This window comes from Cryptomeria japonica, chromosome 10 (genome assembly GCF_030272615.1).
Source record: "Cryptomeria japonica chromosome 10, Sugi_1.0, whole genome shotgun sequence".
NCBI classification, from domain to species: Eukaryota; Viridiplantae; Streptophyta; class Pinopsida; order Cupressales; family Cupressaceae; genus Cryptomeria; species Cryptomeria japonica.
In genome coordinates, this window is record NC_081414.1 from 155,259,125 (window position 1) to 155,331,213 (window position 72,089).

At 35.7% G+C, this 72,089-nt stretch overlaps 1 protein-coding gene across 1 annotated transcript; it reads left to right on the forward strand.

Annotated features, from left to right (window-relative positions):
• The first annotated feature begins 26,153 nt into the window (after window positions 1-26,153).
• Window positions 26,154-29,361, forward strand: LOC131048002 (receptor like protein 22). Its single transcript, XM_057981827.2, has one exon. The coding sequence runs from the start codon at window positions 26,420-26,422 to the stop codon at window positions 29,111-29,113; it is 2,694 nt and encodes an 897-aa protein (XP_057837810.2). The 5' UTR covers window positions 26,154-26,419; the 3' UTR covers window positions 29,114-29,361.
• The last annotated feature ends 42,728 nt before the right edge of the window (window positions 29,362-72,089 follow it).

Sequence of the window (72,089 nt, forward strand, 5' to 3'; positions counted from 1 at the left end):
ACAATAGTGAGCTGTTCAACTTGTGCTTTAAGTTTATCTTTCTTGATTTCGTCCTCATCATATCTATGAATGAGAGCATCTAAGGCTATTTGAATATCTCCTTTGATGGAGTCATGAGTTTGTTTGCCCAAATAAACCTTGCTAATAGTATAATTCGAGTCCTAGATTTGATCAATGTCCTTATTAGTAGGAGGAATAATAATCTCTGCATATTTTTTCTTAGCTTTGTCTACCTTTATCCTTGATAAGGTCTTGGCTTTCTTGGTGGTCTTGGGATTAGTGGAAATAAGTTGACTGAAATCAAAATCATTTGGAGAGATGACTTGTTTCTTCCTCTTTGAATCAATGGAGAACAACCATGGTGGTAAAGATGAAGCATCATCAACACCTGTAACTAAGGCTTTGGATGCATTTACTTGTTCTTAAGAAGTAGTAGCCACAATAGGTGAAGTTGTAGTAACAATAATAGGAATATTCTCAAGAGATGATTCATTAGGTCTAGGACCAGTTTTTGTCATGAATTTGTCAAAATCATCTAACATAGTGGCTGACACTTCAAACAAATTTGGAAAGGTAGAGTAAACATTCACAATGTTGTCATGAGGGGTGTCCAAGGTAGACTTACTTGTGTGTGTGTGAAAAAGTGAACTTGTAGCTGCAAACACAACACTTCAATTAAGTCATTATATGCATGGTTAGTAATCAATAATCAATAAGAAATAAACCATAGCAAAGCGACTAATTGCCTTCTAAAAGATGCGAGTATAAGATTGCTCTCAGATTTTTATAAGCAATACCAGTGACTAGGCTACACCAAGGCGAAGGATTTAATCTATATGATATTAAGCTATATGGATGCAAGATGGATGAGTAATTCAAGCAAATTCAAGCAACAATGCATGCAAGCAATAATGAATGTAAAATAGATACAAGTAATCTAAAAAGGCACACTGATTTCAATGACTCCAGAGCGAAATTAGCGTGATAATAATTTCTAAGTGTGTTCTCAAATATCTCTAGGGTGAATTGGAATGAGAGATGAAGATTGAATTTATAGAGAATTACAAAAAGCTCAATTTAGAATTAATTGAAAATAATTGAGAAATCAGGTTGAGTTAACCTTGAGATAGATTCCAATTATAGTTTAATTGAAATGCATTCAAATTAGAAGTCCAAGTTGCATTGGAAAATAATAATAAATTAGTTCCATGCATATCTGATAAAAACAGATAATTCTTCAATTTAATCAAGAAAAGAGTTTTCTTAATGCAACTGAACTTCTTTTTTTTTGAAAAGCTTTGAGTTCTAATTTTAGAGAATAATTCAACAATTCAATTAAATTGCTTTTCTGATTTCAAGTTCTAAATTTAATAAAAAGAAATAATATCTCAAGTTTGATTTCTCTCTCAATTCAATTCTTTTTTGTTTTGTTTTGTTTCAATTCAACTCTTTGTAATAAATTAATTCATCTTTTGTAATAAATTAATCCTTTCACATGATTGAATGACAAATTTATTAATTAATTAAATATGCAAAGATATTTAATAAATTAAAATGGGATAATTGATCAAAATGATTATTCTTGAAATAATTCAATTATTTAAATAAATATTTAATTAATACTGAGTGGTTGATTTGCCATGTGATTTTTGATGATTAAAGAATTAATAATGTGCTCAAGATTGATTTAATTGCCTTTGGTTAGGACCTTGGTGATGTTGTCGAGATTAGGGGCCCATGGTTTAGATGACCAATTTTAGGGTATTACATTTGCCCCTCTTTGAATTAATGTGCGAGCAACGCTTTGATTCAAAGAATGTGTGATGTCTAGGAGATGCCAGTTCTGAACTTAATTGATCACGGACTAGATAAAAAGCGAGGTGTTAGCTTGATTTGAAGCGACAAAGCTAAATGAGGTCTGATTAAAGTGATACTGATCCCAAACTTGATTGAACTGAGGAACGATAGAAAACAAAGATACCGAATTTGAAATTGATTGATCAAGAAGCTAATCTTACTGATCTAGAACTTGATTGATCTTAGATACAGTGAATGATGATAAAAATCGATCTTGAACTTGATTGATCAAGACACGATGAGCGAAGAATAAACCGTCCATCTTGATCAAGAAACGAATACTGAACACCTGCTTAGATTTAGAATGACCAAAGAAACTCTTTAAACTTTTGATTGAGTTTAAACGATAATCAGTTTGATTTGAAGCGATGAAACTGATTAATGTTAAGAGATTAATTCAGATGAAAGACAAATATCAGCTTGATTTGAAGCGATGAAACTGATATGCCCCTAGCGATTGATTGATTCAGATGATCGAGAGATTTCAACTTGATGTGAAGCGATGAAGTTGAGATGCCCCTTAGCAATAAGAATTTTTTTTTCTTTAATTGGAATGATTTTGCTCGACTTTGATGAAGATTTGAAAAAAATTCTCGACTTGTGAGATGTGAAGTCATAAGGTCATGAGATGTGAAGTCATAAGGTCATGAGTATGCCCCCTCAGAAGTGAAATCGAAAGATATCGAGGGTAGTTGATTATAGGCAATTGTTTGGGAAAATAAGTTACTTGAGCACAAATCGATTTTGAGGATTTTTCTGAAGATTTGGCAATGATTAATGAGAAATTGAGCGTAGAGTTGATTGGTAGAATTGAAATGTGGATGTGTAGAATTGAAATTGAATTAAGATTCAGTGTTGAAATTGAGTGCAATTTGAAGAAAGAATGAGCATTAATGAAAAAAGCGCTAAGTGGTCAAAATTGTGAAATTGACGAGCAAGACGATCTCGAATTTCGATTTCGATCCCGAAAATGGAATCAGAGTAGGCACATTAGCCAAGGGTACAATTTTCGTGTCCATCGGAGCAAGTTGAAAAATTAGGTTTTAGGCTATATATAGGACAAAAGTGTCATTTTCAATTCATTTTAACCCTCCAAGTTTGAAAATTCAAAAAGCCTTCTGAGAAGAAAAATGGTGGTCCCAACTCGTCAACATCGATTTGAGCGCTAGAGAAGACATAATCGTCCCCGAAACTACGAGCCAGCGGTAAGTGATCAATCTTTAGCCTTTGTATGTTTCCAATTTTGAATTTTTTTATGTATTTTCACGTTTTTGACGGGTTTTAAGTCGGGTTTCTCGGTTTATCGTGCGAGACAGGATCCTGTCTCGTACGAGAAACTGGCAAATTTTGTTTTATCGTTTCAACTCATTAGAATTGTCGTACGGAAGCAACCCTTGTGTCGTACGACAGGTCAGTTAAAAGACCATTATGTCATGCGATGTATAAAACTTTGTCGTTTGGGGCTGTTTTCTCGTACGAGAGCCATTCCTGACTCGTACGAGGTTCTGTTTAACTGTGTTTTGTCGTTCGGAAAACAGTGACAATTTTTGAAAGTGTAAACATGAAATTTTGGTTTTGTATTTAACTTATTTGGATTTGCGTGATGTTTAACTTCTCTTGTAGGCTAATTTGGAATGTTTTCTGATGTTTGTTGTTGGGTTTTGCAGGTTTGTTTACCTCCTGTGCTCTTCAGATGTGTATATCCACCCACGATGGCTTTAGTTCGGGATTTGTCTGAGGTTGAGCAGGCTCATGTTGATTTATGTGGCTTGACTCATTTGATGAGGTTACCTGATATCCGTGTGAACCATGGGATGCTCACGACATTGGTAGAATGATTTCATTCGGAGCATAATACCTTTCATTTTCCAGTTGGGGAGTTGACCATCACTCCTGAGGATATGTACAGGATCCTTCGTATCCCTTTTGCTGGGGATAAGGTGGACTATGATACCGCATTGTTACCTGGACTGCAGGCACTAAGGAATGTATTCAGGGATCCAGATATCTTGACTCGTTCCATGAGTTGGGATATACTGATGAGCAGGTACAGTGAGGAGTATCCGTTGGCATGTGTCTTAGCAGGTTTTATTGGGTGCTTTTTGATGCCAGACCGAGGGCAGTAGGGATTCCAAAGTGGATGGGGCTGGATGCTCGAGCGATTGATAGAGTCCCCTCAGAGACTTGGCTGGGGTTCTTGCTTACTGGCCCACATGTATCGAGAGATGCATGAGATCGTTTATAGAGAGGGGCGGAGCATGGCTGTTGGGGTGTACATTTTGCAGGTATGGGCTTGGGAGCACCTTCCCGTGTGTCGGCCTATAGTGACAGACAACAGGGAGCCAGGACAGCCGATCATTTATAGATATGCTGGATATATCACGCAGCCCCATCTGGGCAAGACAGACTTCTGGAGACGGCAGCTCGATGACTTGATAGCTGTCGTATGGCGACCATACAGAGGTTTAGAGCCATGGGATGACTGGCGGGCAGTGCGCAGAGATCTATTTGTCACATGCCCATTGATTGGGAGATCGCAGACTGTTGTGGAGCGATTCATCGTTTCACGAGTGATGAGGCAGTATGGCTAGCCTCAAGGGATCTCACAGGAGTTTACAACGTATGCCAGGTATGTTGACGAAGAGAGGCAGGGTTGGGCACCTAGGCTATCTTATGCCTTGGCTATGCAGGAGCTGATAGGTTTACACCGCTTGAGGTGGGATTACCTAGAGGATATAGCAGATGCGGGGGTATTGCCCCAGTACAGGGGTTATTTGTAGTAGCATCCATTCCCTCGGTTTACAGATCCTGGAGAGCATGCTCCTCATATTGAGGATGATGCCCCCGCACCGGCACAGGGACAGGCACAGAGATAGGGTCATAGGCAGGGACAGGGCCAGAGACCAGATGCTCCACGACGAACTGGTGGTGATCCTGGTGCCAGCAGCAACGGAGTGCGAGCTGACATTGGACAGTAGAGGGGTGAGGGTGGATCCCTCGGGAGAGTAGGTGTGAGGTTGGGTGGGGGAGAGGAGGAGCGAGTAGCTCAGAGGCAGGTCCGTCAGCGGTGAGAGGAGCAGGGCGGAGCCACAGGTGGAGATGGTGGTGGAGATGGCGGTGGAGAGCCTGCGAGAGAGCAGGGGGCTGACACGGGTCAGTCGATGAGAGCACGTCTTGCAGAGCTACAGTCATAGTTGTTAGTGGCGCAGACTCAGCTGGTGGAGCGAGACCGACAACTGGCTAAGGTGAGGACTGAGCGTGATCGCCAGATTGCGGCTTTGAGAGCAGAGTCTAGAGCAGAAATAGAGTCTTTACGACAAGAAGTCCTTCTCCAGAGTAGTAGGGCATCTTATTATGTAGCAGCATATAGTGCTGTAGTTCCTATTGCACAGCAGGTGCAACCTTATTCGTAGTATATGGCCAGATCAGAGGGAGCGCGAGCACCTCGACAGGATCCTGGACATCAGGCTCCTCCTCCTCCGCCAGGCGATGAGGGAGAGGGTGCCAGCTAGATGATTCTTTTTGTAGCTCGGATATTTTTTTGGTAGACACACCCATTTTTTTGTAGCCTATACGATTCTTGCTCCGATGGGAGTTTGTACATGTCATTGGACATCATTTTGTACTCTTCGACTTGAGATGATATATATATACGAGATCCGATTTGACTTCATTGTACTTGTGTCAATTCGATTATGAGATGTTTCTATATGCTTTATTCTATATGTATGCATTTCTTTTTCAGCATGAATGTATGTATTACAAATGATAATGGATGTCTATGTCTTTGTTTCTTTTCATATGCAAATAAATGAATGAAAATGAGCAGTGCAAATTTGTTTTTTTGTTTTTTTTATGTAATAAGATGAATACAAATGATTAATAATAAAATGAATGAATCTATATGAAATGTTATGTATGCAGCTAAACATCTCAAAACACAAGTACTCAATCGGAGAAATAATGATAAATAGACCACTTAGCGTAAGAAATGATGATGCTTTCAGCTCTCATTCTGAAGATAAAGAGATTATTATTATCACACCAAAATCACCCTAGATTCACTAAAATGCAGAATGAAATGCAACATGATATGTAAAATGATATGCAAAATGCAACCTAAACCTAGTCACTGGATTTAAAATACTTAAGATTCATCACTGAGCATAACGAACACAATAGGCAAGGTAGAGTTCCTTTCTTTTTCAATGTGCAATATTAATTATCTTGTCCGCAATGACCCTTTTTTTTTTTCATATCCTTGGACAGATTTCGCAGGGACCCGAATTGCATCATAAAGAAATTCCCTCAAAACAGACAAAGAAATGACATGGACGTCCCTGTAGCATACAAATAAGCGGAGTCGAGGTATGTGAGGCGATTTTACCTTAATGTGAAGGCTCTTATCACAGACACCCAGCTAATTTATATGTTTCCAGATCATCGGGATCATTCCTACAAGCAGAAAACAAAGAAATTATTATGCCCCCAATCCTTGCACCTCTTAGTCAATACAGACTTCCTTGAGTTACTCAAGGGGATAATAATCAAAAACCAATATAAAAGACATCATACAAAGAAAAATTTCCATTCATAGCTCAAACTGTTTAGTAATTGTTCTTCATTATGTTGTTTTGCTTGTGAACTCAGTGATAAAAAATCTGTAGTAGTCAGGAGATGGATGACTGACTCGGAGTGGCTGACTAGGTTTTACTAACGGGAATAATGACTTGGTTGACACTGCTTAGGATATATAATGTGCTCTGTCGAGTAACCTAAGACTAGGACATTGATCTGTTTCAAGTCATGAGGGTTCCAACGAACCAGGATGTCACAAAAGTGACTGAAAATATGTACAAGCGAAAGCAAAAGATACTTGAAAGCGGGAAATGCCAACGTTGCGTTGATAGATGGAGCGCTTGGGTACAAGAGGCGCCTGTTTGCCAGGTTTTCACCTGTTTGGCAGAGAGTCATCATCATTATTTTGTTACCAAGGTGCCTGTTTACCAGGTTTTCACCAAGGCATTTTCTCTTTTACATTTTTTTTTTCTTTTTTCTTTTTTCTAATTTTTTTTGTATTTTATGATTTTTTTCCATTTTTTTTTTCAAGACTTTTCCGATTTTTAGGATTTTTTTCAGGACCTTTTTTCAGCTGTACAGTTTGCTGGAGCAGAGAATGCTAAGTAAAGAATCTTTTCAGGTGGATGGTGTTAATTGGTTCTCGAAGCTGTTCTCCTTCCGATGTTGAGAGCTGATAGGCACCAGAGCCGAAGATTGCAGTAACGATATAGGGACCCAACTAGTTGGGTTCAAACTTCCCTTTGTTGTCTCAAAACTGTTGATTTTTTGGATTTTCTCTCAGAACTAGGTCACCAACTTGAAATTCTCTTTGTTGAACTTTCTTGTTATACCCTCTGGACATTCTCTTCTAATACACTCTGAGATGATCAAACGCCACTTGTCGACGCTCATCCAACAATTCGAGTTCTTGCAATCTAGATATTCTACGATCTTCATTAGTAACAAGACCTTGCAACAAAACTCTTAGAGATGGTATTTCTACTTCAATAGGTAATACTGCTTCAGACCCATACACCAAAGAGAAAGGTGTAGCCCCAATAGGTGTTCTGATACTTGTTCTGTAAGCCCATAGTGCCGGATTGAGCTGTAGATGCCAATCTTTCTCGGATTTGTTCACTGTTTTGTGCAAGATAGTCAGTAGGTTTTTGTTAGACGCCTCGGCTTGTCCATTACCTTGAGGGTAATATACTGATGACCAGTGTTGCTTTATTTTGAATTTCTCACAAAGTTCATCCAGGTCTTTATTCTTGAACTGTCCTCCATTATCAGTCACGATGGATGAAGGTATCCCATACCTGCAAATTAAATAGTTTAGGATGAATAAGGCGACTTGTTTACCAGTTGCTTTGATGAGCGGAATCGCCTCTACCCACTTGGTGAAATACTCAATGGCCGTTATGATGAGTTTATGTCCGTTGGATGAAGCAGGATATATCTGACCAATGAGATCAAAGGCCCATTGCTGAAAAGGCCAGTGTGTAATGAATGGTATGAGATCCCTCGTCGGGGCATGTATGAGATTTCCATGAAGCTGACATTTCTCACAAGTCTTAGCAAATTTTATGACATCTTTTTCCATATCTAGCCAGTAGTAGCCAGCCCGTAATAGTTTTCGAGCTAAAGTAAAACCATTCGAATGAGATCCACAAATACCTTCATGGACTTCCGATAATGCACGTTTTGATTCTTCAATTTCTAGACATCTAAGAAAAGTACCATCCAAACCTCGTCTAAATAAATCATTAGCTATGATAACATATCGCGAAGCGTTTCGATAGGTTTCTCTTCTCATTACGAGTAAGGTTTTCAGGGATAATTTGGTCACAAAGGTAGGAATAGATATGGCTGTATCAGGATGAGTCATGTCCAATAATAGAATAGACTATTTGGGTCTCAGGAGAATCATAAGCAGGGTAATATAACTCTTCCACTAGGAAATCAAAGCGAAAATTGGACTCCTGTAGCTTAGGTATAGATGCCAAGGTAGCCATAGCATCGACTGCTCTATTCGCTGATCTAAGAATTATTTGGAATGATACAAAAGCAAAATACTTCTTGAAATCATCTACCATCCTCTTGTAAGGCATCAATTTCTCATCCCGAGTCTGATATGTATCGTTGATTTGATTGATGACCAGCTGGGAATCTCCATAAATATGTAATTCAACAACCTTCCATTCAATGGCTAGTTTTATTCCATTTACCAGTGCTTCATATTCTACAATGTTGTTTGTGCAAGGGAATATAATCTTGTAAGACTTTGGAATTGAGTACTTCTGAGGAGTAATGAATAGTATGCTAGCACCTGAACCATTTTGAGTAAAGGACCCATCAAAGAACATCTTCCAGGGTTGTTGAGTAAGATACATTATTGATTCATCTGGGAACTCAATGTGTAGTGGTTGAGTATCCTCAAGTGGAGCTTCAACAAGCTGATCAACAATTACCTATCCTTTTATGGCTTTGCATTCCACATATTCAATGTCAAACTCTGTAAGGATCATTACCCACTTTGCCAATCATCCGGTGAGTGTTGCTTTATTAAGAAGATACTTGAGTGGATCAATTTTGGCCACCAACTTGACTGAATGTGCGAGCATATAGTGCCTTAGTTTCTGTGATGCGAAGACTAATGCCAAGCATGCTTTTTCTATTATACTGTAGTTCATTTCATAAGACACCAATGTTCTGCTGATGTAATAAATAGCTCTTTCCTTTTTGTTGTCATCCTGTTGCGCCAGAAGCACCCCCAATGATGAATCAGTTGCTAATATGTATAAGATTAATGGTTTACCTTGAATAGGTGGCATCAATATCGGTGGATTTGACAGATACTCTTTGATTTGCTGAAGATGTTGTTCACATTCTTGATCCCAATTGTATAATACGCCTTTCCTTAGTACCTTTGTAAAAGGTTGAGCTTTGTCTGCTAGTTGAGAAATAAATCTTCTAATGGATTGGAGACGTCCCTGTAGACTTCTCATTTGACTGATGTTCTTTGGAGGCGGCATTTCCATTATAGCCTGGACCTTCTCAGGATCAACCTCGATGCCCTTCTTTGAAATGATGTAGCCAAGTAGTTTACCAGATGTCACTCCGAATGCACACTTCTTTGATTTAATCGGAGTTTGAACTTTTCCATTCTGTCAATTATAGGACCTAACTCTTGAATATGCATTGATCTTTTCATAGTCTTCACTAAGGTGTCATCAACATAATCTTCCATATTCTTATGCATCATGTCATGAAAGATAGTTGTAACTGCTCTTTGATAGGTCACTCCTGCATTCTTTAACCCAAATGGGATAACGTTCCAGCAAAAGGTTCCCCATGCACAGGTGAAAGCTGTCTTTTCTTGATCTCCAGGAATGATTTTAATCTGATTGTAGCCGAAGAATCCGTCCATTAGTGAGTACATCTCATACCCAGCTGTCATGTTGACTATCATATCAATATTTGGCAATGGAAAGTCATCTTTTGGACATGCTTTATTGAGATCTCTAAAATCTATACAAACTCTGACAGATTTATCTGCCTTTGACACCGGTACTATGTTGGAAATCCATTCAGCATAATCTATCGCTCTGATAAATCCAGCTTTGAGTAGTTTCTCTAGTTCAACTTTGACCAATAGTGCGACATGCGGGTGCATCTTACGAAGTTTTTGTTTAACTGGTTTTACTCCTGGTGTGATTGAAAGATGGTGCATAATGAGATCAGGGTCCAAGCCTGGCATATCAGAGTATGTCCAAGCAAAATTTATTTTCTTCTCTAGGAATAGCTAAGTGAAATCCTTCAATTCCTCTGCTGATAGTGATTGAGCTACGTGAATAATTTGTGGTGTGTCTTGATTCCCGATATTCACTGGCTGAGTTGGCTCAATCAATATGGAAGACCGCTCCTGAAAATGACTGGGCAGTATACCAAGTATCTCACCTTTAGGTGCCTCAAAGAGGTTTTCACCTTTAGGTATGTCCTTTATTTTCTCTTTTTTAGATTCTGACACTGCCACAATGTGGTTTTCGCCATCAGATCTTTTATTTTTATCTTTCCTATTTTTGCGACTAAGATACTTGATATCTTCTTCAGTCATATTTTCACTCCATTCATTGGTGGAAGAGTTAATAGGTTCGACTGCATTGAGATAATAGGATAATGTATAGTCATTGGCAAAAATAGGTATATCCATGGGTTGATTCTGTAAAGTACAGTCAATCAATTTGGGATGTATTAAGGACAAATTTTGGATAAGTTCAAGAGCATTCACGGTATTGTTATCATAGTTGCGGATCGAAAAGTCAAGTTCCAGAATGATACCTTGCGTAAGTGTCTCGCGACAAGGAAGAGTCAGATCATGATTATTAAAGTTCACGTTAATATTTAATCGATCTAATCCAATAGGCATACTTATAACATCATTGACTAAGTTAGACTGGATGTCATGTCGTGGTTTAACAACAATAAGACTAGTAGGCAATTTTTCATTGTTTGTATCAGATGATTTAGAATTTGAGGATGAGTGGGTATCATCATGAACATAACTGTCATTAGAGTCATCAGAATCATCAGAGTTATCTGATGAAGTTTCCAAGTCTCTTTCAGGTGATTTAGTAAGCATATGTATGGTATCAATACTAACATCTTTAATGCTACAAATTCCTTCATATTGTAGTTCATTTGTCATTTGTATCTGACACACCTGTTGACATGGTCTCATTGTTTCTGCGGCTTTCTGTCGTCTACTCCATTCAACTTCTTCTGGACTGACAACTGGTTCTTGTCCTACAGCTTCTAACTCTTCCTGTGTAGTGCTATAACTGATTCGTTCTGTTTCAGGATAAGGACACATAGATAAGAAGCTTTCTGGTATTGTTCCTTCTTTCAGTGCTTGTTCATAATTTGCTTGCCTCATCTAATTTCTTATATTTCCTTCTCTAGTTTTAGGCGCATCAACTCTTGAGTATCATCTATGACACCACTAGATTCTTCTAGAGTTTCTGTAGTAGATGTGTCTGAAAGATAGTCAGGACCCCATTCATACTCATTTGAATCAGTCTCTGAATCATCTACCTGTTTCCTGCCAGTATATGTGACTGGAAATTTTAATGGTGCAAACAATTCTCTGATCCTTACAAATTCATCTCTTATATCTTTAGGAACCTCAACTTCTTGTATTATCGTAGCTGATACCGTCGAAGCTTGAGCACTGACTATTTCTTCTTTCTTGACTGTTGATTCCTCTCTCTCTTTCCTACACTCTTCTTTCGTTTGTTTAGCGTTTGCTTCATGTAATGTCAAAGGCGATATCTTTTTCAAGCCTTGAGACTTAGAAACATGTTTTTGTTCTGATGTCTTTTTAGGATTGTATCCCAGTCCAGCTTTATCATGTGTGGATTTGGTTTGTAGTTGAATTGGTTCAGTAATATCTTCCTTTTGTTTGCCCAAAGGACCAGTACCTGAGTACCCCATGCGCTGAATCATTTTGTAACCACGACTATATTGGTTTGAGGAAATCTCACAATGTTGTACCTCCTCATTTGGACTATCTTCCTTATAGAGCCAGTTAAGCACAACATCCTCTTCTATTTCATCTGCCAAGGAGGTAGAAGACTATATAAAGAGACCATCATATATAATATTCAGAGCTGGAGTTTGTGTTCTCATAGCCTCTGATGGCTTGCCTAACTATTTTTGCAATGGAGGAAGAGAAACTAATGATAATACCGGTTCTATCTTGTAGCTATCCATGCCGGTATCTGTAATCTTCAATCTCTTTTCTAAGTCTTTTATCAATGTTTCTGGATCTTCATGGAGAGGCTGCCCTATTATGAGGCACAAAAGTATCTGCACCTTTTGTCAATGCATTATAGATGACATTTGTATCAGCCGGAATATTGACTTCAACTCCATTATAAGGAAACTTTAAGCATTGGTGATATGTTGAGGGTACTGCCTTCATTTCATGAATCCATGGCCTGCCCAGCAATATATTGTATGACAATGGAATATCGAGAACCTGGAAAAGGACATCTCTCTCTACCAGTCCCACTCTGATTGGTAATGATACCAAACCTTTGGAGGTCCTCTCTTCTTCATCATAGGCTTTAATTGTTATTTTCTTGCCTGGATCAATGACATTTTCAAAGAATCCTAGTTGTGTAAGCAGATGATAAGTACAGATATTCAACCCCATGCCTCCATCTATCAAAACACGTTTAACTTTGTGTTTGTGGATCGTGGCTTCAATATGCAATGGCTGGTTATGTGGATGATTTAATGAGTTGTCATCTTCTTCAGAGAAGGTCAAATAGTGAGGTGAAGTCAGATGACCCACCATAGACTGAAACCGATCAATGTCTAAATCTTTTGGAATGTTAGTAGTGAGCAATGCTTTGTGTAGAATTTCCTTGTGAGCAGATGAGAGCTGTAGCAATTCAAAAATTGAAATTTGAGCATTTGTCCTTTTCAACTGTTCAACCACGCTGTATCCAGAGGATGATGAGGAGGTTAATCTTTTAAATTTGTCCAAGGTTGATTCTTTTTGTTTATTTGGCACAACTGTCAGATTTAATGTTTCTTGAGCCAGTTTGGTAGAGCTAGCTCCTTGGAGGGTGACTTTCTTTTGAGATCTGGTCAGAGCTTTTGCATATCGTGATTCATTTGGTTTATCTTGAACTATAGTCACATTGCAATATTATGAGTGTGAAGGTTCAATCATGTTGATAATGTTGTCCTGGTTGGCATAAGCATAATTTACCTTGGCACCTCCTTTGGTCTGTGAGGAATCACCTTGTTCATAAGCAGGCAAAGGGTCTTTAAATGCTTTATGATCAGCATTGGTTGGGTGATTCCCAACAACTACTTTACCAGCATCTATGAGATCTTGAATCTCATGTTTTAGCTTCATGCAATTGTTTATGTTATGACCCTTATTCTAATGGAAGTCACAGTATTCATTTTCTCTCCACCATCTTGGTTTGACATCTGGATCATATGGTCTGGAGTTATCTGGTAGTGTTATCAAGTTGTTTGCCAATAGAGTTTTTAAAGCCGACTCATATTATTCTTCAAGAGGAGTAAAATCACGCTTAGGTCTGGAAAGCCACGACTTTTCTTTGAACCATTCCTTTGTTTTCTTTGGCTGATTTTCTGCTGCAATTTCAGCAGCTTTAAGTGCTTGTGTACCACTAGCTAGATTGAATATTGTTGATTTTGAGTTGGTTTTGACAATGTCTACTACTCCATCATTAACAACATTCTTGTTTTTGTCTTTGGCAAATTTCCAATACTTGTTCTTCTCTTTAGAACTGGATCCTGTTTGTGTTTCTTTCCAAGGTGTGATATCTCCCTTTTTTATGAGCACATCTTCCATTCGAATGGCATTATCTACCATTTTGTTAAATGATGGGTGTATTTGCATTTGTACGCTATATTTTAGTTCGGGGACCAAGTTATTGACAAATATATCCATTTTCTCAGAGTCTGGGATAGGTCGTGGGTACCTAGAGAACATCCTTCTCCAACATTGTAGAAAAGTAAGAAGAGGTTCCCCTGTTTTCTATTGAGTATTACAAAGATCGATCATAGTCACAGGATGTCGAATTTTGTATGAGTATTGTTGTAAGAACAGTTGGATTAGTTCTTCGAATGTTTTTATTCCTTTGGGTAGACTTGAGAACCACTCCATTGCTTGACCCCCTAAACTCCTTGGGAAGAGACGCATAAGGTACATTTGATCGTGCATGAATTCCATACAAGCAACACTAAATTCCTTGACATGATCTTGAGGATCTGAGGTACCATCATATTTATCAAATTTTGGGATTTCCACTCGTGAAGGGAATGGAGGCATGTGTAAATTCTTGTCAAATGGGAAGGGACATATTGCTTCCAAAGAATATTGGTTCGGGGAATTGTCCTTATTCTTTAGGTCTGTGAGCTTTGTTCTCAAAGCTATTAACTATTTGTGTACCATGAGTATAGGTGAGTCTTTTCTCTTAGTAACAAGTGTTTGAACATCATATCCAACAGGAAGTTTAGCACCTTGATTTGCTAGTTCTAAGAAATAGTCTTCCTTTTCTCGGATCATGATAGTTTTCATCATTTTTCTAAAGTCTTTGTCTTTCTGACAGTCAAGGATTTCTTTTTCTGGAGGTTTAGTAGATTCGTCAGTCTCACTTGATGATGAGGAGTCATTATGATTTTCAGGAATATTACGATCGTTTTTGTTTCCATCATTGTATTCTATCTCATGTATAGTGGGAGATTTCGGTTCATCAAAAATCGGCCCGCCTGATGACGATGGTATGTCAATGAGGGGATCCTTCACGTAGAATGGATTATCTTGATAAGTGAAGGTTTGTTCTTTGTCTTACGAGAACTCCTGGTTTGAATAGGCATTTTTATGGATTAGTGTGACCTAGAGTTGTTTTGTGATGCAGAGGTTAAGATCAATTTCAGAGCTAGTTTGTTCGGTTTAGCGTATTGTTTTGGGAGAAACAACTGAGATTTTGTCTGATTTCAGGAACGATCTATCCTGTCTAAGACGTTTTCCTGGGTTGATTCTAAAATTGTAACTAAGATTCAGTCTGATTCAGGAACGATATATCCTATGTAAGACGTTATCTAAGTGACTTGAGTTTGATAGGTAGTTTTGATTGAACTAGCTGAAGGGCGATCGACCAAATCGTGCAACAAAAAAAATGGCAGAGGTACACTATCTTGATTTGTTTTATGCTCAGGAAAATGATAACCAGTATTATGCTCGCTGTAGATTGTGTTTTTGGCAATTTTGAATGTTCTGTCTGACAAAACCAGATACTTGTACGACTGGGTTTTCTGAACTGGATGACAATTTATCAGTTATAGGATGACATAATTTCTGGTTCGTACGAGTTGCTGTATTATACCGTTCGACTGATGGGCATGTACAGGACGACAGAAGATTGAGGTCGATTCTGTCTCGTACGAGACAAAATATAGTGCAGGATGATGAATGATTCAGACTCGTACGATAGAGAATCTGCTTTAGAATGACAATTGAGTAGATTCGTACGACATAGGACTGGTGTAGCACGATAAGTTAGCAGACTTGTATGACTGTTCACAGGGCAGAAACTAAAAATTCTGAGTTTTTTGACTGCTGAGTATGACCAACTGAGTATGACAAATTCTGAGATGGACTGATTTTTGACTGGGATTGACACAGAGTTTCGACTTATGATGGACTAGTTTCTGACATGGATAGAGTTTTGACTTACTGAGTTGTTTCTGGTCTTCACTAATTTTTGGTATTTCAGTTTTTTTGTTTTAGGGATGAAAAACACAAAAAACAAGTAGTATTTATAGTGACTTCAATCACAACATGCAAACCCTAAGGAATTTGGTGAGGAAAGAAAACCTTTGCTTGTAGACTCAGGTACACACCCAATAGCTAATCAGAATACGACCATTGAGTCTCACGCAATGGATTCTCAATGCTGTATTATCCGACTCCAAACGCTAATGGGGGCACAAAATGACAAGTATCTTGGGAGAGTTACTATCTCTCTTGTACAAAGATTATCCCCCTTTCGGAGATGAATAGGGTAGCTTCTAATTTTAAATTGGATTTAGTCAGGGATTCGTTTGGCGCGTCGAGGTATAAACTCAATTAAGAGGTCTCCCAGCCTTGAAAACCAAGGTTTAATATACCCGAAGGTACAGAGGAGAGCTATTCCCGAGCATTGCCGTTGACTTGATTTTCATCAAATCACGTTTATTTTATAGTGGGTTGGAGTACTTGGCGTCTAGCACAACACAACACTTCAATTAAGTCATTATATGCATGGTTAGTAATCAATAATCAATAAGAAATAAACCATAGCAAAGCGACTAATTGCCTTCTAAAAGATGCGAGTATAAGATTGCTCTCATATTTTTATAAGCAATACCAGTGACTAGACTACACCAAGACGAAGGATTTAATCTATATGATATTAAGCTATATGGATGCAAGATGGATGAGTAATTCAAGCAAATTCAAGCAACAATGCATGCAAACAATAATGAATGTAAAATAGATACAAGTAATTTAAAAAGGCACAATGATTTCAATGACTCCAGAGTGAAATTAGCGTGATAATAATTTCCAAGTGTGTTCTCAAAAATCTCTGGGGTGAATTGGAATGAGAGATGAAGACTGAATTTATAGAGAATTACAAAAAGCTCAATTTAGAATTAATTGGAAATAATTGAGAAATCAGGTTGAGTTAACCTTGAGATAGATTCCAATTATAGTTTAATTGAAATGCATTCAAATTAGAAGTCCAAGTTGCATTGGAAAATAATAATAAATTAGTTCCATGCATATCTGATAAAAACAGATAATTCTTCAATTTAATCAAGAAAAGAGTTTTCTTAATGCAACTGAACTTCTTTTTTTCTGAAAAGCTTTGAGTTCCAATTTTAGAGAATAATTCAACAATTCAATTAAATTGCTTTTCTAATTTCAAGTTCTAAATTTAATAAAAAGAAATAATATCTCAAGTTTGATTTCTCTCTCAATTCAATTCTTTTTTTTTTTTTTGGTTTCAATTCAACTCTTTGTAATAAATTAATTCATCTTTTGTAATAAATTAATCCTTTCGCATGATTGAATGGTAAATTTATTAATTAATTAAATATGCAAAGATATTTAATAAATTAAAATGGGATAATTGATCAAAATGATTATTCTTGAAATAATTCAATTAATTAAATAGATATTTAATTAATACTGAGTGGTTGATTTGCCATGTGATTTTTGATGATTAAAGAATTAATAATGTGCTCAAGATTGATTTAATTACCTTTGGTTAGGACCTTGGTGATGTTGTCGAGATTAGGGGCCCATGGTTTAGATGACCAATTTTAGGGTATTACAACTTGTACCAGTGGAAGGAATACAGACAACTATACTAGGAGTAATATAAGTGGCAGCAGATCCAAAAGGTTCTTATTGAATGGAAGAAACAGGAACATGAACCATGGTTGAGGAAGAAAGAGATACCTATGGAAGGGACTCATGGGACTTATCTGATTGAGAATTCTTAGAATGTTTTGGTAATCCCTCTTCATCATATTCATCATCATATTCATCATCATTTTCATCATCATGTTCTTCATTATCCTCCTCCTCACCTTGAAGTTGATCTTTGTTAGTCCCAACTGTGAATTTCAAATTTGGAGCCTTCTGGGGAGTAACATGATCTTGTTTGTTCTTTGTTATGATTTATGACCTTTTTCCAACAGGTATAGTAGTATCATCATTAGAACTAGTGGAGAAGGGATTGAACTAGATTCTTTTGTTAGATAGCCAAACATTAGTATTTGCAAGAATACTCTAGAATCTATCTCTGAGAGAAGTTGCTTCTTTTTGTGACCATTGAATGAGTGGCAATTTCTTTTCTACATAGACAAAATCCAGAACATTACCATCATCTTCAAGATCATTTGAAATATCTGCGAGATCAAGCTCTCAAATTTTCTCCATTGCGAGTCAGCAATAGTTTAGTTTTCTAATATCATGCTCTATCATACAATCAACCCAGATGTCTTCAATGCGATGCACATGGACATATGCCTTCTTTAATTTATTCTTCATTACTCTGTAATTAAAGTCTCTTCTTGCCTTGAATAATCTTATAGTTAATCTTCTCATTTCTTCTTCCAATGCCCTAGCTTTGAAAATTGAATTGATGGAGCACCTACCAATAATTAATGAGAAATTGAAACATTCCTTATGTGAACCAGATTGTGCCTCATGTAATGCCACCATTTGACAAGCCAATTCCATGAAGATAATTTTATCCGATGGATACCTTGGGAGCATAAAAGGTTCACCATTAAAACATCCCACCTTAGGTAGGTGAAAGTAAGGAATTAAAGGAACATACACCCATATTGGTTCACTACTTCCCATGCATGGTCACCCTTTTGTTGTATAAATATTTGTTTAGCATGCACATATTTTAGCGAAAGAATGCATCATTCACCCTTCGAAAATGAAAGATATTCTTCATTACCAACTGAGAATAGTACTCATACACAACAACTTTCCTTCTGTCTCTTGATGTAAACAAACCTGAGAAATTTCTCTTAGAAGCCGTTGCATACACCAGATAAGATGTCATATAAAACTTGAGGGTAGTTGGTACCTTAGCGAGTTGCTCACATAAGGCATCACTTATTTGTTTACCCCAAAATATTTTCTCTTTGTTTTGTCTAATGACGTGGATGTACTGATACATCCATTCATAATAAGTGTCCGCAACATGGAGTCCTTTCACCCTGCTCAGAAGAGTAACCAAGTCATTGACCTCTTCAATAAGATCACTTCTATGAAAGGTTTTCAACCACCTGACAATTGTAGGTCTTGAAGTCTTCAACCAATTGTCATTCATATTTTTCTGCACTTTGAATTCCTATCATAGTAAGCCTGTGCTGATTGCATGGTGATATCATAATACTTTTCAATATTTGAACACTTGAATATAGTATCAAAAAAGTCCTCATCAAGCCTGATTAGATTTTTGCCACTAGTATCTTTCACACTTCTTCTAACAAGATTAAAGTGATTTGTAACTACAAGAACAAATTCAGGATCTTGAGCTGACATTGGAAATGCTGAAACTAGATGACTACTACTGTTCATGGTAGGCTCCATCTTATAGTATGAAGGTGGCTACTCAATCATTTTGAGAAATTTTTCTAAGTCCACATGACCTATTTCAGTATCCCTTATATTTTCAATATTTGAAGATACAAATGAAGGTGGGAAGACTGATACAAATATTGCTTCTTGAACTTCATGGTCTTGTTGCCCAAAGGTAGTTCTGTCATCTATATAAGAATGACACTGTAGCATACATAAATCATCAATACTTGAGAAGAACAATCACCAACCAACTTGATCATCAAAATTGAACAAGATCATGCATGTGTTGCATTTGGTGCCATTAAGGTTACAAAAACCTCATTGTATCATGGTAGAACAAGTGTAAAATGGGCCTACGAACCCTATTTACATGTGTGTGCATTTGGTATAATTCGGGTTCGTAGACCAAATTTACACTTAAGGCTGAGTGTGGATCAAAGGCATAGTTTGGGTTCATAAAACTGAACTGCACATAAAAAATGGGAAGAACAAAAACTTGGTGTAGTTTAGACCTATAGACTTGAACTAAGTAAAACAAAGTAGTAGTGTAGATCGGGTCGATAAGTTCAAAGTACACCTAAATTGTGCATTGGATAAAATAGGTGTAGGTTAGGTCTATAGGTTCAAACTAAAATAAAGGGAGAGACATAGTGTAGGTCGGACCTATCGGTCTAAACTACACCTAAAAGGAAGGAACACAGTGGTGAAGTTCAAGTTTATAAACCTGAACTCCACCACTGGTTTAGTGTGGTTTGGATTTATAAACCTGAACCTCACCACTCACAAGCATTTGAACAAGAAATGAAACACTATGCTATTTGCATTTACAAACCTGAACAACACCATGTGAATGGTGTTGTTTGGGTTGGTAAACCTGAATACCACCAATCATAAATTACATTGCAAGGGAAAAAACTAGCATGGTATTTGGGTTGATGAACCTAAATACCACCAAGTATTGGTGTGATTCGAATTCACCAATCTGAATACCACCAAGGGTCAAACAAAAACAATTATTATAAGATATAGAATTTAAAATGCGAATCCTGCCATACAAATAAAACAATGTGGTTTGAGTTTGCAAATTCAACCACAATCATGGAGGATATAAATGCAAATCACAAACCAAAAACCCTAGCTAGGTCACACAAAGGAAAGCAATGAAAATATTAACAAGGAAAAGACAAGGAGAAAGGAACTCATCGAATAAAAATTGAGGAAACCTTGCAATTTCAGAGGAGAAGAATGCTCTACGAATTCGCCACTAAGAAAAATGATGAACCAAGAAGAAAATATGTAGGTCGAAAAGATTCAAAAAAGAAATATAATAGTCCCAAATCAAATCGACATAGGAGACAATAATTCCAACATGAAGTGCAATTAATAGGTAAATCGGATTCATGAACCCAATTTGCACTTATGGCTAGGTCAAAGGTGCATTTCAGGTTCATGAACTTGATTTGCACATTTTCATAAAGGGAAAAACATAAAGGGAAGGTGTAAATTGGGTCTATGAACTCGATTTACACCTGAGTTGCACCTAAAGGCCAAAATGGTGTAAATTGAGTTTATAGGTCCGATTAACACCTGAAACTTCAAATGGTTTAGGAAAATCAAAACGACAATCACGTTCATGTTGAAAAAATAATTTCGAAAGCGTGCATAGAGTATTTTAACTACAAATGGGCCAAAAATTTGTAGGGTTCCCCCAATTTTTACAAATTGGGGATAACACATCTATAGCCCAAAAATTGAGTTTTTTTATTCTATTGCCTAAAATTTTATTTTTTGTTTTTTTAATAGCAGTAGCAAGGTTTAGACACATTTACTAATAGGGGATTAAGAAAAGAATTGAAACCCTTTAGGGTCCACCATAAATATCTAAAACCAAACATCTTTTATTGTTTGAAAAAAATATAACACCCTTTAGGGGAAGCATACCAGTAGCCGTTATAGCTAACTTCACACACCCATAGATCTTTAAATAATACATCAGATTTTCATGATTGTTTTGGTCATCTCTGTATGCGACTTAACCACTTATAGCTATTTTTCTGGCTTTTGGGTAGTAACCACACACCCTGTGGAATCCATTATGTGCACAAGGATCAAAAAGTGGTAATTTCCAAGTGTCGCCCAATACCTACTTAAAGATGCTCCAATAACCGTGTGCTACAACCACCTAAAAAATGGCCAATATGTATGCACAAATGCCTAAATATTTGTGCGCTATGGGTACCAATAAAGATGCACAAATCCTCCAATTAAAGTCCAAAAATATAACTACGGGTGGTAAAGTGGGAGACTATTTGTACATGTGAAATTTATTAATGAGATTTTAATTACTATTTTTTTGATTCCTTTAAAGTTAGTAATTGGGGGGTTGGGTGAGCAAGGATTGAATGGTAATTGGAACATGGGACGGTTACTGGTGCTCTTCCTCTAAAAAAATCATTAACAAGAAGATATGCCTTTTGAATAGAATAAAAAATCAATTAGCTAGAATTTTACATAAACAACTACTTTAAAGGCTTATTACCATAAATTGCTTTGACGATCCATTTGTTAGCAAGAGAAAAATCCTTTTTAAAAGGTCTTTCAACCCCATCCCAAAAATTATTTTGATCTTAAAATATTATCCCATGAGACACGTCCTTTCTATTGCCTTCAACATCAGACCAAAGAAAGTTCATTTATTAACCTTATTAAGTTGATTTACATGAGAAGATGAAACAAGACAACATGATGAGACATATAAAGTGCAAGAGGACTTTTTTTTGACACACCTAGTACCTCCCTACATGAGAGAATATATTACTTTCCAACTCTACAAGATATTTAATCACATTGAATGTAGAACTAGACACTTCCATCGTTAATTAAGGACCATTTGGGGAAATTATTAGCCTAACTATTAATATTAGATTTTTGCATGACAATTTTAGATATTGAAACAATATATTAAATATCTAATCTTCTATCCAAATTACTAAACTTGACTTCATCAATTTGAACAAACAGAGTATTGCAATATTATCCCAAAATCACTATAGGAAAGAATCAATCCTTTCACTAAAGGACCCAATGAACAATGACTTAAAAAATGTATAGCTCTAGCTACTAAAAAAAGATATGGATTAAGGGTAAATTTTTTCCTTATAGATATATATTTTTAGGTTAAATGAATTGCCATTCGTGCACCATTAATATATATTTGAGTAATGCCATCCTTAAACTATACGTTCACTATTGTACAAAAGGTATAACCAAAGCCTAAATGTTTTAACATGAAGATAAAAGTGTGCATTATATATGGTCACATGCTTTGTCAAAATCAACAAGGGCCATAAAAATATTTCACCTGGAAATTTTTTCACAAAGCTAGTTTGGGAGCGAGAAATGACATTGAAGTAAAATTTTATGAATCCTCATAGCCATAGTGAAAAAAATATGGTAGATTGAGAACATTAATAGGTCTATAATTCTTCAATTGAGTGGGATCATCCTCCTTAAGTAGCCTCTAAAAAATATCTTATTTCAACCTCACCACCAAGGGTGCGTTCCAAAACAATATGCTTTTATACTTCGAGAAGAATTTTAGTAATCAATTTGATTTTAGCCTTATAGAACTAAAAAAATTCATCCTCCAATATTCTCCTATTAGTCTTCATTCTTTTTTACTTATTTTCGCATTTGGTCCCTTCAATGTTCTTTTTGTAATCTTTGTTTTTTCAGTATTGGAGAATCTTTTTTGTGTTTAGATGATAGATCATCCTTGTATTCTTAGGATTGATGGAAATGTTGCCAATGTGATTATTGTGAGATTTGTAGGTAATGCCTTGAACCTTTTATTTCATCTGATTTGGATGGGTTCCAAGATGCCTTTTTCATGAAGGCCAACTCTTTACCTTGGTAGTTTATACTCTAACAAATCTAGTTTGCAATGAGATACATGTTGCTTAGAAAACAAGACACAAATATATTTTTAGATGGGGAAGGAGTGGTGGTGGTTGTACTTTCCTTGATTGTTAGAAAATTGGATTAGATAAATTTGGTGGAACCAAGGTGATAGGATCATGGTTTAAGGATGGGTTTATGGAAGCTTCAACCTTGAGATGGTATGGGGTTATGAAAGCGATGGGTGTGGATGCTTGGATCTTGATTTAGGTGGGGATATGTCTGGGAATGCTTTGGAATATGCTTTTGATATCTTTATGTTTTCTTGGATGACATGCAAGGGACAAGTGTTTTGTATTAATGATTAATGCATGGACACTCTTGTAGTTTCACACATGGATGGTGGAACCATTCTCTTTATGGAGTTTGGATTTAATTGATTTGAGGAATTAGCTATATTTGGAAATGATGACCACATGGTCAATGGTACATTTGGATGAGATAAAATTAGTGATGTGGCCAAATTATGCAAATTTGTTTGTATTTTGTGGGTAAGGATCCTTTGAGAATAGTCCTTGAAGAAAATCCATGTAGGATTGAGATGGGTTGGATTGTAAAACGTTTAGAGGGTAAAAGTATTAAATTGTGTCAAAATTTTATAGAGGGATTAATCAGCATGGACAAAATTTTCCAACTTTGATTGCATACATGTGACCATTATGTTTTGAATTTCAAAATGATGTAAAATAATGAATTATAGAAATAAGTGAAAGACATCCAAATTTTGAAAAATGATTGAAGAAATGATGTTTGGGTTGTTAGACAAGAGTGCTCATAGCACAACTATACAAATGCCACACTATCTTATAAAATGCCAAATTGGATGCAAATGCACTAATATTGAGCAAAGTTGTCAATCCATAGAAAATAAATCACTTTAAAAGAAAAAAACATCAATATGTAAAGTAGAGGCATTGAAAGTAGTGGTGAATGTGCCAAACTAACAACCTATGATGAAAAGATTTCACAAAAATCTCAAAAGAAAAATAGATTAGGGAGGTGAGTCCCACTAGGTGTGCTAAAATATTAATAAGAAGAATGTACAATATAAAACAAGGACTCAAACCATGCTTTCAAATTTTATCCTAAACTGAAATTACATTAAATATACAAGAAAATAAAAATTCTCACCTATAATTCATTACACATACAAGATGGTGGTTGCCTGCCAATTTATATGTGCTTGTGCTTGAGAGATGATATGTGATCACTCAAATTGACAAAATGGCTTTACACTTCATGAGCCTCATCTAAAATGATTTCCAAGATGTGTTATTTATAGATTTGGGGGATGTTTGATCAAGGATTGAGATAAATATTATATTAGAAATAAATTTAGCAGTTTACATCATATAAAATATTAGATTTATCAATAAATATAATATAATTATATATCATGTAAAATTCGTTTAGTTTTGCCTGTAGAGTGATGAAATAGTAAAAGTTCCGTTATTTTTGAACATCACCAAAGAGACTCATATCACAATAAAAGTGGGTTGCATAGACAATGACATTCACATAATTCACATTGACATCTAACTAATTCAGAATTAGAAATGTGTCTAACTAAAATTACTTTGACCATCTTGCGTCATTCTACATCAATGCAATTGTTGATGTTGAAAGTTAGCTTGCTCCTCTCATAAAGAGATCTCTCTCTCTCTCTCTCTCACACACACACACACACACACACACACACACACACACACACACACACACACACACACACACACACACATTATATATATATATAATTAATAGATAAAAATTTATTATAAAAAATAAAAATACAAGTACTATATTATAAAATTATTCTAAATATTTTAACTAAACATTATATAACTAAAATTTCACATTATGTAAAACAAAAATATTAATAACTTAATACAAGCTTTCACTATTTAATTAGATGTAAGGGAGTTCATACTCAAATAAGATTAACGTAAACATTTTATCTATTTATCTACATGTATGTACTTGTATAGTCGAGTGAATTTTTTTGAAGTGAAATCCAATCATATGTTGTCCTCAACTTATGATTTTTAAAATTCATGTTATGCAAATTTTAATGGTTTATTAAGTTGGTAATTATGTTTGTGTTGAGATGAAATAAAATAAAAAATAAAAATTTAAATGATGTTTATAAGATCAAACAATCAATAGGTCTCAAGATTGGAAACAATAAAATAAAATATTTTTTTTTGATGATGTTTACAAACATCAAACAATCAATGGGACTCAAGATTGGAAACAATAGTGTAACACCTAAAGACCCAACCAATGAACCCAACCCTTGTTCCTTATTATTCACTATTTCTTTACTTATCATGGTTCGTTCGCTATAGATTTTAGTCAAATAATCTACCATCTTCACAATTCGCTCCTCAAACAAAGCAGTTAGATATTCAACTTTTAAAGTATTAACACATTTGATCTAAATGATTTCATAAGTTGAACACACCATGATGTAATACCATTCTGTTTCCACTAAACTGACCTGTCAACCTACTCTTCATTAGATGTTTTACACCTCTTTATTTCACATTTAAAATGATGCAAGCTAATTCTTAATTGAACTATTAATATTTCAACTTTCTATCTTGTATTTACTTCTATATACTATTTTTCCTCATAATCATATGTGAAATTAAATTGGTTCACACAATATCTCTTTTTTAATTATCTCTGCATTCCCATTTTGACTTTCTCCCTATTTCTCCACATCACCATTTTAGCTTTCTCTCCTAATCTTTTGATTTCTACGTTCACATTGGATCATTCTTGTATATTAATTTCCTATTTTCTCATCCACGTGTTTTTTCTTCTATTTAACCTATCACAATTTCGTGTCAAGTGTTCATTCAGAAATTTTGTGTCAACTTTCTTCAAATAGAAATGTAGTAAAAATTCTCCACAGTAATTCTAGGCTTGATCCGGGAACGGCTGCAGCTTCAGAAATTTCTGGAATTTTGGAGAGATAATAGACAAGCAGACAAATTAACAGTCAGAATCCGTTCAATCGTCTTACTTGAAACATAAATCTGTACGGGTGCCATGCCTATCACAGGTTTCTCAAATCACCTTCCTCCCTCCCTTCATCTCCTTTCTCACATTTCCTGGAAACCACTTGTATTTCCCATCGGATTACGTAAACTGGTTCAAGAATCATATCATTACAAGTAGTTGTTTGGAATGAATCTACTCCTTGCGATTGACAGTATCATAAATATGGGTAGTTACCTCCCAGAAAACTTTAGCGCCAAACAATAAGAAAGTCAAGCACGTGTACAAAAACTGGAAGACATTAGTCTACATATTGCAACCTGCTATACAGATCACGAGCGAACAATGGCACAGAATATCACAGTTATTTTGAAAATATGTATACTCCTCTGTTTTGTTTGCTCACAAACACATGGATGCCATAAAATAGAAAAGGATGCTCTTTTGAAATTCAGAGATAATCTGAAATATCCCAATGCCCTCTTGAATTCTTGGAAAGGCTCTTCTAATTGCTGCCAATGGACAGCCCTCCACTGTGACTCTCACTCAGGAAGAGTGGATTCTCTTGATTTCAGAGGTTTCAACCTTTCTACTCATTACAGAGGAAAGTTAGGACTCTCTGCGCTCTTCCCATTAAGCCAACTGAAATACCTGGATTTGAGCATGAATTCTTTTCACGGCCTTGAGATGCCCCCAAACATGTCCTTTTTGACAGAGCTTACTTATCTCAACCTCTCCAACACAGGCTTATCTGGACTCCTGCCTTTCCAGTTGGGAAAGATTTCAAAGCTACGTTACTTGGATTTTTCTGATCTAGAGCATTTGGAAATCCCCTGTTTGAAATGGCTGGGGACTCTTACACAGCTCGAGTATATTTCACTCCGTGGGGTCAATCTAAGCGGCCTTCCTATGATGGAAATAGGTGAGTCTGTTGGTGAACTTAAGAGGCTTCAGCATCTGGACATGACAAATTGTAGCCTGGTAGGTCCAATTCCTGCTTTTCTCATAAATCTTACTTCACTCAGATATCTGCATATGGAGAATAATTCACTTTCTTCTGAACTACCCACCTGGGTATTCAATATAAAAAGCTTGGTTTCACTCAATCTGAGGATGAATTTCCTGAATGGGACTCTGCCAGCCCAGATTGCAGCTTTAAGCCTTACCCACATGGACCTCTCAGTGAATCATTTAACTGGCACAATCCCATCTGTCATTGGGAATCTAAGCTCTTTGACATATCTAGATCTGGGTGTCAATAAATTCTATGGAACAATTCCCTCTTCCTTAAGCAATCTCTCTTCTCTGAACTTTCTGCGCCTTCGTCATAATGCACTGCAGGGCAACATTCCCCATTGGTTGTCCACATTATCATCCTTGACATATCTTGATCTGAGTGCAAATAAGTTGAATGGTAGTGTTCCGTATTCATTAGGTCAATTGTCCTCCCTTAAAACCCTTTCAATATGGGGCAATCAGTTGGAGGGAACGGTGACAGAGTCTCTGTTTGAAAACCTAACCAATATGCAGTACCTATTGTTAACTGAAAGTGGATTGACTCTCAACATAAGCAGAGATTGGGTTCCTTCTTTTAATCTGGCGATGCTATTGGTGAGAGGGTGTAACATGGGAGGAAGCATTCCAAAATGGTTGTCCTACCAGACCAGAATTGAGCACATTGATCTTTCCAGAAACAGTCTGGAGGGAACCATACCTTCATGGTTATGGAGTACATGGTATAATCTGAAGACCCTGAACCTCTCAGGCAATCATCTCCATGGTCCTCTTCCCTCTCTTGCCCTTCAAAATCAATTGACAGTTCTGGAATTGTCCAAGAACAATTTTGAAGGAAACATTGCAGATTACATCGGAACAAATCTTCCATCTTCTCTGGAGTTCTTGTCGCTGTCTAACAACAAGCTCAGAGGTGCCATTCCTTCATCAATCTCTTTCTTAAAAAGGATAGAAAATTTGGATCTGTCAAGTAACGAGCTCAGCCATGCTCTGCCCTCCAGCCTGGGGAACTGCACCTCTCTGAAAGTGTTGACATTGTATGGCAATAAGCTGGAGCGAGCAATTCCAGATGAGTTGGGTAATCTACAAAAGCTCCAGTCATTGGATCTCAGGGGCAATAGATTTTCAGAGCAATTACCATCGGGGCTTCTCAACTGTAAACTACTAGAGTTCCTGGATCTTAGCAAGAACAACTTCACTGGCAAATTACCCAATTGGATTGCAAGCTTGAAAAATCTGCGAGTTGCTCTTCTGAGGTCGAATAATCTGTCAGGCACAATTCCTCCAGATATATTTCGTATACCCAATCTTCAGATCATCGACCTCGCCTCCAATGGCTTTTCAGGCGTCATTCCCGCTGAAATCACAGAATTAGTCGCCATGGCTACTGCTCAAACGAGCGGTGAAAGGTATGGAAGGTACTTTATTGCTTATCAAATGTATTATCAGAAAGGGTTTAACATTACCAACAAGGGAAACGAGCTGGACTACTCTTCAATTCCTGCTGCCTTTACTGTTATTGATCTCTCTGCAAACAATCTCAGAGGAGAAATTCCAGGGGAAATTGGGAAGCTGAAAGGCCTGATTACTCTAAACTTGAGTCACAACCATTTAAGTGGGCGCATTCCAGAAAGCTTAGGGGATATCCATAATTTAGAGTCTCTGGATCTATCGGGCAATCAGTTGAGTGGATCGATTCCTGTTTCGATCCAGGCGCTCGATTTTCTGGGTCATTTGAATTTGTCATATAATAATCTGTCAGGAAGAATTCCACAACAACGCCACTTCGACACATTTGGAGCATCGTCATTTTTGGGTAACGTGAATTTGTGTGGAGCTCCAGTGAATAAGACTTGTTCTTCTCAAAGATCGCTTCCTCCTAGTACACAAGTAGAAGAAGAAGATGAGGAGATTTCGTCGTGGAAAAGCAGAGAGATGATGATGGGAACAGGTGTTGGATTTGTGGTGGCGTTTTGTGGAGTCGGTTTGGTATTGTGGTGTCGAGTGGCTAAATATTGGGAATAGCATCAGAAATCTTTTTAGGCATTAATGGACAAATGTATTATTAATTTTGATCAAATGAGTTATATTATTGTGCAGGCAGCCAACACTAGGTAGTTTGGCAAAATATTTATTGATTTGAGTTTCTTCATTCAATATTATTTCTTCTACCAATTGGTAATTTTATTTCACCAAATTCTTATATGTACTTTGAAAAATTGCCAATCTTATTAATGATTAGTCTATTTGTCAAATATGAAAAGTGATATTATATATTTTGAAAAATTGGCACTTACATCTTTCAAACATATATACATCTTGATAAATTTGCAACCTTACTATATGCCATAGATATGTATATTTGTTAGATAAGAATGTCGTTATATAATACGATTTTCGTTTACAAGCAAATGCTAGTGTACAACTTCTTCATTTATATTACATTTGACTTTATTTTATATGAGCACGAGTTTTTAAAATCCTTGTGTAATTGTGAGGTAACACCTATTAATTTTATCTTCAATAAACATATGCTAGTGGAGAGCTAATCTCTTCATTTAAATTATATTGTTTTATTCCATATCATTCTTTTGTATTTTGCTTTACCACTCTTATTGTTGTGGTGATATTTCAAGTGATGACTATTATACATCATCTCGGACATATGGTCAATGTTTTATTTGATTTCTACAAATACTCATATTAAGCATTCAAATACTCTATGTAACTAGCAAAATGTGAGATCTAATTTGTTTGGTACATGAAGGCTTTTTCTCTAGAGGTCCTTGTAGGCATTGACACAAATAAACTCCCTTCACATAGTTTACCAAACTATGTACTTGATCTTTCTACAAGGGAGATTAATAGGGGTGTTAGATATGTGATCTATCGAGCTTGCCTACTATTCAAAAGGCTAGATAATTGAGAACCTCTTCCTTGCAACTTTAAGACTACTACCATTCATATCATTATGGGGCCATCTAGCCTCGAATAAATTTATACTAAACTTTATTTCCTATAATTTAAGGGTCCTATAGTATAATTATGAATTTATTTACATATTCTCACATAAAGACAAATTGTAATATTTTGTCAGTGCATTATATTTGTCAAATTAATTTAATGGTACCTAAAATTGAGGATTATTTTATTTTTAGATACTTTTCTTACTATGAGATTGGATTGGTAGGGAATTGTGTTGCCTCTTCGAAGATTTATATCTCTTTCAAAACATTTATATCTTACAAGTATTAGAGATTCTTAGCTCTTTTATTTTGAAAGATGTAACTTAATCTTCAACAAAGACCTTGCTTCCACAATGCTCTATGCTTGGAGGAGTGCTTCTTTCATTCATCATGTTTCTTCTTCAAGATTGAGTTAGAAACAACCGGATGACACGTTTATAGAAATGATAAGATTTGTGAGGTGTAGACAAGACTGATTTATTTTCATATGATACTTTCTTTAATTTATGCAAACCTTTTTTTTTTTTTTCTCTTTTAACTTGCTAGAGTTAATTTACACTGCCTATTCAAAATTTTGTATTGTACTCTAACATCCCATAAGCTAATTTTGATATTTCAAAGAAATTCATATCATTATCTTATCTTATATTTGTTGGTGTGAATGTGTTTATATCCTAACTGTAGTTCATAGTTAGAAGCTATTCAACTGTTAAGTTTACTTAGGACCTAACTTGCATTTAAGTTAGTTGTCAAAAAGTTGCTTTATGTAACTTGTCATTTAATATTGTTCACAGGGTCATGTTGGTTATCGTAGTTGGTATTCTAAAAGATAGATCATGCCACATTATTTAATATTTGCTTTAGGCATTTATCGTTATGCATCGTACATTCATTGTTTGTATTGAGGGTAGTTGTCATCCTACCTCATAATATTGTGTCTATAAGAAAGGCTCATTTGTACATTGTATCATATTTATTCAATCATTTTCATATCATTTGAATCTCATGTTTATGCAAGATCATGTTGCAACATTCCCTTGTGGCAGACATGTTTCTTTGTTGAACCTTTGAAGTGTTTGCAACTTCATTAAACCTTTACGTCCAACTACTAGGTAATTATTTCTTCATGATTCTTTGCCCAAAGAGATAATATGGTAATAAAAATTTAAAACTAATCATTATTCATTGCACCTTCTAAACAATCAAACACAATTGTTTTTTCCAATCAACATCAATATTTAGTTTCCTAAATGTAAATATAATTTTTTAAATTATAAATTTTTATTTTTTTATAAAATGAACTATTTAGATTAGCATTTATTAACTAAATTAAGTTATTATTACAATGTTCATTTTTTCAATGGTGAAAATTGCATACTCTTACCCTGATTTTTCATTCATTCGTTTAAAATGCTAATTTTATCCTTCGAGCAACCTCATCCTTAAAAATGTTCTCAAAGTCAGCTTGTTCCTAAGCTTTTGAATCCAACCTTCACAATACCATAGTTCAATTAAACATAGATAGTTTGAACTCCTACATTTTAACACTCACCTTATCAGTTAAACCTATGATTGCTTGATCAGGTGATTTTGGAACATTGGTACCCCTTCACAATTAGTTCTCAAGCTCTTAAGATTGTCGATAAATCGAATACTCTTTAGAAATCACACATCATCAAGAGCTAAGTACATCGGTCAATGTCTGAAGTTGGCACGTCAGGTGACTTTCAAACTCTTGCCCAACATGCTTCTCAGTCCATAAGATTGTCAATCAATCGATCTTTGCTAAGGATCACGTATCCCAAGGCATAATCTTTAAGATAATGTGGAAAGTATAACTCATTTATGATGGATTAGACGGAGAAAGGCATGCAAAGGTGGCGGTGCTATTTTTGAAAAAAAAAGGATATTGCTTCCCACGAGACAACATTAAATGAGTTTGAAACCTAATTCATAAGTAAGGGATAGTAATTCTTCTAAATTCATTATTACTTGCCAAGTTGGTCGAGGTAATGTATCAATAAATATTCAGAAAAGATAGAGAATTGTCAATCCCAGTATTCCCATTTTAACTAAGTGTTCAGTATGGATTATTCCCTTGCCTTCAATTAGAATGGTGTTGCCTCATGAAGACTAATTTATTGTGACTCAACCGACTTAAATTAGCCACAAAGTGAACAGAGTGATATTATTTCCAGATTGTGCATGTTAGCTTGGAATGAAAGAACAAATTTTTTGGAATATAGAAGGGCAATTGATATTTTGAGAGAAGAAGAAAGACAAGCATAAAATCATTATCAAAACCTACAAGAAGAGATTATCACAACAAAGAACTCAACTTGAAGCAATTCAAGTAGAGTATCTTCTATCACAGAAGAAGAATTCAAAATGGTACTATTAGGAGATGGTTTTTTTCTAGTACCCCAACTCGACACAAAATTTACAAAAGACCCAGAGGAAGATATCCTCTCTGGGTTGACAACTATTGCATGGAAATGCAAAATGAATTTCGTCGAGTATATGAGGGTGACACTAGTACTAGCAATAAAAGAAGAAAAGGTAGAACTACTTGATGCACAACTCCAACTAGTACTTGAAGCTAAAAGGAATCTAGTCCCTCCTAACAATTGATGTCATTAATTTTGAGTTGTCGTAAGTAATGCAACCTTAAGGGTATTTGGCATTTTAAATTATTGTTTCTGATGGGTCACGTGTGATACGATGTGCTATGTTTTACTTTTATTTCTAAAAATAGTCTTTTTCAAGAAACTGTTATTTCTTTGAGACAATTATGATCTAGTAGCTATATATGTTAGAAAATTAATAATAATTGGGGGATCTTTTTTCTGCAAACTTTGTGTTGTTAGAAATAGATGTACTGTTTAATTTGCTTTCAGTTACTTGTAATGCTTCAATGAAAACTATTCAAATGGTTTCCTAAGATCATAGACTTTGTGCTGTGGGGTATGTGCAGGATCATGAGGGGCCAAAAAATGGCGATATAAAAAAAATGCCTTTTACATTTACCAAAAAACGTGAAAAAATCCGTGTTGACTTTTTGGTTGGCTTAGATGTCAATACATGTAGCCATAGCGAAAGCGCAAGCATAACAAATATAGAATAATATCAGATATCTAATAATATCAGATATATGATATTATCAATCATATATATTATATAATATATGATCTATATTATATATTATATATTATATGATATATAATATATTATTAATATATAATAATATAATTATTATATATTAATAGATTATTTATATGTAATGGAAAACTTGAAAAAGGTATTGGATATCCGATACTTTTGGGTATTTTATATAACCAAATTATGCCCATCATGGGTCATTTTTACCCAGGGGTTTGGAGTTTTGAGCGATCTGATATTTGAATTAATACTATATCCAATTGCTTTAACAAATTTTCATCAATTCCAAGCATTAGGTATGATTTTTTTTTCGAATTCCTTATTTTTAATCATTCTTTTGCATTTTTTATTTGTTTTTCAATTTTTTTAGTTATAAATTAGGTTTTTTATTTGAAATACACTCTGCTGTTTAAAATTTGTTAATTAAATTTAAATTTTCAACTTCAATAAGGTAATATGCCCAAGAACAATGAAAAATCCACAACCAAGTTCCTACAACAACAACTGAACCTGTAGGATACATGAACCCATCATCATCTATCATTAGCTATGTTATCTTTTTCTTTCCCTATACACATCGTGCCAACCAGTAGTTCAATCTCTCTTCATTGCCCTGCGGTGCAACAACTACAAAAACATGTCTTGGATATAGAAGATCTAAAAGATGATCATACTCAACTAAACTTTCCATGTCATTAATTGGCATGGATATTGTTTGAGATAAAGGAGTTAGATATTGTGGAACCCATGTATCCACCCACTCACTTGACTCGCATTGATCCCAATCACACTAAATACAACTCTAACAAAAACAAGCCAACTCTCCTATCCAAATGGCCCATGTACTTGCATTTGAGCTTCAAAATGAATGCATATTTGAAGAATATTTGATTGTTTGACAATCCAATTTGTGTCCTATCGTGCCTTCCTCAACCAACCAAAAGAATCTGCGCACTGCTGAATCAAGTGTCCCTCCCTGTGACATTGCTGAACTACACCAATCAACAATACAACATACATAAGAGAATTATGCGCCTAAAATTCTCAATTGCTTCTTAACTAAAGCTCTCTTTAACCATGCACTTGCTCCATCATGCTCCCCTTTCCCATGCTCATCTTAAAAAAGTTCTCCAAATATGAGGTACACCCCTCTCTACATGCATTCTACTCAACCGATAAAACATGCGAACATTCTTGAATTGACCCATGTAGTTATCTGACCAAATGACACGTCGGTCCATTGCAATATATTTTTCCTATAAGAACTCAAAAAAATTCTCGAAACAATGTTGCACATACTTGGAGGAGTGAGATCTATCATCACTAATATAAAAATGATACTCCCTGATTATCTTTCTGTCATCTTCTATACTATCAAGGGCATGTCTATATGTTATGCAGACAAAAATAACAATCTGAATGGAATTGTAATATTAATCTTGTACCTCATTTAATGTGTAGTTTTTTATAAAATTGACCATTGATATAATAGTGCCAGTTGGGAAAGAGTTCTTACACATCTTGAATTGTTGATCCAACCATTGAGACCTATGGGTATGCCTTGCATACTTGTAGAAAACATTTTCTTTAAAATCTAAATAAAGTTAACAACACTGACTTCTCTAGAGACCAACCCACATCTATAACCTTCACTTCCACTCTTCAAAGTATATTTGACAGTCTCATATCTCTTTTTCTCAACAATATTCTTTCCAAATTCATGTTCATTGCCCTCATGAAAACATGAAAGAAACTTTGACAATCCACCACATTGTGAGCACTTCTTAGTTAAACAATCATTTCTATAGAAAAAGCAACCATCATCTCTAGGACATAAAAATAGATCTAGCAAGTCTCTCGATGATCTTAAAAGTTTCATTGCACCACACTCCTGCTATATACACCTAAAAATGGTCTGAAGATAGTTAATTAAATACACAGTTATTTGATTAATTCCCCTTCCCAATTAATTGAATTTACAAGCAATTTAATTAATTTCTCTATTCATCTACTAGTAAATAAATCTAAATGATTTATTTATATAGTTCATCTCACATCCCCCTTGATTAATTAATTTTAAATTAATTAATGTCTCCCCATATTAATCAATTCTTCTAATCCCTAATTAAGATTAACAAACTCAAGTTTGTTGAGATTAATTGCCATTTTCCAATTATTTGAATTTCTAAATTCAAATGAGCACATGGCTCCTAACTTTAACCACCCAACCTAACCATCCCCTAACTTAACCCATTCAATCTAATCTTGGGTCTAACTAAACCTATCCTATCATGCACATTCTAACCTCCTTATCCTAACCTCTCATGGTGTGGATATTCTCTCCTTGAGATACATGGCACTTTTGCCACATGTCTGCTCCCTCGGACACTTGCCCTCTCATGAGAAAGGCTCCTTGACACTTGTCACCACAAAGATGACAAGTGTCCCTTCATCCAACCTCTTCTCCAACTTCCTCAATCTTGGCCCTTGATATCTTCAGATCAAATCTGGACCGTCGATTCCTGCCACCTCAGCTTTGGCCTTGGAAATCTTATAAATACCCCTCATTTTGGAGCAATATGGATCCGATCTCATATCAATTTAGGCATCATTACTATAGGAAATTTTCATTTCAATTATTTAGTAATTAGCTTTGGATTTATCATAGCATGTTAATCTAGTTTCTCAAATCATGCATTTCATATCATCTCCATAGTCAATCATGATCAATTAGCTACTCAACTCTTGAGTTGTCACTTTGGAGGTCATTGCTCCACTGAGAGCCCATCAATCCAACACCTTCAAGGTTCTCAAGAATAGAGGAAAATGGGACATTTCAAGGAAGGCTTATGGTTTGCATCTTTGATTTAGTTTTGAAATTAAGCTTTTTGATTATACTTTATTGTCTCATTATATGTGTATGTCTATCTTATACCACATTTTTAGCATCATATTAATTGGCGCCCACCGTGGGGCCTAGCCCCTTTGATATTTAACAAGTTTTCTTGTAGGAAATTTCATTGACAGGTTGATTAGCTCTTTCGGAGTGCAGATTAGCTCTCTTGGGCTCTCGAATCACATTTTTGGCATCTTTTGTGGTGTTCTGGCACCTCAAATGACATTTATGGGAGATTCCTCAACTCTATTTTTATGTACTTTAGCGCTTTTAGTCTGTACTTTAGCATTTTTGGTATGTATGGTGGCATTTTTGGCAAATTTGTCAACGTTTTTAGTCTGTTTAACAGCGTTTCTGGTTTGCAGAACAACGTTTCTGGTGTACAGAGTAGCGTTTCTGGTGTGCAGAGCAGCGTTCTTGGCACCTATGATGATGTTCTTGGTACTTATTTCATTGTGAAAGACCGGAGTTATAAACTATTTCGCCACCAAAGAATACAATATAAACTACTAACTTTGTTTGCATCTGCGGGATTTTGCACTTATATTTGTTAAATTAGGCACATAGACTAATTACAATGGAAATGAACAAACATGTCTTATGTGTCTTGATGATAGGCGAGTATGCTCTCACCTTTCTTAGGTGATCAGAAAGCTAGACTCATCCTTTGCTTTCAATAGTGCATATCTTTAGCGAGCCTGTCACAGTGGGAAAAAGTAATCACCTTGTGAGAATGACCCAAGTGAGTACAGCTGGACTTGAGCATTCCAACTCACTATAATAAATATGTCTTTGATGATTAAAGTCTCAGAGGATAGGATTATTTGAGTTTTCTCTTTGAGATCTCTCATATCGGGCATTTTGTAGGGCCTCGCAGTCTCAATCACGTTTACGTGACTACAACTTGTTTCGGTACCTTGTTGGGCTATAGGCCTCAATCATGCTTGCGTGACTTCAAGGGGTAATTTCAAATGGAATTCCAGACTAAGAACCATAAAAATAGAAGCTACCTAATTTACCTCCGAAAGGGTGATAATCTTTGTGCAAGAGAGATAGTAACTCTCCCAAGACACTTGCCATATCGTGCCCCCATTAGCGTTTGGAGTCCAATAATACATCATTGAGAATCCATTGCGTGATGCTGAGCGGCCGTATTCTGATTAGCTATTGGGTGTGTACCTAAGTCAGCAAGCAAAGGTTTTCATTCTCAGCCAATCTCCTTAGGATAGACTGATTGATGTGTTTTTAATTGCTAAAAACCTTTGGGACAAAATTACAATTTGATTTCTATGTTTATAAGACAAGTCAAGATCTCATCCATTGAAATACAACAAAAATTTGCAAACTCAAACCTCAAATTGTCAAATTTACAAGTTTTGCAGTAGATTAGCTCTTTCAGTCCAAATGGTCGCACATACGATCCAAACAGTCACACCTACAGTCAAAACAGTCGCACCTACAGTCCAAACAGTCGCATTTTCAATCCAAATGTCAGCTCTCTTGGTGTTAATGTCAAATTTCTCATATTTCAACATTAACTCTCAAAGGTTGAGCATATTAGAGTTTTTGGTTTGTCTGTCAGAGTTTTTGGTCTAAACATCAGAGTTCCTGGTCTGTTTCTCAGCGTTTCTAGTCGGTATAGTAGCGTTCCTGGTCTAAACAGTAGCGTTTTTGGTAAGTCTGTCAGAGTTTTTGGTCCAAACAACAACGTTTCTGGTCCAAACAACAGCGTTTCTGGTCAGTTTTGCAGCGTTTCTAGTAAGTCTGTCAGCGTTCTTGGTCAGTATAGCAGAGTTCTTGGTCATTTTAGCAGCGTTTCTGGTAAACTGCATCAAAATCAGAAAACAAAAACCACCCATTTCTCAAACAATCAAACATAGAGATGAGGTCATCTTCTTGGGTCTTTCAATTAGGTTATCTGCTGTCAAAACAACCTCAAGAACAAGACACACAAAGGTCTCAAGTATTCACCTCAAACAAGGTAAAGAGCAAACATCTTAAAGTGCATTATCACCCTCTTTGATAAACTGATCACTCAAACATAGTTTCTCATCAGGATCAATCATCCTTTATCACGAAACTACAACGCTTGATCAGAATAACCTCGTTCTTTATCATAGGATACATCGTTCCTATTGAACTTGGTCATATCAAAAATCACAAAATTTGCACTCCAAAACTAAGATCGAAAAACTTGCAAACAAGCAAATACTTAAAAAAAAAATCATTTCCTCAACAATTGATCACTTATTGTGGCACATTAAGCAAGATTTAATCACAAAAACATTCAAAACACAATGCCCATTTTAATTGCAGCGCAGAGACATAAGATTGCTGAAACATTGGAAATACCTGAAGATCATAGAAACATGGCATACCAAAGCAAAAGACAAGAACACATAACAAGCCAGCAAATTGGAGAAATCAAACAAGTCCAGAATCAAAATCCAACCATGTCAAAACCTCACAAGGATTTAAACATATCTCAGAAGAAAAGTGGCTCTTTTATGCACCTCTTAAAGAGATCCCTAAAGGATTTGGCTAAAGAAGATCAAAATCATGCACCCATGTCTAACAATGATCCATCCATCCATAAACAAATTAACTCTCCAAAGGCATCTATTCTTACACTTCTTAAAAAAGTGCAAAAACCTTCCATAACATCCTCACCAGACAATACACCCAAAGATGATGTTCCCCAAGGGATATCCATAATGGCCATCAAACCTATTTTAGAGGATCCTATTCAAAATCCATCTACTTCATATCCAAGCATTGATTCCTTGCAACATCCCCATAGCGATTCCTTGCAAATTGAAGTCCTCATTCATAAAACGCTCATTAAACGTGTCCTAATAGATGGGGGAGCTAGGTTAAATATTTTCTCATTGAGTCTTGTCCGTGCTCTAGGTTATTTAGAAGATGCAGTTGATCCCCTGAAAAAGATCAAAATCAAAGCACATAATGAAGAAGAGAATTCCTCTAAAGGAGTTGTGGTTTTACCCATCAGAGTGGGACCTTTGTAGAAAAACACAACATGCCAAGTCCTAGATTTGGAACTACCATACAACATACTCTTGGGAAGACCATGGATACAGGACATACAAGCTATCACATCAACATGTCATCAGTGCTTAAAATTTTCATACAATGGATAGGAAATCACAATATCAACCGACTTAAATCCAGTGCAGTGTGGTAATAAACTAAAATCAACTCAAGAGATCGTTGTTTCACATAACAAAGAGGAAGCATATTCAAACAAACAATCCAAGGAACAATCATTTGCATCAATTTTGTCAAACATGGAAGAACAAATGTAGCTAAAAGATCAAGGGAACAAAGAATATTCATTATCATGGAACAACAAATAAGAGCAACTTGAAATTGAAAAGGAAAGAAGCAGATGGAGGTGTTGATGTAGTTCACATGTATGTAGAACAAATGTTAGGAACTAGCCTACTTTAATCAGAATCACATACAGTTGACATGGACTTAACCGAGGACGATCGAGATTTTCTTGTACGAGGTCATTTTGATGAGAGTATTGTCCTAGACATGGAAATACCTACTGAAAGCTCTGACATCTCTATCATGACTCCCAATATCTCTGAAACATATCAACCTGAAGATCCTTTATCCTTAAGCTATCCTGAACCTATGGACTGGGAAAATGAAGGACATACTGACATTGAAACCTTACCTAATGACCATGCCATATCCTTATATTTTAATGAAATCAAACCTACATCAACTTTCACCAGGGATTCCGCTAATGTATCTTCAAGTCAAATAGATGCCAAATCTCCTAGTCGCAAAAATGAAAATAAAGAAAACAATATCAGGTATAATGTTGAAAACCATTTATTGGCAACATTAGACCATGAAAAAGTAAAAATAAAGGACACATCTATTGATGAAAACCTCCTCGAGGCACCGAAAGATGAGAGATTTGACACCTTACATGTGTACTCTCAAGAGAAGTCATCTATCCTAATAGAACCAACAGTTATCATTGACGCAATCGATCTACATCCAACAACAATCTCTTTATCAGAACCAGCAAGGAAAAGATATTTGAAATCCTTCAAAAGATGGCAAATCAATTTTACCTGGTCATATGCAGATATTCCAGGGTTCGATCTAGATCTTATAATACATCACCCAAATATCAGTCTAGGAGAAAAAATCCATAATGGAACACAACATGGATCAAGAGAAGACATCAATAGAGGAGCACAACATAAATCAGGAGTAGGCATTCTATTTATCAAAATGGCTACAGAATGGAACATTAAACAACTTCAAGTCTTTGGAGACTCTCAGCTTGTCATTAATCAAATCAATGATGACTATCAAACAAAAGATGAAAAGTTGATGCCTTACAAAAAGATGGTGGCTGATATCAAGAAATATTTTGTTGAAATCACTTTTGAACAAATTCCAAGAAATGATAACAAAGTAGCAGATGCCATGGCAACACTTACTTCTTTATTACAAACAAAAGAAAATCAAGAGCGTTATGAATTCCTGGTTGAAGAGTTGTTTTACCCTTCTCATAATTGTCATAATTCCCAAACCATCTGTCAACTTATAGGACATGATTCCTCCCGCTATGGCCAAACTTACACATACCTGAAAGATAACACCTTACCTCTTGACCTATCAAGGAACCAAAAGAGAAACTTTATTCGCCAATCCTCCCATTATACTCTCGTCATGAATACCCTATTTAAACGAGGTCTAGACGGTACTCTCTTAAGATGTCTCGAACAAGAAGAATCTGAGAAGGCCTTAAATGAAGTCCATAACAACATTTGTGGCACTCATTCAAGTGGTCTTATCCTTTCAAAAAATTTCATACGCTTGGGCTATTATTGGCCAACTATGGAACAAGATTCTTTTTAGATAGCTAGAACATGCAAACAATGTGAGATCCATGGAAATTTGATCCATGCACCAACACAAGAACTTCATGCTTTGGCAACATCTTGGCCTTTCTGCCAATGGGGACTTGATCCAGTACTAAAGGAAAATCCTCGAAACCAGTCAGATCGAGAAAAGAAAGGAAAATTTGAACCAAACTGTTTAGGTGCATTTGTGGTCACAACAATATTTGGGTCAGGAGCATATCAGCTATCAACACAAGATGAAGATCAGTTTGAGGAACCCATCAATAGCATGCATCTGAAGAAGTTTTATGTCTAAGAAAATCCAAAAACAGTGAAAAAGTAGAAAATCCAAAAACAGTGAAAAAGCAGAAAAATCCAAAAACAGTGGAAAAAGCTGAAAAATCCAAAAACAGTGAAAAAGCAGAAAAATCCAAAAACAGTGAAAAAGCAAAAAAAAAAAAAAAAAAAGAGAAAAAGTGCAATAAAAATAGATGGTGAAAACCTGGCAAACAGACGCTATCTGTCAGCTAGCTCTTCTGTCTATTAGTTCATGCATCTTTCAGCTTGCATTCATTTCCATCAATGCTGTTCATATTCATCATAAGGCCTTTTGTACATACGTAGGCATCCCAGGTGATTTCTCGTCATGGTTTGGATCATTGACTATATCATAATAAGACTTGTTTCTAGGCTGGGGAAAAAATCCTGAACTTGGTTGGGGGTAGAAAGTTTCATTTTGAGTTTAATCAAAACAGGTAGAACAACAGTTAGACAACGCTTGTCAAGCAAAAAAATAAGACACATCCAACATTGAACATAAGATCACATTGTCAACCATTAACTATCATATATCAATCTAAACATGACAAAACACATATCAATGGATGATATATCTTCACTCATGATTTTAACACTTTGGCAATAATGGTTCAATTATTTTATTTTGATTTTCGCTATCATGATTTCTGAGTAACTCTAGGATGTCTTTGACTAGAGGAACGAGGAAGGAACATGATATTTTTCTTGTCTACTATTTGTAAATTAATCATTAATATGTGCAAAGTTGTCTAAGGAAATGATCATCAGAATATCATGGAAGACATTTCGGACTTGCATATAGAAATGGTTAATACTGCTTGTTTTATGCAAGCAACACTTTGGTCATCTTGGTTCAATTATACCTCGATGCTTGTGCTAACTTGCAATATCAAAACCCAGGAAAGTAGTGCTCAGGTCATCATGGTTCAATTATACCATTTGATGTTTGCACTCACTTCCCACATTTTAAAGGCTCAATGATGAAAAAAAGCAATGACTGCATGACCGGTCCGATCACTGCATTGCATTGCATTTTAAGATAGATTTGCATTTCCTTCTACATGGGATCACAATGCTCATCTTTTCCAAGGCCAAAGCTAGCATGGTGTTATCTCTCTTATTACGTGATTGAGTACATTGGACAAAAACAAAAATAATCAATTCATTCATCCTGCATGATAAGTTAGTTCATCTCATGTAACCATTGCATACCAAGACATCATTCATGTAAAGCATAAACTCATTCATTCATTTAGTAGGATCATTGCATGACATTCATCAAATCTCAAATCATATAAAATAACACCATTGCATTGCATTGCATTGCATTGCATTGCATCCATCTCATATTAACATGCATGAGAAAATTATAAAAAAATATCATAAACATAGAAAGCATTGCAATCGCACAAACATCACATAGAAATTATAAGCATCACCATACATATTTGCATTTGCACACATCATGAAAATAACTGCACATCATAATCATATGTCAAATAGAATGCATCCATCATCTCATAGGTCATGTAGAGCGAATATGATCGACTGCATATCATATCATCAAAACAAAATCAATGTCCAAGGTACAATGTGAAGAGGGGAAAATAGATTGGAAGGTCAAATGATCAAAACATAATGAAATAAACATGCAAAATGCTAAAATATCATTAAAAGACCATTTCACCTTGCTATTCTACCTTCTCCTTCGGATTGAGCTTGATGAAGTGAAGGCGCCCCTTGATAATGCTCCACTTGATGTGCTCCTTTGATTGCTGGATGTGGATGGCTCTCCAATGTTGTGCACAAATGGAATGGATTTGAAAAATGATAAGGATGAGATGATCAAGTTGCCAAGATGATTTCCTGGGCTCAAAAGGGCAACATAAACTTACTGGGTTTCAAGATGTTTAGAATGAAAGGGTGGAGCCCTATTTTATAGGAAGAGGAGAGGAAAACATATGGCTAGGATGAATTCGAGATGAAGGGCTAAGATTTACTTGTGAGCTCACACAAGGTCTAGGAGAGGGTGTGGAGACCAAGAAATATTCCTTAAAGGCATTTTGTATCTCCACACTCCACAAGATGCATTGGAGGAATTAAAAATTCTCCAGAAAAGGATATCATGGGGATTGGAGGAATAAAAAGGAATTAAAAATTCCTTGGGAGAGGGGATGCCTAGAGGAATGTGTGATTTCGAAAATCTTACATTCACCTAGGAAAAGAGCATTTAAAGCTAGTGACTGGATGAAAAGGACAAAGAGTTGACTTTGTGGCTAATCATGCTGATTAGCCATTAACGACTCATTAGGAGGGGGATTAGAGGAAATGTTAGGTGGGATTAATATTTGTAGGAGAATTTGACTAGGAGAGAGAATAAGTGGAGGGAATAAAAAATTAGAAGAATAATGTTAAGTGAGTTTAGGGAGTTTCTAGAAGAATTTATTAGGTTAATGATGAATTAAGAAGATGATTTGTAGGAATCATATAGGTTAAATAATTAATTGAAATTAATTAGGTAAGAGGAAGATTTGTGAGGATTTGATTTTTTAGAAGAATAAAGAAAGGGATTGATTTATTAAATAAATAAATCATATGCTATAGTGACAATATTAATTATATTTAATTAATATTGAGAGGAATTTGAATTAACATAATTAATTAATTAATTAATTATGCGAGGAATTAAAAATAATTAAAATAATTATTTTTAAGTGTCTACATTTTGCCCCTTTTTGAAGCGAGGTGTGATGACACATTGATTCAAAGAATAATCTTGTTTTGATGCTGATATTGGTTTGATAGGATGCCTCAACTCTTGATTGATAGATTATGGTATGGTGATGCCCCCTCGGGAGATCAATTGAGGTATTTGATCTTTGGAGTTTTGCGAAATTGATATCTCGATAGATTTGATTTGATTCGATTGATAAGATCTAGATTCAGTTTGGTTTCAAGAAGAATTCATCCTGTATAAGACAAAGATGATCAAAGTGTCTGGTTTCAGGAAGGATTCATCCTGTATAAGACATGATTGATCACAATATCTGGTTTCAAGAAGGATTCATCCTATATAAGACATGATTGGAGTGTCTGGTTTCAGGAAGGATACATCCTGTATAAGACATGACTGATCACAACGTCTGGTTTCAGGAAGGATTCATCCTATATAAGACATGGTTGATCACAACGTCTGGTTTCAGGAAGGATTCATCCTGTATAAGACATGATTGATCACAATATCTGGTTTCAGGAAGGATTCATCCTGTATAGGACATGATTAGAGTGTCTGGTTTCAGGAAGGATACATCCTGTATAAGACATGACTGATCACAACATCTGGTTTCAAGAAGGATTCATCCTGTATAAGACATGATCAGATCACAACGTCTGGTTTCAGGAAGGATTCATCCTGTATAAGACATGATTGATCACAATGTCTGGTTTCAAGAAGGATTCATCCTGTATAAGACATGATCAAAGCGTCTGGTTTCAGGAAGGATTCATCCTATATAAGACATGATCAGAGCGTCTGGTTTTAGGAAGGATTCATCCTGTATAAGACATAATTAGATCACAACGTCTGGTTTCAGGAAGGATTCATCCTGTATAAGACATAATTAGATCACAACGTTTGGTTTCAGGAAGGATTCATCCTGTACAAGACATGATCAGAGCATCTGGTTTCAGGAAGGATACATCCTGTATAAGACATGAATCAGAATCATAATTGATTATGTGAGGAAAAAATAAAGGAAGAAAAATTAGGGTGGAAGGGATAGATGAGGAACAAATATGAAGCAGTTGTGAGGTATTTGGAAAGAAGAATACGAGATGCGAGACCACGGAGGAAAATGGGGGCAATTGAGAACTCCATGGGATTATTGAGTTTGGGATTTGATGGAATGATGGTGAGATTTTGTGCACAACAAATGTGGAGAGCCAACCTAATTTGGTGTTGCCCTAAGTGACTTGCACCACTGATTATAGAAATTAGGATGCCATGAGAAACGCAGGGCGTGGACTGACTCTGTAGACAAATGGGAATTTCCTGTACACAACAATGCAAGTGTTAAGAAACACTAATATAGAGTTGTGGGTTCGTGCAAGGAAACCCTCAAACACACCGATACCTCTTGTACACGAGAAGGTAAGTGTTGATAAACACTAGTACCAGGTCATCGATTTATACAACATGGATCCAAAACATGCCATACTATGAAATATGCCCCAGTATGCACCTATAATAACGTACCTGGATATGGAAGAACCCAGGCAGTCGTAAATAGTAGCAGTCGTAGGACAAAAGATGCAAGCCTATATGAAAAGATCTAATCAAAATCTAACAAGTCTCTTCCTTGCGACCAAATGATACCTCTTGCCAAGAGTAGAACTAGGATGGACTTGGGATTGTTTCTCAAGACTTCTTGAAGCTTACACATAGAGGCATAAAATCTCAGTTTCAATGGGACATTCCTTGTTCATGACTCAGGCGAAGACTTCATCATCATATGCATGTTTTATTGGGAGGTGGAAAAAGGAGGAATGTTGCACATGGGTGGGCTGGATGGCAGATGATTTGTAGTATCGACATGATAGACAGTGGATCCGGTTATTTACCTTGGCGCCTGCACAAAGGTTTTCACCAAGGTACTTGTCCATAGCGTCACCAAGTGGTTTTCACTAATGGATGAACTGTTTTTTTTTAGTTTTCTGATTTTTTAATTTTTTGTGTCATAAGGTGCCTGTTTGCCAGGTTTTCACCAAAGTGACGATTTTTTTAGGATCTTTTTCTCATTTTTTTAAAAAAAAATTTCTTGATTTTTTTTTTTTGACAATTTAAGACTTTCTGAGGACTAAGCATAAAATCTTTTGAGGTGCATGATATTCATTGGATCATCCAAAGGATCGCCTTCAGGAGTAGCCAACTGATAAGCTCATGATCCATATTTCGCTGTGATTACATATGGTCCAAGCCAATTAGGCTCGAACTTGCCTTTCTTTTCTCTTTCTTGTAGATTTTTCTGATTTTCCATGAGGACAAGATCACCAACTTGGAATTCTTGGGTTCTGACTTTTTTATGATAACTCATGCGCAGACAATTTTGATATACTCGGAGATGATTCAAGGCCTTGAAGCGCCTTTCATCTAACAATTCTAGCTCTTATAAGCGGGCAATTCTGTATTCTTCCTCTGGTAGGATGTTTTGCAGTGATACCCTTTAGAGAGGGGATCTCGATCTCAAGGGGAAGGATGGCTTCGAAACCAAATACTAGGGAATAAGGAGTGGCACCTATGGGGGTGCAGATGGAGGTGCGGTAGGCCCACAATGCAGGATGGATTTGGAGGTGCCAATCATTGCCCGCTTCATTGACTGTCTTTTTGAGGATTTTTATTAGGGTTTTATTAGAAGCCTCAGCTTGGCCATTGCCTTGGGGGTAATATGGAGTGGAGAAGCGGTGTTGGATGTTGAATTTTTGACAGAGTTCTTTGACATCCTGGTTCTTAAATTGTTTACCATTATCTGTGATGATAACTTTTGGGATGCCATATCGGCAGATTAGGTAGTTCAGGATGAATTTGGATATTTGCTTGCCGGTGGTGAAAGTAAGAGGGATAGCCTCTACCCACTTGGTGAAGTATTCAGTGGCGGTGATAATGAATTTATGTCCGTTGGAAGATGAAGGGTGGATTTTCCCAATGAGATCGAGCCCCCACTGCGAGAAGGGCCATGGTGTAATGAATGGCTGCAATTCTTGTGACGATGCATGAATCTTGTCGCCATGCTGCTGGCAAGGGATGCATTTCTTCACATAATTGTATACATCTTCTTCCATTTTAGGCCAATAGTATCCTGTTCTCAAAAGCTTTTTAGCTAATGTGAGTCCACTTGAGTGTGCCCCACAGATACCCTCGTGTACTTCGCGTAATGCCCATTCTGTTTCTTGTTTATCTAAACACCTTAGGAGGGAACCATCAAAAAGCCTTCTGAACAAGGTGTCTGCAAGGATGGTGTAATAGGCACATCGGTGGATGAAGGTTTGTTGTTGGGTTTTGGTGAGATGTGGGGGAATGGTGTTGTCTTTGAGGAAAGCGAAGGTTTCTTGGTACCAAGGGGACTCAGGACCAACGAGAACACACACCATTTCAAAATCTGGTAGGTCGTATGTCGGTATAAACAATTGCTCGACCAAGAACTCACACTTCTGACTGTGTGCTGGCATTTGAAGGAGGGAGCCAATGGTGGCCATTGCATCTGCAACCCTGTTGTTTGTTCGTGGGATTTGGTCAAACTTGATTGCCGTGAAATGTTGCTTAAGATCTTCAACCATGGTACGGTAGGGAAGGAGTTTCTCATCTTTTGTCTGGTATTCATCATTGACTTGTTTTATGATGAGTTGGGAATCGCCATAGACTTGTAATTCCTTTATTTTCTAGTGGATAGCCAAGCGTAAACCTGTGATGAGGGCCTCGTATTTTGCTATGTTGTTGGTACATGCAAAGGCTATCTTGTATGATTTTGGGATGCCATCTCCTTGAGGTGTGACCAATAATATTCTTTTCCCCAATCCATTTTGAGTATAGGAGCCATCAAAATACAATTTCCATGTGGAGGATGTGGTAACAGTCATAATGAACTCATCTGGTAATTCTGTGAGAAGAGGATGATCGCTTGGAAGTGGAGCTTCAGCCAACTGATCTGCAATGACTTGTCCCTTGATTGCCTTTCTGTCCACATATTCAATGTCAAACTCGCTTAAGAGCATGACCCATTTGGCAGTTCTGCCAGTGAGAGCAGCTTTGGACAAGAGATATTTAAGTGGATCAATTTTAGCAATTAATTTTGTCTTATTATTTAGCATATAGTGTCGTAGTTTATGTGTGTTGAACACTAATGCTAAACATGCTCTTTCAATGGGGGTGTAATTGAGTTCATATCCTACCAACGTCCGACTGATGTAGTAAATGGTGTGTTCCTTCCCTTGATCATCTGTTTGCGCCAATAATGCCCCCAATGCCACTGCAGTAGCACATATATACAAAATAAGGGGTTTTCCCGGAGCAGGAGGCATCAATATGGGAGGTGATGCTAGATATTCTTTTAATTTCTCAAAGGCCTTTTAACATAGGCAATCCCATTTAAATTTTGTGTCTTTACGCAATAGGTGTGCAAATGGATGGCACTTGTCTGCTAGCTGTGAAATGAAACGTATGACAGACTGGAGTTTTCCTTGGAGACTGCGCAGTTGTCTGAGAGTTTTTGGCGGAGGCGTTTCCATAATAGCTTTTACCTTTATGAGATCAACCTCGATGCCTCTACGGGAAACAATGAATCCTAGTAGTTTTCCCGATGTGACACCAAACACACACTTTTTGGGATTTAGGCGCAACTTGTATTTTTCCAATCTTTCGAAGATCTATTTTAGAATAGGGATGTGCACTTGTTTTGTCTTGGATTTTCCTAGCAGATCATCCATGTAGTCCTCCATAATTTTGTGCAAGAGGTCATGAAAAATTATTATCATTGCCCGTTGATACATAGCTCCAGCATTTTTAAGGCCAAAAGGCATGACCTGGTAACAGAAAGTACCCCATGGTGTTGTGAATGCAGTTTTATGCTGATCCTCATCTGCTATCCTGATTTGGTTGTATCCAGAAAACCCATCCATTAGCGATAACATTTCATGTCCTACTATAAGGTCCACAATCATGTCTATATTGGAGAGCGGGAAATCATCTTTAGGACAAGCTATATTTAGATCTCGGAAATCTGTGTAGATGGGGATGCCCCCAACAAGTTTGTCGATAGGTACAATGTTGGAGACCCATTCAACATAATCTATTGGTTTGATAAATTCCGCGTCTAACAACTTTTGGAGTTCCGCCTTGACCAGGAGTGCAATATGTGTGTGCATTTTGCGCAATTTTTGTTTTACAAGTTTTGCATCTAGACGGATGATGAAATTGTGAACCACCAAGGCAGGATCCAACCCTGGCATATCGGAATAGGACCATGCAAAATTGATTTTTACCTCTGCAAGGAAGTTGATGAAGTCTTGTTTCTCGATTTCTGTGAGGGATTTGGCAATGAGCACATTTTTCGGAATGACATTGGTGCCCATGTTGATGCTGTCTGTTTCTTCTATCAACAAATTTGATTTGTCCTGTGGAAGGTAACCAATGGTAGGGAGGTCAAATCTCTCATCGTCAAGTGCCTTTTCCAGGTTTTCACTTTCAGATATGCCCTTTGTTTTTATTTCTTGTTCATCCAAAGGCGCCTCAGGGAGGTTTTCACCTAGGGAATCATATCTTTTTATTTTATTATCTTTTTTGTGGCTAAGGGCATTGACTTGACTACCAAAGTATCCCTTTTCATGTAGTTGAATACCCTCGATTCTACTACAATCTTCCATATTTTGCGCTGTTAGGAGAGCAATGAGAACATTATCGTTAGCGCGGATATCTAAAGTGGGTTTGTCTCATTGGCCCCAGTCAATGAGTTCAGGGTGGACAATATGTAGCTCATGTGAAGTGGGAGGGGTTACGGGGGTGATGGTATTGATGTAAGTGTCCAAGAAGATATCTTTCTCATATTCATAAGGCATTTCGTGGAATTCCTCTTCGTCAGCGCTTTCAATATCCGAAGAAGGACTAGAAGGGGCACCAGTGACAGTAATCTTAGGCACCGGGGTGTACCCCAAGCCTCTGTTGTATCTGTAGGAGATAGGATTTATGGGTGTTTTTCTTCCTTTCTCTTTTGGTCCCAGGCCGTGTCCTTTGTAACCCATTTTTTCAACTATGGCGGATGCTTTTGGGTACATTTCTTTGGATATTCTTGTTGGATCTTCATCTTCTTCCCGGTACAGCCATGAAGAGATATCTGCTTCGAAGCTCTTGTTATCAAGTGGGCCCCATTGCTGGAAGGTGGTGTTTTGGCATTGCATGACTGGTTTTGGGTCCTTTTTGAGCTCTTTTGGTTTGCCAAATGACTTAGGAGAGAGAGGGAGGTTGCCTATTAATAAGACGTCCTCCAATTTGTATTCTCCACAGCCATTATCCAAGATCTTGATTTGATTATCTGGTTGGGATGATATGGAAGCAACATTTGATGTGTTAGATGGAGGCGTTGGTGAGGGTCTATTTAGTGGGCAATGATATGGATGCTTCCCCTCTAATAGTTTGCAATATTGAAAAGGTTGAGGATCACCTTTGATAGTGATCTCTCTTCCGTTATAGGGGAATTTGATGCATTGGTGATAGGTGGAGGGTACGGCCTGCAAGGAATGAATCCATGGCCTCCCGAGGAGAATGTTGTAGGGGAGATCAAGATCTAGTACTTGGCAAGGGGTTTCAATTGTAATGGGGCCCACTTGAAGAGGTAAGGTGATCACGCCCTTTGAAATTCTTTCTACATCATCATATGCCTTTATTGTGATCCTTCCTGATGTGTCTATCAGATCCTCATAAATTTCCAATTGTTTTATTAATTTGTATGTACACAAATTGAGCCTGGACCCACCATCTATTAGGATACGCTTGACCTTGTGCTTGTGGATAAGAGCTTCGATGTGTAAAAGTTTGTTATGGTCTTCATCTGCGGGAGCATCTTTGGAGTTAAATACAATGTGCTGCTGAGTAGCAAGGTTTCCAATGAGGGCTTGGAATTGGGTGGCGTTGATGTTATCTGGAATGCGTGATTGGAGAAGGGCTTGTTCCAAAATTTCTTTATGGACCGGGGAGGTCTTGAGAAGTTCCAAAATGGAGATCTACGCGGGTGTCTTCCCAAGTTGATCAAGGAGGTCATATCAGCGGGTTGAAGACATGGGTGGGGGGTTTGGTGGGGGAGGAACTCCTTGGATGGTGACTCTTCCTTGGTGTGTAGTTGCATTGCAATCATTCTGAAAATGGGAGGTGGAAGGCGTGGCGCCTTGAATGACTATCCGAGCAGGATTTGGTCTGCTTTGGGAATAAGGAGAATTGACTCCTTGGATGGTTATGATGTTGACATGATTGTCTGTAGGTTCAATGCGACCTACTAAAAAATCAAAACCGGTTATGTGATTAGCATAGTCATAACCCATTGCGTTAGATGATGAGCCTTTTCCTTTATCATGCTTTCGGAAGGGTTCCTGGTACATTTTGAGTTTGTCATTGTTATTACCAGGTTTTGCATTTTCTACCTAAATCTCACCTCTATCAATGAGGTCTTGTATGTAGATCTTCAGTTTCATACACTTTCGTGTATCATGTCCCTTGATACGATGGTATTCACAATACCCATTTTCATCATACCATCTTAGTTTAGGTTGATTGGGGTCAAACGGGTGAGTGATTGGAAAAACCACTATACCTGCTTGGACAAGTTTTTGAAACACCACTTCATTAGGCTCAGCCAGAGGAGTGAAATCTCTTGGAGTCCTGTTATTTGATCGGGGTGGTTGTCCCTGGATTGAGACATTGTTGTGAGGTTTTTTGGATTGATTTGGATTGTCTCGATTATTGAATTGATGATTATTAGTGGTGGATTTTGGGGGAGCGACCACGGTTTGGACCCGCTTTGCATCAGTTACACCATCATTGACCACATTTTTGTTTTTGGACCAGAATTTTATCTTGTCGTTATAATAAGAGGAAGAATTTTGTGTTGATTTCTGGTAATGTTTCAAGGTTCTTTCCTCTAACAAGACACGTTCGAGGGTGAGGCCCTTATCTGTCAATTTTTGGAAGGATTTGATATATTGAGATATTAAAGGTCTTGAAAGTTCAGGCACCAAGTTCTTTTGGAATAACTCAATTTGATGTTGTTCTGGCATGTCCCACTGAAATTTCTTGATAAGATGTCGCCATCTTTGTAGGAAACTAGTGAAGGTTTCTCCGGGCCTTTGTTTTGTATTACATAAGTCCATCATAGAAACATCATTACCCATGTTGTATGCATAGTGGGCCACAAATTTTTCTGCCAAGTTTGGAAAAGAGACAATGGAACCTCATGGTAAAGATGAGAACCATGCCAAGGCATCTCCCGTGAGACTCTTGGGAAAGAGTCTGCGAAGATAAAGGTCACTATAGGAGACTTCTTGGCATAAGATGTGGAATTCTTGGACATGGTCACGGGGATCTCCTTTGCCTTCATACTTGGTGAATTTAGGGATCTCAAATCCCAGGGGATATGGTGCAACTGATATAGACGGGTCGTAAGGACAAGGGCAAAACTCTTCGAATGAGTAAGCTTTCCTTTTATTAGTCCTTTCTTTCATGTTCTTGATGGTATTCTTCATGTCTTGAATTTCCTTGATGAGGTCTTGTTGTGGACTTTGATATTGATGAATTGTATTTGCCCCAAGAATTGGATGAACCAAAGAAGGTGCACCACCACCAATATATTGATATGATGAGGAGGTGGGAATGTGGGATGTGATGACCGATGTCGCTGGGGTTTGAGGGATAGTTGGTTGCAGTCCGACAATTGTTGTGACGGGATTGAATACGGCTCGGATAAAATTTGCGACATTGTTGGGAGGAAGGGAAGTTTGTGGAATAGAAATTTGTGGTTAAATAGAAGGAGGTGGTATAAAAGTTTGTTGGAGAATGGATGAGATCGGATTTGATAGTGGTATGGATGTTAAGGAGGAAGAAGGTGGGATGGAGACCACGGTGGGAGGTACCGCGGGTGGAATTGATTGAGCTTGGATGATTGATGGGGCTGCAATTGATTGAGTTTGAATAGTAGGTGCAACACTTTGTGTGGGAGCGAGGTCTCCTTGTGGTTGTTGGGTGAGAGCGGATCTATTAAATTCAGACGGAAGTTGAGCTCCATGTTCAAGGAGAGTTTTCAGAAGTGCAGTAGGATTGTGTTTAATAAACTTTTCCATCATCTCTTGGTTATAAGAATCCGCTAGGAAAGTTTGCACTTCCGGACAAAGTTCATCTTGGTTAACCATGTCAAGATTTTGACTTTGATCTTGATCGCTAGGTTGCCCACTTTGTGTATGATCTTGCGTGGGATCTTCATATAGGACACCCATGTCTGGCATGCCATATTGTTGTTCAACCATCTTTTTCTTTTGGGATTGAGTTGCGACCATACACGATAATTGTGATGAAAAGACTTAAGAAAATTGTGATGAAAGGACTTAAGAAATTTGTGATGAAAGGACTTGAGAAATTTGTGATGAAAGGATTTGAGAAATTTGAGGATGAAAAGACTTGAGAAATTTGTGATGAAAGGATTTAAGAAATTTGTGATGAAAGGACTTGAGAAATTTGTGCTGAAAGGATTTAAGAAATTTGAGGATGATTGATGAAGAAGGTATGGTAGTGATGGTTTAGAAGAAACTTGATAACTAGGTTGTCTTTGACATGAATATGACTTAATGAAGGATCGATTTGAATGGCAAGTTGTATGAAGGGATATGACCACCCTGATTTGGACGATAATAGGTGTTTCAAAGGACAAACTTGAATGTTGACATAGAGGATAAACTCTTAGCTTCTCTCTTGGGCTTATGAAAAATGGGACGGACAGAGTTTTGACGCAATTTTGGACTTTGGGTGGGTAATGACTTGGACAATTGTTTGTGTCTTGACAAATGTTTTTGCAAAGTGTTTGGGAATAGTGATGTGTTTTTAGTCTACTCTTGGCAAGTATGTATCAAACAAAGCAAACACAATGATCAAATGCATATTATCTCAAAGACACTCATGCTCATATACAACATTCTTAAGGCTAGCAAGGACAATAGTCATTGAATCCCAATTGGTTTCCCATCTACGCTTACCCAGAGCAAACACTTAGATGCTTGACCCCACTAGCTCCCCTCCACAACGCTCACTTCTTGGGGCAGCCAAGCATCAATTCCCATGAAAATTCCTCATGACGAACTTTGTGTCTCTACTAAGGGCCGTAAGAATATGGGCCGCTTCAAAGGTTCGACCTCCTGCACCAATGACTAGAAAGTTTTTGGCCACTATGAACAAGGTGTTTAGTAAGTCTTCCCGTTAGGAGCTACCCTTCGAAGTTGCGCAAGTGCAATTGAAGCCTATAGTCCAACGAAGCACCAAGAACTTAGTAGTCACGCAAGCATGATTGAGATCTCTAGGATCCTACTAAGCACCCAATGTGAGAGTGAACTCTCATATAGCCCCAACCATTAACCCTTTCGTAGTCAATGGCCTATTTATTATAGTGAGTTGGGAACCCCAGGTCCGGGTGTACTCACTTGGGTCGTTCCCCTCTTACCTTCTCAAAGAGCAAGTTGGGAGGGCAGGCCAGCTAGAGGTAAACACACAATCAAACAAGAAAAAGTTGGAGGGTCTGGATTTCTGATTGTCTAGTAAGACGAGAGCATACTTTCCTACCTTTACGCTTTTCTTAAAGACACATAAGACAATTGTTCATTCCATTCTAATTAATATCTAGGTGCCTAATTTAAATAAATGCACAATATTTGGTTGAATCAGTTAGGCAACCTGCAAAACCACTTGATTAGTAGTTTGAAAAATGGAGTCTTCAAAAAGCGTCCTGCAAAACAACTTGATTAGTAGTTTGGAAAAATAGTCTTTAACAAGCGTCCTTGCAAAAAACAACAAAATGACAAAAATATTAATTTTTTTGATTTTTTGGGAATGAATAGAAAAACATGAATAAAAACTTTTTTACTAATGACAAATGTGGATTTGAAGAAAGCTTTGATGGGTAAATGGGGTTTGACTAGGTTTTTGCCACTTTCCAAGGGATAGGCAAGCGAAAAATGGGGATTTTGGAGGAGAGATGAAGGAATGGGAAAATTTGTCCAAGAGGGACAAAGAAGCAAAAGTTGGAGATGGATAATATGAGAAAAAAATGGAGGTGATTGGATAAAAGGGAAAGGAGTTATGACAAACCCTAAAAATAGAGAAATATGAGATTTTGGGCATCAAAAAGTGGATTTTGGGGATAAGGCCTCCAAGGAAGGAAATGTAGAAAATGGCAATGCGGAGAATCTGGTGAAGTTTGGAGGAAAATGGAGTTGAGATAAAGAAGATATGGCGAAAAAACAAAAAAATAGAGTAGACCCTAAATTTAACAGAATAAAAAAAAATGTCAAAGGTCCGGATTTCTGATTGTCTAGATAGACAAGAGCATAATCTCCTACTTTCACACTTTCCTGCGGTCAAACAGATTATATTTAAACAGAGCAGATAATAGGAAATAAAAAAAAGAAATGCAGACTACAGTTAGCGCCTAAAAATTTCAGACAGATTAACAAAGCAGACAGTAGCACTAAACAAATAGAAAAGTGTCAGGTCCAGATTTTTGATTGTCTAGATAGACAAGAGCATACTCTCCTATTTTCATACTTTCTTGCGGTCTGAGCATACAGTCGCACTAAATAGAATAGAAAAGTGAAAGGTCTGGATTTCTGATTGTCTATATAGACAAGAGCATACTCTCCTACTTTCACACAGATTATAATTAAACAGAGCAAATAACAGTTCGGATAACAGGAATTCAAATTCCCACAAAAACGCTCGCGCTAATCGTAGAGCTATCGTGCTGAAACTGAAACTGAAACAGAAAAAGAACAGAAACAAAAACGAAACAGAAACAGAAAAGAAGTTGTTGCGCAGAAATAGAGAGCCGCTATTTTGGAAGTTGCATTTTTTTTTTTCGCGCTATTCTAGAACCTGCATCTCACAACTCACAAAAATCTAAAAAAAACATTAGTTCTTAGGGATGTGGGTCCCATCGGGCGTGCCAAAATGAAGAGGAGAAAACAGATTGGAAGGTCAAATGATCAAAACATAATGAAATAAACATGTAGAATGCTAAAATATCATTAAAAGACCATTTCACCTTGCTATTTTACCTTCTCCTTTGGATTGAGCTTGATGAAGTGAAGACGCCCCTTGATAATGCTCCACTTGATGTGCTCCTTTGATTGCTGGATGTGGATGGCTATCCAATGTTGTGCACAAATGGAATGGATTTGAAAAATGATAAGGATGAGATGATCAAGTTGCCAAGGTGATTTCCTGGGCTCAAAAGAGCAGCATAAACTTACTGGGTTTCAAGATGTTTAGAATGAAGGGATGAAGCTCTATTTTATAGGAAGAGGAGAGGAAACCGGATGGCTAGGATGAATTCGAGATGAAGGGCTAAGATTTACTTGTGAGCTCACACAAGGTCTAGGAGAGGGTGTGGAGACCAAGAAATATGCCTTAAAGGCATTTCGTATCTCCACACTCCACAAGATGCATTGGAGGAATTAAAAATTCTCCAAAAAAAGATATCATGGGGATTGGAGGAATAAAAAGGAATTAAAAATTCCTTGGGAGCGGGGATGCCTAAAGGAATGTGTGATTTCAAAAATCTTACATTCACCTAGAAAAAGAGCATTTAAAGCTAGTGGCTAGATGAAAAGGACAAAGAGTTGACTTTGTGGCTAATCATGCTGATTAGCCATTAACGACTCATTAGGAGAGGGATTAGAGGAATGTTAGGTGGGATTAATATTTGTAGGAGAATTTGACTAGGAGAGAGAATGAGTGGAGGGAATAAAAAATTAGAAGAATAATATTAAGTGAGTTTAGGGAGTTTTTAAAAGAATTTATTAGGTTAATGATGAATTAAGAAGATGATTTGTAGGAATCATGTAAGTTAACTAATTAATTGAAATTAATTAGGTAACAGGAAGATTTGTGAAGATTTGATTTTTTAGAAGAATAAAGAAAGGGATTGATTTATTAAATAAATCAATCATATGCTATAGTGACAATATTAATTATATTTAATTAATATTGAGAGGAATTTGAATTAACATAATTAATTAATTAATTATGTGAGGAATTACAAATAATTAAAATAATTATTTTTAAGTGTCTACACAATGATATCACAAAATATATGAGATCCATCACAAATATACATCGCGGGAATCATCAATATCTCATCACAAAAGGGTGTGTACATGAATACATCACTATCTCATATTAGTGTGATCACTAAGACGCGGAGTGAAAAATCAGAATAATCAAATCATCAAAAAAAAATATCAGAATAATCAAATCAAGTATAAATCGAGAATAATCAAAAATCTAAAAATCGAAAAAGCAAACGTAAAAAATCATCAAATTCTCAAAATCAAAAAAATAAATAATCATTAAAATCAAATAAAAAATAAAAAATCAAAATCATCAAAAACCAAAAAAAACCAAAAAAAACCAAAAAAACCAAAAAAATAAAATAAAAATTTCTAAGCCCCTGCGGTGGCGCATACGGGGCCAGCGGCGGCGCCTACTGTGGTGGCGCCTGCGGTGCCTGCGGTGGCGTCGGCGGCACCGGGCCTCCACCACCGCTTTCCTTTCCTGCCTGAAAATTAAAAAAAAATAAAATTTTTTTAATGTATTTTTTTAAAAAAATCAAAATAAAAAAATGCATGTATAATAATTTTTTTTTTTTTTTGGGGGTTCAAAGTGAAATTTTTTCAAAAAATCCAAACAACCCATTTCACTAATCGAAAAACCCATCTCAAAAATGCAATTTTCTCCCCAACCCATTTGACAAAAACGCTAATAAAATTTTTTGGGAGGCGTATGGAATTTTTTTTTAAATCTGGAAAAACCCAATGTGAATCTTATGCTACCCCCTCAAATGAACCCACATCAGCATATATGTATATTCCTGCAACATGATATCAACAAACTGTCAGTTCTTTATCCAATCAATCTTATCAATTCTATCAATCCATCTCATCCGATCCATTCTATCATGTCTTATACAAGATGAATCCTTCCTAGAACCAAACATTTTGATCAAGTGTTATACATAATATATTGTTCCTGAAACTAGACGCTTTGATCATCTTTGTCTTATATAGGAGGTACCATTCCTGAAACCAGACTTGATCCCGATCTAATCAATCTTATCAATTCAATCAACTCTATCAATCATCACATCAAGAACCACATCAAAGTGATCGAAGAACTTGCACTTTCATCAACCACAGTTGCAGGAATCATCCATTAGTTTATCAGGACATCAATTTCGCAAATATCCAAAAACTCCAGAGGTCAATTATCTCAATTGATCTCCCGAGGGGCATCATCGTACCGCATATCTATTAATCAGCGTCTGGGGCATCATATTGAGGTTTATCATCTCAAACATCGAATCCACATCATATCGACATCATATCATCTCAAACATCGAATCAACATCATATCGAGATTTATCATCTCCAAGATCGAAACAAAATCATATTGAGATTTATCATCTCCAAATCAAATCAGTATCACATTGAAACCAAATCTGCATCAAATCAAGATCAAATCTACATTCTATCGAATCAACAACATCATCAATCAAGTTTTCTTTGAACCAACGTGTCATCACACATCGCTTCAAAGAGGGGTAAAATGTATACACCTAAAAATGGTCTGAAGATAGTTAATTAAATACGCAGTTATTTGATTGATTCCCCTTCCCAATTAATTGAATTCACAAGCAATTTAATTAATTTCTCTATTCATCTACTAGTACATAAATCTAAATGATTTATTTATATAGTTCATCTCACATCCCCCTTGATAAATTAATTAATGTCTCCCCATATTAATCAATTCTTCTAATCCCTAATTAAGAATAACAAACTCAAGTTTGTTGAGATTAATTGCCATTTTCCAATTATTTGAATTTCTAAATTCAAATGAGCACATGGCTCCTAACTTTAACCACCCAACCTAACCATCCCCTAACTTAACCAATTCAATCTAATCTTGGGTCTAACTAAACCTATCCTATCTTGCACATTCTAACCTCCTTATCCTAACCTCTCATGGTGTGGATATTCTCTCCTTGAGACACATGGCACTTTTGCCACATGTCTCCTCCCTTGGACACTTGCCCTCTCACCACAGAGATGACAAGTGTCCCTTCATCCAACCTCTTCTCCAACTTCCTCAATCTTGGCCCTTGATATCTTCAGATCAAATCTGGACCGTCGATTCCTGCCACCTCAGCTTTGGCCTTGGAAATCTTATAAATACCCCTCATTTTGGAGCAATATGGATCCGATCTCATATCAATTTAGGCATCATTACTATAGGCAATTTGCATTTGAATTATCTAGTAATTAGCTTTGGATTTATCATAGCATGTTAATCTAGTTTCTCAAATCATGCATTTCATATCATCTCCATAGTCAATCATGATCAATTAGCTACTCAACTCTTGAGTTGTCACTTTGGAGGTCATTGCTCCACTAAGAGCCCATCAATCCAACACCTTCAAGGTCCTCAAGAATAGAGGAAAATGAGACATTTCAAGGAAGGCTTATGGTTTGCATCTTTGATTTAGTTTTGAAATTAAGCTTTTCGATTATACTTTATTGTCTCATTATATGTGTATGTCTATCTTATACCACATTTTTAGCATCACACCTGCAAAATTTCATTAGTATGCAAAGTAGAACGAACACAGCATAATAGTTCATGGTATATTGAAAACTCCGAATGGTATTTGCAACAACAAGTATTACAAATCTTAAGAGGTACACAATAAAATGGACTCAGAGATTTAAAAGCCCTTTGTGAGATTTGCAAAATTGGATGTGTTTCACAAATTTTTTTATACAACATTGTTTGACTTGTTTCCAAAAAATGTTTAGGATGCGGTGTGCGGTCTCAATTGCCAATTCTTAACTTTAAAACATCCTTTACATTGGGTCATACTTTAGAGTTAGAGTGCCAAAATTGTTGAATTTCCTCCTTTACATTATCGGTCAGCTTCTTATCAACAAGTGGAAGCCTCCCACTAAAAGCCCATGTATCATTTTAAAGAGGATCATCTAGTTTTTCTCTTATTGCAAGTTCTCTATCCAAAATTTTACGATTTGTGTTGAAATCAACACAAGTTTGTGTCATAAAGTGAGCCTTTCTCAAATGATGGCTTACTAAGGAGTTTGTAATCACTCTTTGAGTAGCTCTCTTATCTTTTTCCTTGCTATTATTTCCAATAGAATTGAGAGAATTAAAAATATTTTTGACAATAATAGAATTTTTTTCCATCTTTTTGTTCACACAAATCTTCAATTTGGCTAGCAAAGGTCTCATTGTTTGCATCTTTAGCAAACTTACAAAAGTTGACATTTCTTGGTCAATGTCTTATTTCTAAAATATTGGTTGAAAAGTTGCATAGTCCACAATTGAGTGGTTCATGTTGACCTCTTGCCTTCAAGATTGTCTATAATGTTCTCATCAATTTCAAGTAACCATTTTGGGGTTCTTGAAGGTCTTGAATTTAGAATTTGTCTTTTTTCCATGTGAGGGTCTTCATTTCTCATGTAATTTGGTGATACATAATATTCACTTGGTTCAACATTTTCACCTTCAATGTCATTTCCAACATTTTTTTATTTCAATTCAGACATTTTCATGTCCAAAATTAAATATCATGTTGAACATTTTGAATATTAATTTCAACATTTTGATTCCTAATTTGAATATCATGTTCAACATTCTCAATATCAATATCTACATTTTCATTTTCCTCTTCACTTGAAATAACATTTATGGGTGGAGTAGAGGTCTCACCTTCACCAATATTTGACATTTCTTGTCTTCTCTTCTTATGACTTTCTCTATCTCTTTGTCTATATGCGTCAATTTTCTCTTTTGAAAGTTCTCTTTTACATTTTTTCTTTCTACGACTGTTGCTCCCCATTATACCTCCACAAAGATGATAGAAAATGATTGCTAATGACAAATTTGTGTAAAAGATTCTCAAAAAAGAATTTTTTTATCTGTGTTTGTCTGAAAACTCTTGTTTGTCTCTTGCAAAAGGAATGTAAGGACCGCCAGGATGCTCAAAACAAGCCACTGTCCTCTTTTGTGTGGCCCATGTATTAGATATCAAATAATATTGAATATCATATATTTTTTGATATTCAATATCTTTTCATAAGGGCACCAACAATTTTATTGGCGCCCTTTTTCATAGGTATCAAATATTCGATTATATATGATATTCTATATCTTTCCATATAAGGGCCCCAATAATTTCTTTGGCATCCTTTCTTATAGGTATTGGATATTTGATACCTTGATAAGGGGAGAGGAGAGAGAGAGAGAGAGAGAGAGAGAGAGAGAGAGAGAGAGAGAGAGAGAGAGAGAGAGAGAGAGAGAGAGAGAGAGAGAGAGAGAGAGAGAGGAGTCTAGAAGGGGAAAGGGAGAGGGAGAGATAGAGGAAAGGGGAAAGGGATCGAGGGGGTGGGCATGGGAGAGTGAGAGAGAGAAAAGGGGAGAGGGAGAGGGGTTGAGAAGGGAGGGGGAAGAGAGGAGTCCAAAAGGGGAAACAAAGAGATAGGGGGAGAAAGGGAAAATGGATCTAGAGAGAGAGAGAGAGGTTGGGAAAGGGAGGGGGGTGAGAGGAGTCTAGAGAGAGAGAGATCGAAGTATCAACAAAGGGAGAGATGGTGGGAAAGGGGAAAGGAGGGAGATATAGAGAGAAGGAGAAAGGGAGAGGGGGTTGGCAAAGAATAAGGGGAGATGGATAAGTAGGTAGATAAGGGGAAATGGAGAGGGAGAGATAGGGAGGGAAGGGTAAAGGGAGAGGGGTGAGAGAGAAGTAGAAGTGGAGAGGGAGAGAGGGTGGGCAAGGTAGAGAGGGGAGAGGGAGAGGAGGGGATTTAGAGAGAGAGAGAGAGAGAGAGAGAGAGAGAGAGAGAGAGAGAGAGAGAGAGAGAGAGAGTTGGGTACAAATAAGTGTACAAGGTGTGAGGGATAGTATGAGAGATGGACTTGTAGGTAGAGGGGAAGAGTGTCCAAATGGGAGATTATACGGGGGATTGAGGAAAACATAATTTATTTAATATAAAATGTTATATCGATATATATATATATATATATTGTAAAGCGGAAAATCAAACCCTAAGTGTTCCCCCCACTCCAAAGAGAGAGAAAGGAGGTCACTAGGATTGACGGTTTTCACTTAGGAGAGACTTTACATTCAAAAGAGGGGCTAAAACTCACAAGATCCAATCCCACACAATGCAAGATTGAATTCTAAATGAGTTTCAAGGGTTGAGACAGCAAGGATACCCTCTTTTGTAAAGAATGTAGATAGAAGGATTGAACTAGGAATGTATGTAAAAGTAAGAAAGATTCGCTTGTAGATGGAGATAGAGACACGGGATGAAGCTACAGACCTGGAATTAGCAGTAAAATGTCGAGATGATGCTGTCTTGCAAGTTTGAGCGAAAGTTGACGGGACGATGGCGCCCGGAGTGCACACAGTCCTCCGAAAAATCCGCGAAACGAAGGGGGATCTGTTCGTCTCTGCACAAGGATTCCAGATCTTCAATTACAGCCGCGTACCTGCAACCTACACATAGAAAAGAGAGGACGATTGGGGGCTTAGGGATTAGGGGTTTGCCTTCAGGTCAAACCCCGGTTTTGGAATTAACCAAGAAATGAGAATGTTGTAAATGTAAATGTTTGTAATGTAATCAAGTACTGATACCTTGTTGTAAGAATGTTTGTATTCTTACATGCGAAGGTGTAATGATGTTGTATGTTGTATGTGATCTCCTCTTCAATGGTTGAATCCTTGTCTTGAATGCAACACCTAGCCTTGAATGGAGACCTAGAATGCTCAATTGCTTAAAGGAATGCTTGAATGCTTGAATGTTTGAATGTTTGCCTATCGCTTTCGCCTCTTGCACGCATATGTTTTTCCTTTTTTCTTCCTACCTCCTCAAATGGGAGGGGAAATGTAGTTTATATACTTGTCAATTAGGGTTAGGAGACTGATTTTTCCGACCTTAGGCCGACCTAGGAGCATTATTTTCCAAATTGCAAACTTGAAGACCCGATGCCCAACAAGAGACCGGGCCCAAAATAGGGCCAGGGACCAGGGCGCTGGGCGCCATGGTCCCACCTCCCGGGATAGTAGGGTGCAAGGAGGATCAGGCCAAGGTGCAGAAAAGATGCAGTTTTTGATTTCGCAAACAGGTTTCGGGGTCTCCATTCAGGTTCAACGTTGCGCCGCCATCGTGAAGACCCAAATGCAGTTGAAATTGCAAGTGTTGCAATTTTACGACTATATATATATATTAATATCATTAATTATGCTATATTATATGTATTTAGTATCCTAAATTATACTCCCTTACAATTTTGTCCTCATTTGGGCCCTCACCTTGGCGTTCATCTCTCAACGCTTGATCAGAGCCCTAATTCTACTCACACCATGCACTAGACTCAAAATTTTCATCATGCACATATTCTCCCCTAAGATTCTGTGTCCTTGATTGGTCAGGACTAGAGCGCTAGCGCCCTGGTCCTTAAGGACCAGAGTGCCCAACGCTCTGGTCCTCTCAATCAGGGCCCATTTTGGGGCCTCTTAACAACAACATGACTTGAGTAGGAATCTTGATCTCGTGTTGTCTCATGTTGGAAAATTAAGTTGTTTTTTGACATGCAACTATAAAAGGAGGCCTACCCCTCTCATTTTGATATACATTCGTTCAATTGGAAAAATTCAAGAAATCAAGCATTCATTCAAATGCAAGTGAGAAAGCAATTAGTCTTCTTTCAAACATTGGAGTAGAAGTAAGGTCAAGATTCAAGCATTGGAATTGACATTCATGTTCTATGTTTATGAAGACTACATGAAACCCTAATTCCTTGAGGAGACAAATAAAATTCTGTAAAAAGGTATAACATTAGTGTTTTAGACATTATTCAACACCTCCCTCAAAAGGAAATCATTTCCATTACAATAATTCATTTACATTTCATTTCTATTTCATTGTTAATTCCAAAACTGAGGTTTGACCTAAGGCAATCCCTATTCCCAACCATTTTCCCTTCTCCACTATGTGCAGGAACATGTACGAAGTTGCAATTCTCAAGGTCAACTTTATTCACAAAAACGAACAAGTTCCCCTTTGGATGACGAAAAATGAGGAGGACCAGAGCGACGTGCATTCTGGTCCTGACAATTCAAGATGACCTTCTAGGAACAGATCTGAACACTCACATATTTCTCACTCTAGGTTTGTGGCTCTGTCTGACGACTTTAGCTCACTGTTTAGCATAATTACTTGAATTTAACACATTTACCCTAATTTCAACATTTTCACAATTCAACTTAAAAGAGGGAATCAAACCCTAATCCAATGAATCAAACAAGAATTATTAGCCCTATCCTTGCTGAATTGAGGCTAGATCTATTGAGTTCACCCCTCTTTAATGTAGTGATTGCTAAGCAAAAATTAGTGGTCTTCTCCCTTCTTGTGGAGGAAACCCTAAAATGTTAACCATTACAAATATTTATATATTAAATAAATTATATAAAATAATATTATAAATATTATACATAATAGTAATATAATATATTATATATTATACATAATTATATAAGAGATTATAGTATATTATATATTATATTTGTAGTAAAAAACTAACAAAAATCGGATATGCGATATTATTGGATATCCGCAATTGGCAGATATATTTGATATGCATTACCTCTGGCAAAAATCTGTAGCCTTGGTATTTTCCTTGGGATTGTTTTGGGATTTGCTAGGACACGCCAAACCGTGTTTAGGAGTTTTCCTTGCTTTTCCAAACTTCTCCCTAGTGGCTGACAACTTTTTTTAACCTGAAATTGACGAAACAAAAAGGATTTTTCAAAGAGATTCTCAAATTTCCACTAATATAAATTGTGCCTCATTTCCACTAATAATTATTTTTCATTTTTTAATTGAATTGTGATTGAAGTATCGATTGATAGGCTAATTGAAAAACATCTATAACTTTCAAACAATATCACATTTTTTGAATTTGAGACATGTGTCACATTCAATGCTTCACATCCTATAGGATTAAAAAAAAATGATTTCATAAAGTTTTGACCAAGTTATGGTGGTCAGACATACAAGTATTTATATTTTTAAAAAGTTGTAGTAAAAAATTCATAATTAATTATTTACTTAAAAAAATACATAAAAATATGTGTCACATCTGGACACGAGTCTTCTACTTATATCTAAGATATATAAAAAAATATTATGATTTGATTGTGGTTAGGGTGGTCAGACAGACACCCACTTCTTATTTTTTTCCTGAAATTTTAGTAATTTTGCATTGAAATTTTAAAATTTTGCCAAATAGATTTAAAAAAAATTAAAAAAATTAGTAGCTTAGAAACTAAATTCAGTTTGCTACAGATTCTATTCTTACATATTTTTGAAATAATGTTGATAACTTATTCAAATATTTACATCAAGTTGCCTAACTTTGTTTTTTTGAATTTCCATTGCCACTTAAGGGCCTAGTTTGGCCCACCATGATCCTACACATACCCTGTACTGTATGGATATCATTCTTCTTATGTTGAATGCATAGCCATTTCAATATTTTTGGTGCTATGCATCTAGGTGATTGAAATCTATTCATGAGCCCATTGTTATGAAATATTTATCTTTGTATGGATGTTGATAATAGTGGTTGTTTTAATTATGAAGATGTTATATTTTCTCTTCTAATCCCTATAATCCTATGAGATGAGAGTGAGAATTGCTTGGAAGATTAGTTTTCTTTGTTATTATTTTAAAGTTTGGAAGTATTAAAGCAATCCTTTAAAACTTTCTAGTTAAAAGTTACACATTTTGATTGCTTTCTGGTTAAAAGCACACTTGGATTTAATTCATTGCATATCATTGGAAGGTAGCTATGCCTTGTAAAATAAACATAGAGTAGGTATAGAAGGACCTCATACCTATCTCAACTGTTGGTCAAATTGTTACTTTTTTGGGCGTTAGAATATAGAGTTACGTAGCAAAACTTGTCAACCAACACATACCCTAGCCATTTTCTATTTAGTTTTGTGCTTATTGTGAGGAAAGTGATTTAATACATTTACACATTGATAAAAGATGCAATTCTCTACAAATTTAAGTACCTTCCACTATACCATTTTCCTATCCACTTACATATATATTAAAATATGCTTATCTCTTGCATCATCTACATGTACACATCTTGATATATTCATTTATCTATATAGTAATTGTGCATCTATCAATGCAAGTATGCATATATACCCATTTTCCACCATCATATGACCATTTCTATGTCTTAGGCCATTTGCATGGTTTCTAGCTCAATCCTAGGTCATGGATTTGACCCTATCAAAATTAAATTTGAGCAAATTCTTGTTCATTAATTGCTCACCAAGGGTTGATTAAACATAAATTCAGATGGTTTATTGTTATGTTTTGTATTTTAAGGCATTTAATGTATCCATTTACGTGTCAAGAATCTCCTAATCATTTAAAATTCATTTAGATTTCATCCAAATTACACCATTATATATTTTTTACAATGAAAGGAATCTAGATTTGTATGATCATCCTAAGGTCAAATACATGACTAATGATGATGTATTTAATAATTAAATACACATATTTTCATGGGTATGAGAATGCGTCCCCTTGCAAAATAATGGAAAACCTTTCAAGGTATTCTTAAATACCATATTAATATTTAGGTATGATAAATTACAAATCAAGGAGAGGTGAACAAGGTAAGCTAGAAAGAAAATTTGTGTAGATTACTTTGTCATTTCCAAATATATATGATATTTTTATGGTTATCAAACTGACAATTAAATATATAATTGTTCATCCATGTAGTGAAGACAAGATATTTTAATTTAGAGATGATTTATAAATTGGCATCATACATTCCATATCTTAAGATATTATAATTCTAAAATGTTGAAATTGATTTTTTATTTTTTGGCCACAAAGCTACATATATTTATTATTCACATTTATTTCCATTTATTTATAATTGAATTTTGAAATAAATTAGCCTACACTACATTCATTTATTAATCTAGGCTAACTATGCTCGTGTGTATATAGTTCATTAGATCAGCCTAAATTACATGTAGGAAAATAGTGTTTTTCTCAATTCTAAAAAGAACCCATTCAATCCTCCATAATATATCCTCCCTTTAGGATTTTTCATCAATATTATAATATATAAATCTAATATAACTTTGTTTCATCATTCATTTATATTTTTTTATTTGGTGTTTGCATTCAATTTATTTACAAATCTTTTAATTAGCATTTGGGTATGTATAACAATTTACCTCTTCCCGGTCTCCAACCCTATTACATCATCATGGTACCTCTTAGGGCATGTTCCTTGGTCAATATTTAAATACATACGATTCATATTTTAAAATGTTCCAATCTTTCATATTATATGACACATCTATGCTCAAATTACTTAAAGGAGATTCTATGATATGATTGTGAATTTTTTTTCTATAAAGGTGTTATTCTATCATATTCTATATTCTCCTCTTTCATTAAATTGACTAGTGTAAAACTTATGTTCTTAGAGATGAAAGTTCATTTATCCATATATATGATGTTGATCTTTTTACTTGCAACAACAATAAGCATACTTTTTAAGAAATGATATATTATGTGATTCATCTATAAATGATATTAGTGTATGTAATGATGATACATTTATTACATGCCATTAGAGTCTTATCTCTATATTCAAAATGTTTGAATGAATTTCCTTCCCTTATGCATGATAATAAGTATAGTGACAGTTCTCAAATTTAAATGGATGTTTTTCCTTCACAAAACCTAACTCTATATGTGATGGTAACTTAAACCTTGATGATCATTCATTATATTCTCATGTAAAATTCATTGATGTTTCATTGCATTAATCCACATTGCATATGATGACATTATATACACCTCACTAAATCAATCTTACATGATGATGGTGATAGGTCTACCGATGCAAAGTTTTGTGTCAAGTCATTCTTACTTGCTAAAGTTGTTGACAAATGGATGGGGGAATTCTAGTGACAAGTGGGTTTATATTATATCTAAGTGATAGAGAATTACAACAATTTGATTCACCTTTTTTATTCTACACCTGTTTTACAAATATGGTTAATTATTTTATTGAGTATTTTCTAGTCATAGTTCACATGAGGACAATATACACTTATAAATGACCTCTCATGATCTATATTTCAACCTTACTTCTATCATTGTTTTTATGTGTATCCTACACTTACTTTTAAATCACCCTAGATTCACATGATTCTATTTTTTTGGGTCATAGACATCAAATGTTATGGATACTTATTTTTTGACTTCCGATAGTTGTTGAAAAAATCTCTTTAAGCATTACATCGTGGTGTAGGTTTGGTTGTTGAATTTTTCTATTTTTATTAGAATTTTATGTCACGAAGTCATGAATTAATTTTGAACAATTAATTGATCATAACTTTAGCATACAAATCAAAATTTAAATTGATAACTTATGTACAATACAATTAATCTTATGCAATTTATTATTATTATTTATTTTTTCATCTTGGCAAATTCTTACCCTTAATTGTTATCATGAAAAGCCATGAAGTCTCACTTGAAACATAAATTACTACTATAATTTTTATCGAAGAAGCATCTCCTAGTTTGAAACTATAATATTCCACAAAGTAATTTAAAGAGTGAAGAGAAATAACTATATGTAAGGTTTCTTAAGCCAAGGGCACATATAGAAGCCAATAGTCTAAATAATCACATGCACAAATGAAGATTGATATGGTGCACAAGCCATTACAACATGAGACATGGATTTTAGCTTGTGATATTGGTAAAGGGTGCACTATCTATCAACTAAGTCTAGTGCATTAAATTTTGTCATCGCATTAGCTTTGCTTCATACTAGAGAATTTGGGATAAAAATAAAAACAAATAAAATGATTAGGCACAAAAGGTACTTATGCATTCAAACTTGAAAGTCATAGGTAACACTATAGAAATGTGGTCCATGTCAATACAAATGTTTAACATGACAAAGGAATAAAAAAAGGGTTGATTTGATTTAATTAGGTGACAGAATAAATTTTTTTTGTCATTAATTATATATATGTATAGTAAATTTTTTCAGTGCCCGTCATGTATGTTTACTAGGCGTTTATGTGTCGATATTAGTTGACACCTTCAATGACCACTTTTGGATCTTTGTGCACATAATGACTTGTCTCACAATCATCACAACTATACAAAAGCTTTAAAAACAACTTTAAGGTCTTAGTCACATATGAAAAAAATCCAATTTTTTAATGAAAATCTGATGTATGGTTTAGAAACTTAAGATACATGATGTTAGAGTGGCCAACTATTAGACCCTCTCCCCTAAATACTATTCCCAAATTTTAGAGATACTTATAATTCGTTGTCTATACAAAAATCAGAATGCAACTTTGACCCTATCTTTATAATTAATTAAAAATTAAAATACAATTATTTTATTGTTTTCAATTAATTAAAGCATCCCAATAAAAATGCATTGTGATGGCCTGGTTTAACCGACACACTCTAATCTGACAGATTAGGTGTCTAGGCCCACATCTCTCAGTACACCTTCGTTTCCATTTTCGAATTCATCATTACCGTTCTCAGTTCCATTTATTTTATTTGTTTCCATTTTATATCCCACGTGGTGGGTAATAACAAGCAAAGGGATTATATTGTTATAAGGAGGAATTACAATGTCGTGAAGGGTACATGGTACTGTAGTTTGAACTTTTTTAACTTAGAATTTTATTATTAAAATTGTAAATCAATATTATAAAAATAATAGGGGAAAGGACCCAGTAGTTGTGCACCCTAACTTCGCGCTTCTCAAAATCCTACGTGGAAATTTCAAATCACTCCAATTTTTTTACAACAACTTACTTGACAAGTCCCTTGCTTATAACTAAGGTTTCAGGGCCACATCATCAAATATGATGCCACATCAACATGCTTTTTGCCAAGGTGTCCAAAACAACCCCCAAAAAGTGAGACCAATAGGTGTGCAAAAGGGCCCCAATACTTGTGCAAATGATGTGGCATCACATGATTGGTTACTTTTCACAACAAGTAGTATATTTCATTCAATTATTGGTACTTATCATACAACTATTGGTGCAATGTTGTACAAAAGTTGGACATTAAATCAACAAGTATGGGGGTATTAAATCAACAACTTCTATCCCAAGAATTGGAACGCGCTCAATTGCTGGGTCCTTTCCCCTAATAGTTTTTTTTTTTTTTAATTTTAATTTTTATAATTAAATTATTTATAAATTATAATTTATATTTATTAAGATTAAATATATTTTTTATAGGTAATGGACCGAAGTTGATAAGGTGTACATACCCTACCCTCTTATTCGATCTAATATATGTGTGTGTGTGTGTGTGTGGGTGAATATGATTTTATGATGTTTATATTTTAAAATAAAACTCTATATTAATTAGAATCTTATCATAAAATTTTTGTGACAAGTAGGGTTGACCATCAAATTTGAGGCTTAATTGTGAGCATATCTAACATCAAACAAATCTACAATTCATAAAATCAAAGAAAATAAACATAATAAAATTAAACAAAATAAAATAAATTTTAAATACTAAGGTAAAATATATAAAAAAAATTACAAAAGGATGTTCATTATCTTCTTGATTTAAAATTTTTGTTTTCTTTGTATTTAGAAGGATGAATAATTGATTAAAAGATATCACTTCTCTATTGAGACCTTTGTTGCACAAACAACATCATTTGATTAATCTCATATATTTCAAAAATTTATGCAATTAATAATTTTAATTGCAATTAATAATTTATGCAATTAATATTTTTTTTAGGGTGCGATTACTAATTTATATTGTTTCTAAGACATTTATGAAATCAATTACTATAAAAAAAATTAAAAAATTACAAATATTATTAAATTATTAATTAAAAATAAAATTTAATTAATAATTTTAATTATTAATTAAAAATAAAATTTAATTAATAATTTTAATTATTTATTATTTATATTTAATTATTTGAAATCATTCAAATATAATTTATCTTTTTGACATTTCAAATTTTGACAAGATTTATTAGAAATTGATCATTTTGACAAATACTATAAAACAAGGACTTGACCATATCCTTATATCCTTGACTATCATCTAGATACTTTGATCCATATTCTCTTAGTGACTTGGTATATATTTGTTCCTAGAAATTTATTTGTATAACTTATGAAAAGACAAAAAATCAAAGTTGTTCCTAATTAGTTTTTCCCCCTATACATTGTTTATAATGAATCACAATCAAAGCAATATTTTAGTTTTTCCCGAATAACTAACCTATGTGAAAGTGTATCTACTATAATCAAGTTTTAAATTCATATTAAAAAATATGTAAACATTTGTATTACAAATGTTTAAAAAATATAAATCAAATTATATTTTAAATTAATGTTATGAAGTTAGAGAATACTATATTATATTATTTATTTATAGTAAAAAAATATGATTTACCAATTAAAGTTGTAATTATAGAAACAACCATTTAGAATATTAAATTCTAGACTTCCATAGTAATATATTATTAAAAATAAATTTTTAATTTTTAATAATTATTAATTACTTAAAACTCTTTAAAACAATTAAAATGAATTCTTACTAAATATAATTTACTCATTCTAAATATCAATTGTAATTTATGAATAATTTTATTTTAAAAAATAAAATAATTTTTTAATAATATAACTAAAATTAAATATTAATTATTCTTACTAAATATAAATTATAATTTACAAATAATTTTATCATAAAAATTAAAATATTAGAATTATTTTTATAAAATTAATTTACAATTTTAATAATAAAACAATTAAATATAAACA

Excerpts from the sequence above, each read along its gene's own strand:
- LOC131048002 (XM_057981827.2), top strand. The coding sequence starts at position 26,420 with ATGGCACAGAATATCACAGTTATTTTGAAAATATGTATACTCCTCTGT.